Below are 60,948 nucleotides of genomic sequence, written 5' to 3' on the forward strand. Positions count from 1 at the left end.
GATGCAAGTGAACGATTAGGCATCGTACAGCGCCTTGATCAAGTTGGGGCCGTGCGAAGCTGCACAGTCGACCCAAAAAGAGAATACCCGAAGTTATTTTCTGGGTTGGGTCACGTCAAGATTCCGTACAAGATCAAACTGAGACCTGACGCTGTACCTTTCGCAATGATGACACCTCGAAGAGTGGCCATTCCTCTTCTCGAAAAGACCAAGACGAAGCTCGAAGAAATGGTAAAGATGGGAATAATCGAGCCAATCGAGGAGCCAACTGAATGGTGCTCTGGAATGGTGATCGTGAGAAAACCCAACGGAGAGGTCCGAATTTGCGTAGATCTAACGGACCTCAACAAGTTCGTCGAAAGGGAAGTTCACCCACTAGCTGTAGGAGAACACGTTTTCGGGCAGCTCACCGGAGCACGCTATTTTTCAAAGATCGACGCCAATTCTGGGTTTTGGCAATTTGAGCTTGCTGAGGAGTCCCAAGCTCTAACGACTTTCATCACACCCTTCGGAAGGTTCAAATTCAAGAGACTACCGTTTGGAATACCATCGGCTCCAGAATTTTTCCAAAAGAAGATGTCGCAGTTTCTGAACGGTCTCGAAGGTGTTGTATGCAACATGGACGACGTTCTCATTTATGCCAGCTCGCAACAAGAGCATGATGACAGACTCCGTCTGGTTCTGGAACGTCTCCAGGCGAAAGGAATGACTTTGAATCCGGACAAGTGCGAATTTAACGTACAAAGAGTGAAGTTCCTGGGCCACATCATCGACCGCGAAGGAATTCGCCCAGACAGCGCCAAAATCGAGGCTATCGCTGACATGAAGCCTCCCTCAAGCGTTCATGAACTAAGAAGTTTTCTGGGCATGGTCAATTATTTGACAAAGTTCATACCGAACATGTCACATATCGCCTACCCACTCAATTCTCTTCTGAGCTCAAAGAACCAATGGGTTTGGGCTACGGAACAGCAGAGAAGCTTCGATCAGCTCAAGCACGCACTCACCACGAGTCCTGTACTGACGCTGTTCGACCCAAAAAAAGAAGACAGTGATTTCAGCCGATGCTTCATCATATGGCTTGGGGGCTGTGCTTCGGCAGATTCAAAAAGACGGGTCCTACAAACCTGTGGCGTACGCTTCACGGACACTCACAGAGACGGAAAAAAGGTACGCACAGGTGGAGAAGGAAGGCCTAGCGGTAGTTTGGGCATGTGAAAGGTTTCAAGATTTCATCACGGGCCTTCACATTGAAATTGAAACCGACCACAAGCCGCTTGTCCCAATCTTCATGTCTAAAAATCTAGCTGACATCACACCTAGACTTCAAAGAATGAAGATGAGAATGATGAGATTCTCCTATGTGATGAAACACATTCCAGGAAAGTCTTTAATTGCGGCGGACACATTGTCCCGACAGCCTCTAAACGAAACTGGTGACAGAGAACTGGAGCAAGAGGTGGCTGCATATGTCAAGGGGGTGACAGCTGACCTTCCCGCGACAGAAAAGAGGCTACAAGAAATCAAAGATCAGCAGGCCAGGGACTCTACATGCAAACAGTTGGCATGGTACAGCGAAAAAGGGTGGCCCATCCGAAAAGAAGTCCCTAACAGCTGCAAGGAGTATTGGCAACATCGATCAGAGATCGCCGTTCAAGATGGACTGCTCATGAGAGGATCAAGACTCATCATACCGCTGTCCATGCGTCCTGATATTCTGCTGAAGATCCACCAGGGTCATCAAGGAATCACCAAGTGCAGAGCTCGAACCAAAGACTCTGTATGGTGGCCAGGACTTTCAACAGCCATCGAAAGTATGGTACGCAGATGTCCAGAATGCATCAAAGAAGCTTCGAACCGCCATGAACCTTTGATGCCATCCAACTTTCCAGAGCGTCCATGGCAGAAAGTAGCAATGGATCTGTTCTACCTGTCAGGAAAGAACTATCTTCTAGTAACTGACTATTACTCGAGATATCCAGAAATTGCTCTTCTGAATACTATGACATCAAACGGTGTAATAATACACCTAAAGTCAATTTTTGCAAGACATGGGACGCCTGAAGTTGTGTTCAGTGACAATGGACCACAGTTCCAGCGAATCATTGGAAGTGCATTTCAGCAGTTCACCCAGGAATGGGGTTTTGAACACAGGACATCCAGTCCAAGATATTCACAGAGCAATGGATTTGTTGAAGTTGCTGTTAGAATTATTAAGAGAAGCCTCAAGAAGACATCTGACAGCTACATCGCACTGCAATCCTACCGTGCAACACCATTGGGTAATGGATATAGTCCCGCCGAATTACTCATGGGTCGCAAGCTGAGAACGTCCCTTCAATCTGTTTCCTCTTCTTTGGAACCTAGGCTTGTGAATGCCAAAGAACTCCAACGGTGGGAAAGAAAAAGAACAAATCAACAAAAGGCCAACTATGACAGACGACGGGGTGTAAGACAACGCAAACCATTGAGAAGAGATGTGGTCTGGATTACCGATCAGCGAAAAAGAGGAACAGTGCAATCTACAACGGAGTACCCAAGGTCATACTTAGTGGACACCGATTCAGATACTCTTCGCTGTAACAGCTTTCATCTTACACCGATGCCTGGGAGTGAAGACACCAATAAAAGTACAACACCAGACATCGGATCGACTGCTCTTACACCGGTGCCTGGGAGTGAAGACACCGATAAAAGTGCAGCACCAGACATCGGATCGACTGAGTACACGACACGAAGTGGAAGAGTTTTAAAACCTGTAAATAGACTTCAGTTTTAAAGGGGGGAGATGTGCTGTTAGGCTTTGCTGAAGAAGAGGAGAACGACGAGGGTTTTTGGGATATAGAATAAACATGGCGTCTAGGCAGGAGGCTACCGGGAGCGCTCTGTGTCATTAACAGCCAACAACACAGTAAACATTGCCAGAATATTAAAAATACGTCCTGAACACCGTAGCAAAAAATTATATACGAAACTAACCGCACAAAATATCCAAACGAACTCGGCAGACATATAACCTACTGAAATCAACATGTTTCCGATTTGGTTGTTTGGTCTTGCTTGTTAACGCGCGGTGCTGGTGGTCGTGTGGTCTGTCGTTCAAGTCCAAGTAGAGGAAAGTTTTTATTGTTTTTTTTTACTACGTTTTTTATTTCTTTTTAATATTTTAAATATTTTCTATGAGTTTTTTGCAGTTGCCGGCCCCTTACTTTGGGGTAAAAATCACGCAAAATGTGAAAATAGGAAGTGCGAGCCCAAATTTAAATTGATGCAATGCACAAATCGTGGCCCTCTTGTGTTGCCGGGATAATTCGCTCCCTCCGTGCTAATTTCTGGGTCAGTGCAGTAGGCAAACAGCGCAAGTCCTTTCATCGAAGTAAAGAAGGTAATAATAATGGGAATACTGAGAGCAAAATGAGAAAATGTGTAAGTGGTCAAACTGCCACAGTGATGCAGCCGAAGTTAGTCTGAAGGCGGTCAACTTTACCCACTATTAAAACAAAAATGCCGCTATTTAAGACAGTTATTTAGCTGAGCTCACAGCGCGGTACGTATTAAGCACATCTCTTATTTTTCTGACTTACGGAAATTAGTACTTAATTTTCTTCTGGTACCATCAGTGATATTTCCCTCGCCTGCCGCCTGATTTTACTCATGGAGGTTGCGCTCCGCAGTCTTTCTTTTTTATTAGGCCTAGACATGTTTTTACTCCTGAGATCCAAGAACAGTGCGGATAATTAAACTAAATTGCAGAAACGGTGTCATTTGGTATTAGAACATTTATGTTTCGTAGCGTCAAGGGGTCACATTCACAAACCCGGCAGCGTAAACATCCACAACGCATTTCTTTCTCGTTTTATCGTGTTAAAAGTTTTTATATTTGCGTTTTTTGGTGCGGTATGTCGTATAACATAAGCTATTGGGGGACAGATCGTCTGGCTATGTGAAAATTTGAAATATTTCTGTTAGATGATCGTAACCACCACAGAAAACAGTCAATTCTTGCCTGAAATGGCATATTTTCACACTCAATTAATTGACTGATTGAACACGTTTTATTAATAATAAAAAAAGCAAAGCGCGTACAACTCTCTCTAATCAATGGTCCACTGACATCGGAGAGAGAAGGGGGTGGGGGAATGGGGTGTGGATAGGTAGGGGGGGTACCAGAAATGTCTCTATTCAGATGGAGTCCTGGATTTTTGCTGTCGCGACAAGGTCAAGAAGCGAGTCTAATATGGCTTTGCGGTGCTGCGGTGCGCCCCTCGGGTGTATCTAGTCCCGAAGGCACCCCGGCCGCAGCTCAGGTTGCAGTTTTCGAATGGCTTCTTCCCGCGTCCGGCCGAGCTCCACACAGTCCCATAAGAGATGGGCACTTGTGGCTTGTTGTCCAGTTGCGCATCGTCTGCAAGATCCATCGTCGGCGTGTTCTCTTTCTAGATCTGTCTTGAGTGCACATTTCTCGAGCTTAGCCCGAACTGCTGGGGAGACGGCCGTTCCCGTTCGGAGTCTCCGAAGAGGCACTGTAGCCCACCGACCGTACCCGTTCGGCAGTGGGTCATCGTCTTCAGTCAGCTTATTGCGAGGGACCCTTCGCCGCTCGAGGCGGGCAAGGGTCGCCTCCTCGTCCCAGTCAGGCTCCTCTTCGTCATCACAGTCCTCTTGAATAAGTGCGGGCGGAGGGTTGTCGAGAGTCGCACGTTGGGCTGTTTCGGGGGGGGTTTAGGGAAAAGGAATAAGCTCCCGCGCGGCTTCGTGTGCTCTCTCGTTCCCCCCGATCTCAGCATGGCCCGGGACCCAGGAGATGGTGATTTTAACTCCTTTGGATTTGAGGGTCTTTGCTCAAGGTTTTATTTTTTTTTACCGTTTTGGTGGGGGAGTTTCTATTCCGGCAAGTGTCAAGGGCCTCTTTTGAATCCGCGTACACGCGTAGGTGCTTGGACCCCTCTGGAGTCAGGGACTCGTCTTCCACGGCGAATAATATGACTCTTAGCTCTGCTTCTTCGGTCGAGTGTTTCTTGTGAAACGCAAAGTTTGCCTTAGATTCTGTATTAAGACAGAACCATGCAATGTCTATGCCACCTCCGTCTTCTCTGACAGCTGCGTCGGTGTAGACGTGTACTGTTTCGGAGCCGGGACGGGCATCCTGTACGGATTCCGCGTGTTTTTTTGGCTGCGTTGTTCCATCACCAGTAACATGATCTCAGGAGAGTTGTGTACCTCTCCTAACGTCATAAGCAATACACACATCTCTTTCTTGTCCAGATTCTGAAAAGTAATGCGTATTATTGTTTTTGTACCTCAAAGCACGTGCTCAATCATGCCACGTGTTTGTTGTTGTTGTTCTCCATTCGGAGGCTCCGCCATACCGTTTTTATTTTATTTTTTCACCAGTGCCAAACACGTGCGTAATAGCGGCGAGATGTTTTAGTGGCGCCCTCCTATGGTTAGCTTTCGTTACGTCATCACCTTGCGAACGACAAGCTGGATGGTGTTTGTAAGGACCATCCCAAGTAGCACAACTCGCCGGTTTGGGACTGGGGCGGTACCGGTCTGCCGGTAAGATCCTACTGGGGCGACGCTGGAAACGCACCGCGGGGCGACAACGGGCCAGTGAGATTGCCAGTCACTGGCCAGTGACTGGGACTGACTGGGACGCCCGGCACTGGGTGTCCCAGCGAGTTCCCGGGATGCTGCCAGCACAAATCCCCAGCGTAGTACCAGTAACGCAGTAAGATACCAGCAAGACCCCAGGCTAGCGGCCTCAAGCCATACAGTCCCCGGGCTTGTTTTGTCGCAGTGAGTTCCCGGGCTGCTGCCAGCACAAATCCCCAGCGTAGTACCAGAAACGCGGCAAGATACCAGCAAGACCCCAGGCTAGCGGCCTCAAGCCATACAGTTCCCGGGCTTGTTTTGTCCCAGCGAGTTCCCGGGCTGCTGCCAGCACAAATCCCCGGTGCACTACCAGCAGTACCGCAAGATACCAGCAAGACCCCAGGCTAGCGGGCTAAAATCGTACAGTTCCCGGTCTTGTCATACAGCCTAACATGTGGTTTTGTGTGCAATTTACACCTGAATAGAAATAATGTAGTTCATAAGAAGAATAATTTTAACAACAAATGAGTGTAAACAATTATGTTGCACTGTACATGAAAGTAAATTTCTGGCATAGGTATACACCTTATTGGTAAAGCGGCTGCCACAGCCATCTGTCGCTCATACACATGATAGCAAATAAAACATACAAAATTGTTACCGTAATTGTTTATTGTCAGCTCCAGTGAAGCTACAGCTTGGCTGGTCATCATGGGCTTGTCGCTAGAGGAGTGCGCTGGATGAAAGAGGCTGCATGTCACGGGCCTAGGAAATGTTCTTCACACTTTTCATGCAGCTTGTGATGCAAGTCGACCATGCACCCAGGAAGGGGAGTCCTTCATTAGAGCACCTGCAAAGAGAATCAACAGCACAGTAAAATGACAGGGTAAATCAATACCAGCTGCACATGATAATCCAGAAATTCCAAACTGGGCAAGCGCTTAAAAGGTTAAAACAGCGCAAAGGACGACAGACAGGGTAAAGGACACGGACAGAGCGCTGACTCGAAACCAAATTTTCATTGAACTCAACGGCGCAATATATACACACTATTGAGAACAAAAAAAAGAAAATCAGCCTGAAAAACACCCAAAACAAAAGCACAAAAACTAAGTAAGTATCACCTCTAAAAAGATAAACCAAGCTAATCAAGTGGCCAGAAAACCAGAGGCATGAGACAAGAAGCCCATGTAAAAGAAAAACTTTTTGTAACCAATGCGTTAATTGTCTTCATTTCATTTTCAATCTGGAAACTATATCAAAACAAAAATACTTTGATTGCCCTAAGGGACACCTGTTACAACACACTGGATAACCAAGCGGCAAAAATGGCCCAGTTATCTCATAATCAAGGTTAGCTATTTGCATGAAGGCCCACTTCAAAGAAAGGCTCGTGGAAATCATCTACTTTAATTCAAAAGGGCATGTCGAGAGACGGGCAAACTCGCCGGAGTAGTTGGCATGTAGTTTAACATTGCCGTTCGTCCCGATAGGTGCGAGAGATCCAGCATTTTTAGGTAAATATAGCGATTCATTAGTCTTACTGAGACAATGACAAATCATATCCTTGACATATTCGCGACCCTAGCAAAACGGAGAGTACCAAGCGGGAAAACCGGGAACCAGCCAGAACAGGTCGCTCTGCGCCTCTCCACGTCTCTGGCGGCTTTCGCGGACACGTGTTGTCGACGCGGTGGCAAACAATGTAATTTGATGAAGGTCTGAATATTTCTCAAGTTTGCCTGAGTGTTCATCAGTGTGATGAAGCCTCAGTAAATTGTTTTTTTCTATCACGTGTTTGAAAGCCTGTTTACTCCACAACACACAATCGCGTGCTTTCAATTTCTTGGATGGGGAGGAATCAAGGAAAAACGTTTTGATATCTTCTCTGTCTCGAATGACATTCAAAGTGACGACTACTCGGTAACTGATAAGTGGTATGTAAAACAGACGAGGTGTTTCACTGGAGGGAACCCCAATGCTGCAGTCAAGTGAATGGGAAGGTTCAATAGCTGCTTTTCTTGAATTTGGCTGTGTTTGATTAGCGTCAAGATTGAGCCACCCACGCTGGTCGGTGCAGTGGCTATTCATCTTGGCAGCTTTTCACCGAAAAAGCCTCTGGACCACACCGAAAAAGTTGGGCTGATTTTGCATCTACTTGATTCTCGAAAACCTCCTCGCTGCATACGATTAATGAGGGATATTGTCTGCTTTCAAAAAATGGGGGACGCGTCTCGCAAAGATAGAAGCTGTCACAACATTATGATCTATTGCGCCTCCAATATTTATAATATACCCTCGTTGAAGCCAGCAGCAATATCCGTCTACATTGCTCAGGTTGTCCGGCCACAAAAGATACTCTCTTTCTCCATTCAGGATTTGAAGTCAAGTTTAATGCAGAGGGGTTCTGCGTGAATCTCCAATGAAGACTATCTTCAAATTTGTCCGCAATCATCTCCGTGCTGCCGGCTAGAACCATATGGCTGAGTTTAGGTAGTATCTCTCCGTCTGTCAAATATACTTTGATTCAGCAGTTCACCTAATAGCTTGTCAAGTAAGCTCATATTTCAGCCCAAATAATATACTAATATCCCTTTAGTGGGACATGGTACGTAATATAATGCATAACCCGCACATTCGTCAAAATGACTTCGATTGTCACTAAAACCTGAGTTGAAATAAGAGTATCAGCTGCTTAGTGGGGCTCAAGAAGCTCAAGCTTGGCTCAAGAAGCGCTTGCTTAATTTTCGTAATTTTCCTGCAGCCTGTGTTGCTGATCGAGCAGACGACTGGAGCTGTTTCTTAATACGCACAAAAGCTCGATTTCGCCGACAGATAAGTTGTATGGTCGAGTGATGCGAGTTAGTTGAAAATTACTGTCGGTGGAACAATTCTGTAGTCATCGCTGCTTTCCTTACCTGATCAAAACTGATTAGAGTCTATTACCGTCTCTCCGGAGCCCATAGTTTCGGTAATGAACGAAACCTCCGAAACAAAAGTTTGACATGAAAAGAACAAAAAGCACCGGGAAAACAAAACTATGCTCTGCAAGTTTATCTGCACCGGCTACACTTAACCGTCGCAGTTGAAATACCTATAAAATAGGGCATTAAACAAAAGAAAATCTGTTAAATTGAATGCGCTACCCGTTCAGGCGGCCCGGCCGAGCCGACGCGACCTGTTCCCAGCCGCCATGTTTGTTTGGTGGTGGCGCCCCCTATAGATCGTTGGAGTCGCGAATACAGCTCATTGTTGTACACATACTAATGAGATTGGGTAGACACATGTAAACATATAATATATTGCAGAGTATGGCCCCTGTGTTCCCACATAATGGCAACCTGACTAAAACTCATCTGCAGACTTCACCAAATAAAAAATAGCGACTTACCCAGAAACTAGTATATATTATTAGCGTCTACCATAAACTCACATTGAGTGTTTACCATCGGCATGCCCCATAGCCCTTGAAAACGCCCGCAAGCCTCACTTACTTTAAGCATATGACATCATATGACAACAAACATTCCCTCGTGATCATCATTAATATCTACAGGTGCGAACAGTTCAGGCAAATCAATAGAAAGATAACAAATCAGTAGTGAGGTGGTGTACAGCGGCTGGTAGGTGCAGGTTAATATGTATGGGACATCTATTTTCTGAGTAATATTGCTTATCTGGTCAATTTTCTTCACAGACCCATCACATACTGAGACAAGGTTCTCAATACAGTGAAAAACAGGAAGGAGGAGTGAGTTCCAGATTTAGCTTTGCACAAGCTATGTGGCAACTGACTTCATCCTCTTAGAATTTATTGGAGTGGATCTGGGTATGATTATGTCTAGCCCAACAATACTGCTAGGAGCACCTTCAAAACCTTCAGAAAGGGGTAGAGGAAGTTTGAATCATAATTTCCGTATTGCGATGAGAGCTGCTCATACTGAGAATTGATGTGAGTCAATGTCGGCCATCCTTCTGCCTGAAATATCTATGTGTCAGCCACCCCCTATCAGAAAAAGTTTTAGCTGAGCGCTTTTTACGGGCCGCTCCGCTCAGCCACTGAGCAGGAAAGTAACCAGGCACGCACGTAACGCTCAGTCGGCATCTGCGCTCCGACTGGTCGTTGCTGACTGAGCGTTGTGAGTATGCAGGTGCTTTCCTTTTGAGTGGAGCGGGTCGTAACAATGCTCAGATAAAACTATCTAGTGTCTATGTCGCAGCCTCAACAGCCAAACGAGCAGTCTTCTTCCTCGCTTGCACAATAGACCAAAATTGCACTGCATACTGCTTTAGAGGCTTGTTGGCATGTTTCACACTTACTCTCTGCAGACAGCTAGGACTGTCGGTAAGCGAGGAAAAAAAAAAGTGTGAACACATATCATGCACGCCAAAAGAAAACATCAATGGAACTACACGAGACTGCATGAAAGTTGCCAATTGGGCGCGTTTTATACCGCACAGCCACTGTGTGTGCACAAGTAAACTAGCTCTACATATACCGCTCAGCACACCACAGCTAGGCTGAATCACATAAGTGTCACACTTGCCGAGCTTGAAGTACAGTCGTGATCTCTACGAGTGTGAACAAGCGATCGTCGACTGCTCAGTACTGGGAGCATCATGCACCAGCGAACTTGCTCTCCTTTTAAAATGCCTTGCGAACCAAGCATGGTAAGTCATCTGATAAGGAGAGAATGTCACCAGGGACAGCACTGAGCAGTTGATAATCGCCTGCTTACCTTCATATGTATCAAGTCTCTACCTGGCCGAAGTAGGCAGTATGTGTGCAGCAGAAACGGCTGTACTGAAATCTCAAAAGGATGAAAGATCAGAACAGGCTTGGTAAGCTTTCACGTTGCAAGTATGCCCATGCGAATTTCACTTTCTAAAACATAAACACGCATTTCAAATTGTCATCCAGGACAAGCTGCTATTACACAGCTGTATATATAAGGCAGCTTACCATCAACAACCTTTGCAGACTGCCATGGACCTGATCCTCAGGTCGGCTGGTGATGCAGGAACGAATTGGCCTAGTCGATGCTAGCTTCCGTTCGGCAAGGGCTGCACTGAGTATAAAGGTGAAAAAAGTGTTGTAGATAATGTGAAACAAACAAAAGCAATCCTAGCATCCACAATTCGCTTGAGGCACTGAAAACAAAAATCAGAGGTTGGGTCAATTATGTTAATGCAATATACTTCGGACACATACCATGATTGCAGGTAAGATATTTGCTGCCTTCAATCTAGATCTGCTTGAAAATTTACAAGCCAAATAACAAATATTTTATAAGCTGAAATATATTTCGATGGAACTACAAAATCTGAAGACTATCTCTGCAAATATGGTGCTATCTAGTACACCAGGGATGAGTAGAATTGGATTACAGCATCCCCCTTACAAAGATTGAAGCAAAACTAGTATAGAGTCTGCCGTGCCACTACAGTAAAACCTCGTTAATTTGGATCTCATGGGACCGGCAAAAATGTCTGAATTATCCGAAGGTCGAAATATCGAAAGAACAAAGAAAGCTGCGCGAAAACGTTTCCTTTATTTTGAGAAGAAATCTGTTATTACCGCCTGCTTTCTGGACGACACTTGGGCGGAGACGGCAACTTTCCTTAGCGCGGTCGAGTGCTCCACCGCACTCGCACAGTCGGAGCTACACATCCCGTGCGCTGACAATGTAGTACAGCAAGGCCTCTTCTAGTTTCGGGTGCACCACCTTCCAAGGCCGCTTTCTTTTCGTGTTGAACTTCTCGCTCTCGAAAGCCTGTAGGATATCGGCCACAATTTTTACGTATGTAGCCAAAGTGCTTCTCTTGACGTCGCAACCTTCCATCACTTGTCGAGAGACGCCGCCCTCCAAGGCCCTCAGTATTTCCACTTTCGTCGCTAAATTCTTAGCCTAGTACAGCTGCAACGGAAAACGAGTAGCAAAACTGACCAGTAATCGGAGCGGCGAAATCGCGACAGCCGGCGCTATTTTCCCCGAGCGCCGATAGCGAGAGTGCCAGTCACGTTGCATTTTTCAATGCAGGGGTGGCCGGCGAAAAATTGAGGGATAGGGTAGTTGTTAAAATGGCGGGCTTTAGGATCCCCGCGTTGAGGCATAAAACGTGACTGTCACTCTTGCTATTGGCACGCTCGGGAACAATAGCCCCGCGTGTCGCGATTTTGCCGTTCCGGTCGTCGGTCACTTGTGCTACCCTTTTTCCGTTGCAGCAATGCTTCTGCTGCTTCCATGCCAGGAGAGTAACGAGCTGAAGCACGGCGATCCAGAGCAAAACTGGTGCGAAACACGAACCGAAAGAGCGAAGAACCATTGGAAAACCGGAAAAACCACGTGCGCACTTCGGATGGATAGCAGTCATACCCTTTGGAACAGACGGTAGCTAGCACCACCTGCCGAATTTGTCCGAATAAACCATAGTGCGCCGCGTTCCCTCCGAATTAATGAGCGTTTGCTGCCATTGACTAATACATATGTTTGACGGGACCGGATCGACAGTTCAAATTATCCGAATTAGCGGGGGTTGAATTAACGAGGTTTTACTGTACAACAGAAACGACTCTACTGTGATCTCGTGGATATCAGAGTTCGGAACAGGCATGAAGGATTTGGCACGAGAAATATGCCAATGTCATTATTCATTTTTGCAACATTAAAATTACTCTGAAAGTGCGACCAGCTGCAGGGTGTATTCACGCAAATCTTGCGAGTGCTGAATTGTAGGCACAGTGCCCTGGTTGTGTTCATGTGCGATATATGACCAAATACCATAGAGACCAATACTGCAAACCTCTCCGAAAACCAATGGGTGCGGTGGCGAACGGCGTGAGTGGCGCTGTTCACCTCTCTTGCTGTCCATTTGTGTTTGCGTGTTGCCACTTCCAATGGGAAGGCTGCAGCCATTATTGGGAATATTAAACAAACAAATAAAAATACAAACACAACACACACAGCAATACTGGCAGCAAGTTGAGACGCACTTCTGTTGTAAACTCAGCATTCCGCTTACGAATGGGATGCGCAATTCCCCTAGAGTGTTTCATTCCACGTGAGTGGCATCGGAATTGCTAAAGGCCAGTCCATAAACACAGTCTGCGTTAAAAACAATCCTATCAGCAATAAGTTGCTATTATATTGCTCAATATATAGAGCACCTTACCATGAACAGCCTTGGCAGTCTTCCATCAAGCCTGGCCTTCAGCAGAGGAAGCTCTCATTCTGTGTCGCCTCAGGACACTCACATCAGGATGGTGAAAGTGAATGCCAACTTCTACTTGGTAAGGACTGCAGCAAGTATAAAGATCAAAACACAGATTAGTATATACGATAAAAAATATCATGAACCAACTTGAAAAAAGTGCACAAAAAGACAAGGACAAAAGGATAGGAACACAGAGGACGCAGACTGGTGCACACTCACAACTTGATCTATTGAGCATAAAAGAAAAAAGAAAAAGAATCAGAGAAATCAGAAAGGCTGTGTTCGGAGAACGTGAGCTTCAGAAACCGGGGCGTGAGCAAAAGATGTCAGGTAGATTGTTTTACAGACACTTTGGAATTAACAACAGCCTTTCCATGTAATAAGGTGGTGAGTTCATTCTGATTGAACATCCGGAAAAATAACAGACAAAAAACAAGGAATAAAGGAGAGGAATACATACACTACATACGAGTGTAGACTCCCAACTCACAAATTGGAGAAGAAAAAAAATAAAGAATGCGGAAGGAGCTTTAGCAAAAGTTCGAACAGGTCCAAGTGGAACGTGCTGACTCCCACCCATATGCATAAGACTGTAAACACGATTTTCTTGGCAGCTCAGGTAACAGACGGATGTGCGAACACATTGGTGGCCCATACTATGAATAACAAAGGCCTAAAATAATTCCCTTGTATGTTTTTCACAGTATCTGCTAATTATTCACGTTTTCTCTAAAAGCCTCGTCCCACTAGAGTGACAAACACCGATTTTTGTCCGACGACACCACAAAGTTCCGTGTCGCTGATGCTGTCCTACTGCAACGGCCAACACCCGCGACAATCGCCGACAAACCATCGACAACGGACGAGTTCTTGTCTGTTGTTAGACTTGAAGCGCAGTGAGCAGTCCCACCGAGGAACATCTGTCGGATACAAACTTATCCTCCTCGCCCGCTCGTGCCCTCTGTTGCCTCTCTTTCCACCCTTCCTCCCGTGGCTTGCTCCACCGCTCGACCTTCAGAGAAGCCCTTGGCGGCCTCTCCCCGTTCCCGCAGTTCCAGTCCCTCGATTGCTCATAGTGGTCGCGGGCGCGGCTTGCTTGCTGGCGCTGGGCAGTCATGTTGCAAAAGGCTTGTCTGTGGCTGGTTTTGCTCGCAAAAACTTGGTGCGCGATTTGGTGCTTCAAGACGCCGAGGTCTACGCCCTTAAATCAGGATGGATACACCCATGTTCGAGGACTGACCAAAGACCGCTCACCACGAAGTAGGACACGACGTTCCGCGGCAAGCCATTCCGGCAGACGAGACTTGCCATCACGTTCTGTGATGATCGGGATGCCGTATTGTCCCCCATAAAACGCCTGCCCTCAATCATTCGGATATGAAGTTTTAAACATCCTCAAAATCAGGGTGAAATTCCTTGGTGCTAACTTAGAATTCCTCGAACGACCCCCCCCCCAGAAAAAGGAACGATTCGGGTATTCTAGTTCAGAAAAAGTTTGGTGTCAATTGTCACGACTGTTTGTGGAAAGTCGCCAACGGCAAATGAAGAGAAGCGGAAGCTTTAATCAAGAAACAAAGTAATTGTCTCCACTTTCACCGTGTTTGTCGGCGCATTTAATGCCCAAAGAGCAAAATATGAAAACCGCATCGCCAGACTGTTTATCTGTGTATTTTGAAGTGTTTTGTTGACAACTCCAATCCCACTAGGAAAGAAGTTTCCTCGTCCCCGTGTCCTGCGTCGTGTCCGCCAGGTGGGACAGCGTGCGTCGTGTGTCGCTCGTCGTGTGTCGCTGTCGTTTGTTGCTGTCTGTCGCTCTAGTGGGACGAGGCTATAAGGATGACACACGAGCAGTGTAAATAGTGCATAAGTAGGTGACAATTCATCGTAGACTTTAGAGAGAGATTAAGCTGTCTTTATGTATTGGCCATCAATCTGTTGCCTTAACAGACAAGGAAATTATGGTTTTAAAATCTGCTCTTGCTAATGGGTGAATCGGCGCATTCCACTTGGGCCTGTGCTTGAGCTCCTTCCGCATTCTTTATTTTTTCCTTCTCTGTTCATGCGAGTCGAGAGTCTGCGCTTGCGTATGGTTTACACGTAACTCTGCTTGTCTACTTGCCTTTTGTGGTGAACTGTTTTTCAAGGTGTTCAATTAGTAAAGCTCACCACCTTACTACAATCATGCAACAACTAAAAACAATTACAACCTACACCATTCGCTCAAGGCAGTACCAAACGAAAAAATACAGGGATTGGGTGAGGCATGTCTAACACTATATACTTACACTGAACTAAATATACCTCTCATAAACTGGCGAGACACTACCTTAATCCAGGACATGCTTGTAAATTTCCCCAGAAGCGGCATCAAAAAATTATTTCGTGGGCACAAAGTTTTGCGATCAGGAGCGGTATGCTATGCAAATCACCATGGGATGAATTATCGCGGCACCAATTTTTGACAATTCTTTTCTGATAACGAGTCACGAAAATAAAGTCGTTTGCAGACGACTGCGCGGCGGAAGCTACGGACTTGCTCAATCCTCCTCTGCCTTTTGCCTGGCTCAGCTCTCCGGTCGCAAATACGCACACGAAATCCACCCGTAGTGTCTAACCTAGAGCTTAGACCAGGGGTGGCCAAACCGCGGCTCGCGAGCCGCATGCGGCTCTTATCTGGTCCAAGTGCGGCTCGCGGATCCCTCGTTTGGGGATCCCCCCCCCCCCCCCCCCACTTCGCCCCTTTCCGCGTCTCCCCAGGAAAAAAAAAAAGAAGAAAGGATTTCAGAATGCAGCACGCTGCAGCTTGCAGTTTGACAGCCTTGTATTCCCATACGTACAGTCGTACAGCCGTATCATGTACCATAAGTACATTCAGACTCTGAAACAAAAATTAAGTTTACCACCCCCCTCCCTCCGCGGCTCTTAGAATTTCCGTGGTTTTGTTTGCGGCTCTTAGGCCAGGCCAGCCTGGCCACCCCTGGCTTAGACGATGGAGGGGCACCGCGCTGAGTTGAGTGCTTTTTTTTTTTTTTTTTTTTTTTTTTTTTTTTTTGGGGGGGGGGGGGGGGGGGGCACCGCGCTCTTCCAGACATCCTAGTTTACCAGTGAACAATACGGTGGAGGGAGGCAATCAAACTTCCCCCCCTCCCCCTCCCCTTTCCGCCTCCACCCGCCGGCTGGCCGGCTGGCCGGCTGGCCGCCCGCACGCCCGCCGCCGCCGCCGCCGCCGGCGGCGCCGCCGTTCCCCCCCCCCCCCCCCCCCCCCACCCCCCCCCACCCCCCAACTCCCAAAAAGTTCCGCCGCTATTGATGGACCTGGACCGAGTCGAGTACACAGCCTATTTGTGAACGAAGCAAAACAGCCTCGCATCGCACCATTCGCGCACAATTAGTAATACTGGTAAAAGCAAGCGATCTAGACAATAACAAGCATTTTGAACGGAAAAAAGAATAATCTAGCCCTAACGGGCAAAGAAAGGAACTTACTTTGAAACGACCGTGCCATGATCTTGGCTGTTGAGCAGATTCGACGTAGTTCCACGGCTCACAGTCGCTTCCTTCTTTTTCGGACACATTTGAAACTAAGTTAAACTCCACGCATCACGACTAATCGGTAAATTGACCTCAAGACAGAGACGTGAAACACACACGGGCATCACGTCCGGCAAAACAAGGCTGCGGATTGGATTGGATCGCGTTCGTTGGCTATTATGTTTGTCTAACGACTTTACGGAATCTATGTGCGCGTATCTTCAACACGCTTGCAATAAAACGATCAGCAAAGCGAATTAAAAAACTATTAAAAGACACAGTAATAATAAATCATTGAGTATGCAAAAATTGCCACAATATTAGAAATACGTCCTGAACACGTAACAAAAAATTACATACGAAACTAACCGTACAATGTATTCAAACGAACTCAGCAGACATATAAACTACTAAAAACAACGCGTTTTCGATTTGGCGATTTGGTCTTGGTGGTTAACGCGCGATGCGGGTGATCGTATGGTCGGTGGTTCGAATCCCGGAAGCGCGAAGTTTTTTATTGTTTTTTTTTACTACGTTTTTTTTTCTTTTTAATATTTGTTTTTAATGTTTTTTGCAGTTGCCGGCCCCTTACTTTAGGGTAAAAATCACGCAAAATGTGGAAATAAGAAGTGCGAGCCCAAATTTAAATTGATGCAATGCACAAGCCGTGGTCCTCTTGTTTTGCCGGGATAATTCGCTCCCTCCGTGCTAATTTCTGGGTCAGTGTAGTAGGCAAACAGCGCAAGTCCTTTCAACGAAGCAAAGAAGGTAATAATAATGGGAATATTGAGAGCACAATGAGAAAATGAGTAAGTGGTCAAACTGCCACAGTGATGCAGCCGAAGTTTGTCTGAAGGTGGTCAACTTTACCCACTGTTAAAACAGAAATACCGCTATTTTAAGACAGTTATTTAGCTGAGCTCACAGCGCGGTACGTATTAAGCACATCTCTTATTTTTCTGACTTACGGAAAGTAGTACTTAATTTTCTTCTGGTACATCAGTGATATTTCCCTCGCCTGCCGCCTGATTGTACTTATCGAGGTTGCGCTCCGCAGTTTTACTTTTTTATTAGGCCTAGACATGTTTTTATTCCTGAGATCCAAGAACAGTGCGGATAATTAAACTAGCTTTCAGAGACGGCATCGTTCGGTATTAGAACATTTATGTTTCGCAGCGTCAAGGGGTCACATTCACGACCCGGCAGTGTAAACATCCACAACGCCTTTATCGTGTTAAAAAAAAAAAAAAAAAAGTTTTTATATTTGTTTTTTTTTTGTTTTTGGTGCGGTATGTCGTATATAACATAAGCTACCGGGGGACAGATCGTCTGGCTATGTCAAAATTTGAAATATTTCTGTTAGATGATCGTAACTACCACAGAAAACAGCCGATTCTTGACTGAAATAGCATATTTTCACACTCAATTAAAATCACCAATAACACGATCTCAGGAGAGTTGTGTACCTCTCGTAGCGTCATAAGCAATACACACATCTCTTTCTTGTCCAGATTCTGCAATGCAATGCAAATTATAGTTTTTGTAACTCAAAGCGCGTGCTCAATCATGCCACGTGTTTGTTAATTGTGGTTGTTGCTCTTCATTCGGATTCTCCGCTATACCGTTTTTATTTTAATTTTCTTATCAGAGCCAAATACGTGCGTATACCACCGACCTTAAGTATAGTGCATCAAATTAAACTAGCTTCCTGAAAAGGTATCGTTCGGCGTTGTGTAATTTATTCTTCATGGCGTCGGTGGTCAGATTCTCGAATCCTGAACTGCAAATGTTCCTCGCCGCATTGTTTTTTTCTCGCGTTTTCGCAATAAAACACGTCAGCCTTGCCATGCTGGGATCAAATACACCAGCGTCGGCAGTTATTTGCGAAGGATTGATCTATGCGAATATTTCCACTCGCTATTCATGAATTGCCACAGTTCGTCAGAATCTGAATGACTTGACTGCATAGTAAAAACGGAAAAAAAAAAAAAAAGATAAAACGATGTCGGTTAGTAAACGGAACTTCCATGGCGGGGCTCGCCAGCCTAAACAGCAAAGCGCCGATGCCGGCCAGTCGCTGAACTTTCGTGTAAATACTGGCCATCAGAGACAGCAAAGTGCCGATGCCGGCCAGTTACTGAACTTCCATGTAAATACTGGCCATCAAAGACAGCAAAATACAGTGGCGTACCAACTTGTTTTTGAGTGGGGGGGCAAACCCGACCCTCTTCCCCCCCCCCCCCCCCCTTAATCGAAAATTCGGCGCAACTTTTGTCGAAGTTTTCTAAAGATGTGGCAATGATTCGGCAAAATTACAACGTTACCAGACTTAACATTGATATATTGTTTTTTCTCACGAAAAAAATTTTGCTTCTTCTTCTTAAAATAAATACAACTTGTAGTGCCTATTGAAACAGTTATGATTAAATAAGGTGATATTCTACAAGATAATTGTATCGATGTCGCTTTTGTGTGTTTACTGGCAATTTTAGTGTTTGCTTGCAGAAAGTGGCGTGACAACGAGGTTGGGTAGTAGCCGGAGGAGTCACGAATCACACTACGAGAGTTTTGATTTTGAGGCTTCATCAGCGCACGCCTGCAAGTGTGTTTACATTGTTAAAATAAAGACAATCACTGCGTTCTTACTTTCTCTGGGAGTCACCGTTTCGTGCGCGAAAACGGATGCAACGGTTGTTTAGCCTTCACCAGAAGAGATAACAATACTGTAAATATGCATGTTTTTCGATTTGAGTCACTTGACGTCAGCTTTGCATGAAAGTGCGCGTTCCATATTCGCAACGTGCCGTTTTTAACCTTTAAAATTCCGGTTTCTGGTGTTAGGACACACACGGACGTTTAGTAAGATGGGGAGAGTTAGGAATGTCGGATGTGCAACGTCGAGCATGATAGTTCTGTGTTTAACGAATACTTTTCATCAGTGTTTACTAACGAGTGCTTGGACTTCGTCCCCACTCTCCCTGAAGAGCTTTACGAGCGCATGCATCCTATTAACGTTAACTCCGCTGGTATTAAAACATTGATTGATAAACTAAAACTTACTTCGTCCGCTGGAACCGATAACATCAACCCTAAAATTTAAAAGAAACACCCGTGTTATTTCTAGTGAGTATTTGAAACTCATCTTCATTCAGTCCTCATCTCAAAGCTGCCTTCCATCTGACCAAAAGGTGGGAAGGGTAATTCCCAGTCTTTAAACAGGGCAGCCGCTCTTCCGCATCTAATTATCGCCCTAATTCATTGACTTCAATTTCTTGCAAACTACTTGAGCATATCCTCTACTCCAATATCATGAGGCACCTATCATCACATTTCTTTTCTTTAAACAGCAGCACGGTTTTCAAAAGGTACTTTTCTGCGAAACGCAACTCTGCGACTTCATCCATGACTTGCACACTAACCTTGAATGTCACGTCCAAACTGACGCAGTTGTTTTTGTTTTTTTTTTCCAAAGCGTTCGGCCGTGTCCTCCATCAGCGCCTTCTTTCTAAGCTATCATCTTTTTGCCTCGACCAATAACCGTTTGCATGGATTCGTGACTTTCTTTTTTTCCGTGTACAGGTCACGTCCATGATGATCATGAATCTTCCTTAATAAATGTATCTCCTGGTGTTCCCCTGGGGCTCGTACTTGGGCCCTTACTCTTTTTAATATTTATTAATGACATTCCCATTGGGATTTCTTCAAAAAAACGCTTTTTCGCCGACCACTGCGTCATCCATAACAAAGTAACTTGTGTGCAAAATAATAACCAGCTTCAGGAAGATCTAGATAAAATTAACAATTGGTGCAAAGAGTGGATTATGTCACCAAACAAGTATAAACGCAAACTAATCCACTTCACCAAGAAAAAAACACTCTGTCATTCAATTACTTCTTGGACTCCGATCTGATTGAGACCGCTACTGTGTATAAATACCTTGGTGTAAGACTAACATCTGACCTTCCCTGGAATAACCACATTGAAGTCATTACCGCCGATTCATCTGGAACTCTTGGACTAAGCAGACGTAACTTAAAAAATCGCTCCACCCTTTGTCCCTAAGCTAACCTTTAACACGTACGTCAGACCAAAAATAGAATATGCTTCAACCATCTGGAATACCCATCGACTGTACCTCATCAATACGCTGTAGAGGCAGTTCAGAACAGAGCTGCTCGCTTCATTTCATCCACTTATGACTTTTCTTTCAGTGTCTCGGCGCTAAAAACTGAACTAACCATGTCCTCTTTGCAGCTTCGCAGGAAAGTCTCTCAGCTGTGCCTTATTCACAAAATCTACTACCACATTCCCGACCTCAAAACCACTTTGTTATTACCCCTCGACCGAACATCTTCTCGCCTCAACAACGTCTGCACCATCAAACACACTTCTGGCTCTACGAACGCTTTCAATTGGTCATTCCTTTCTCAAGCCATCAGCCACTGGAACAGTCCCCCATCCTCCATTGTCACCATCTTGGACCCTGCTGATTTCTCCTCTGCAGTAAAACTACACCTTTCTTGGCCCATGTGATGGTGTGCGGGGCTAGGCAGATAGGTGAAAACCCTTACGCAGAGCGCCTGCCGGGCCAGACTTGTACGTAGTTCAACTACTTTACTCAAGTTACTGTAGTTTAACTACTTTTCTGGGTAGTTTAGTAACTTTTAATTACATTTCTATTCTAGTAATCAGTAATTTACTTTAACTACTTTTCCGAGTGACTTCCACTCAAATTACAAATTACTTTCTAATTTTAGTGGTTGTTTTGCCTATCAACAGAGAACAGAGGTCGGAAGGTCAGCTGATATTTGCAGAGGGGGAGCATGCGGAGTAGAAAAGTGGGGGATGGGAAGGAAGAAAGTGATTTAGATAGTCCAAAAAACCCCAAAATTTTAACGAGCCCCCCCACTGCAACAACACTGCTACGAGGCGCGGGGAGCGAACAGACACGACGCAAGAGAGGTCGAGTAACTGTGGGATTAGCTCCGAATAGTGGCGTTTCTTTGTATTCCGAAGCTCAAGGAGACTTGACGCATTTGAAGAAAGGGCTTGTCCCCGCTTCTCTCCAATGTAGGAATTCTTGCCCACTACAGGAGGTGCACACACTGCTCCTTTTACGGTGCAGGCGATAGAACCCCTAACAACGACGCTCACGCCGGATGGGCTGCTCGTGTATCACTCGAAGCGCGTTAACCCACCCCCGCGCCTGCGTTCACGCCGCTTCGCGGTGACGGTGTGCGGCTGCTAATTACAAATCTATTAACCCACCTAGCCCCTCCACCCCCGTACACGCCGCTTTGCGGCGTCCGGTCGGCAACCCAAGCCCCGCTGCCCCCCTTGCACTTCCGTAAATAGAGTCGATACGATTTAGTTTAGCGATACATGTTTCGTCAACAACATTCGTTTTTTTAGTGTTAATGGTAAAAAAGAAATGTAAATATCGCCAAATGCCTCGACAAAACAAAATGTTCGAGAAAAAAAAATAAAAAGAAGTAAGCCGGCCCACACCATAAATAGAACCCGGGTCTGACACGTATAAGGCAGACATCTCACCACTAAGTTACGCTACCTCTTCGGAAACTCGCATTGCATCCGCTGCCTATGTTGACGGCGGCAGCGCCTATCTCCAAGCAAGCAAGCAAAACTTTATTTTGTGTAAGGGCCTACGTCCTGGTCTGGACGGCCCGTCCGGCCCATGTCTCGCGGATGGATACCGTAAGGTTACCGTGTAGCCTTGTTCGTGGAGCAAGGCTTTACGAACCAGCCAATCCGGCGTGCGTGAGCACCGTTGCTAGGGTTTGTATCGCCTGCGCGTTAAAAATATGCCCGCGCGGGTCGGGGGGCAGTGCCCTTGGTATTCCTTGGGCGCCGCCGGCCTGTGTCTGCTCTGCCCAGTGGCGGCCGTTTCAGGGGGGGCAAAACGCATGCCTTGCCCCCCCACTCTGAGAACTGGGGGGGCAAGTGCCCCCCTTGCCCCCCCGGTTGGTACGCCCATGGCAAAATACCAATGCCGGCCAGTTACTGGAACCTCCATGGAAAGACTGGCCAGCAAAGACAGCAAAAACCCGATGCCGGCCAGTCACTGTAACTTCTTCGGCTGAACTGGCCAGTGAGCAAGACGAAACCCCGACGCCGGCCGGGGCCGGTAGCTCACCGGCGCCAATGGCCGGGCGCCGCCATCCTGTTACCAGGACCGGCCGGCGTAGTCCCGATACCGGCCGACGCGGTGTGCTACCTGGGATGGTGGAAGCTTGAAACCATCGCGCTCTTAAAAGAACGCTACCAACACCGTCGAAATTGAAGTTTTTTCATTCCTCTTATTTCCGTCAAAGAGAAATCCTTTACTGACGTCATAGTCAGCATACGGCCAATGGTGGAAGGCCGACCACAGCCACACTTTCGATCGCGCACGTCGCCAATACCGCCGGACCTTAAGTATAGTACATCAAATAGACCAATCTCACCGAGCGTTCGGCCCATGCGTGACGCCACCATAACTTTAGTTCACAGGAGGCAAACGGCAGAGCACGAGAGGGCTCGTGCTGTCTCGTGCTCCTCACGTGCAGAGCTTCTGCGAGGTTGTCGCACGTGCCGAAAGACTAAAGTTCCCTTGATGCATTGCGGCAATGGTGGCGTAGTCCAACTGGCCGGTAAGATCGGTATATTAAACTATCTTCCTGAAAAAGTGTCGTTCGGCGTTGTGTAATTTATTTTTCATGGCGTAGGTGGTCAGATTCTGGAATCCTGAACTGCAAATTTTCCTCGCCGCATTGTTTTTTGTCACGTTTTCGCGATAAAACACATCAGCTTTGCCATGCTGGGATCAATTACACCAGCGTCGGCAGTTATTGGTGAAGGATTGATCAACGCAAACATTTCCACTCGCTATTCATGAATTGCCGCAGTTCGTCAGAATCTCAATGAATTGACGGCATAGTAAAAACAGCAAAAAATAAATGAATAAAACGATGTTGGTCGGTAAACAGAACTTCCATGGAGGGGCTCGCCAGTCAGAACAGCAAAGCGCCGATGCCGGCCAGTCACTGAACTTCCATGTAAATACTAGCCATCAAAGACAGCAAAGTACCGATGCCGGCCAGTTACTGAACTTCCATGTAAATATTGGCCATCAAAGACAGCAAAATACCGATGCCGGCCAGTTACTGGAACATCAATGGAAAGACTGGCCAGCAAAGACATAAAAAAACCCGATGCTGGCCAGTAACTAACTTCTACGGCTGAACTGGCCAGTGAGCAAGACGAAACCCTGAGGCCGGCCGGGGCCGGTAGCTCACCGGCACCAATGGCCGGGCGCCGCCATCCTGTTACCAGGACCGGCCGGCGTAGTCCCGATACCGACCGACGCGGTGTGCTACCTGGGCAACTTTACGCCTCTCACACGAGCGCAACCATCAGCCGTCTCCCGCACTTACCATGTTCTTCAGGGGTCTACGACATTTCGGTGGAGGGCGTTTTGGTGTAGAACATTTCTGTGCGGACTTTTCCGTACACGGATTTTTTGGTGCACGAACGTTTCGGTGTACGGACTTTTCGGTTCATGGAATTTTTTGTGCACGGACGTTTCTGCACACGGAGGTTTCGGCGTGGGACTCTTCCGTGCGCGGGCATTTCGACACACGGTCTTTTCGGTGCACGACCATTTCGGTGCACAATCAATCACAAATCGCACGTTTTTTTGTATTTTTTAGAAATTACTAAGCACAATTTTAGCTAGAAATGCATTTTTCAATACTTTATAAATTCGTAGACTTGGTCCACCACTTACGGTCCCTTACTGGTATATGATCTCAGTGACTTTTATTGGGGCAGTACTATCCTGCGGGAGAGCTCGAGACGTTCGACGTTAAGTTTGGTTCGCCGGTGTCTGTTTTCCATAGTGCACACTAGACGCATCACATTGTGTTAACGCGTTGGGTCGATACAGGCGTTCTCGGCGTCTTCTGTAAGGGTATGGGCTTTATTGGTAATCCGTGCAGAAGGGCCGAAAGAGCAACAAGCTTGAGAATGTTGAAAATTACCCGAGACTGTGGTAAAAGATGGGAAACTTCCTAAAACATTGAGACGTCCCTCTTCCTGTGTCCTTTTTCTTCCACGACGTCTCCCATCTTCTACCACAGTCTCGCGTAATTTTCAACATGATCAACATCCACCAGGTCGCCTGCACACTCACCGTTTTTCCGTTATGCTTGAGACGTTGTTTCTCTACGATAACTCAGAACAATTTGGTATATCTTCAAATGTGCAATCAGCGCGAAATCGTTGAGCATCGATTGTTTAAAACCTGAGAAGGAAAATTAAAGTTCTTCAGGTCCGTCACACGTAGAACGTTTATTGTCAAAATATAAGCTATATAGAGAAATGAAACAAAAAAAAAATAAATACGTAAAAAAAGCGTTTCTCCGGACAGTTTAGGCAACATCTGTTATCTGTTGTGGATGCCACACAAAAGGGCATTCAGTAGCGGAAAATGAAGTTTCAGGCCTTCCATTGGAAGCTTAACATACGAAGACGCAGCACAGATACTGTGGGCAAAAGGTTGCAGATCGGCCTACTAAAACTCATGGGCAATAACGGCCACAACGGATGGCTCAGTTGAACATACAATAAAAGCGGAAACAGCCGAGCTTACAAAAAAAGGCATTGACATGAGGGGGTCGCAAGCGCTGTGGCTATTGGCGACACCGCTTTTGTTAACAGGTTTTGTTAGGGAGCTGCGAAAGAGCCGCATGCGTCTCGGGAGCCGCAGCTTGGCCGCGCCTGATATTAATGCTCTACGAATAGTAGCTGGATGATGTCAGTGGTGCCATTCTATTATCTCTTTCGGCACTTTGAAAATAATACTGTCCTCGCCTGCTAATCCAGCGAGAACAAAAACGCACTAATGGCCGGTTGCAACAACGTCGCTTACCTTAACTCAAAGCGGCACTTTCCTAAGCCGGCTTAGAGCCCTAAACCGAGCTCGGATAAGCACGGGTTTAAATTCCGGTTGCACCAACGTAAACTCGGGTTTACAGAAGCGCCCGCAGCTAAACGCTGGATTTGCGTAGGGAATCTAGGGACAAGGAGAGCGAACTAGGGAACGCTCTGAGGGACGAATACGATTGGCGGAGAAAAATCACGCGATGTTAACAACTTTTTTGCCGCGGTCGTCGGTGGCGGTGGTTGTTCTTCGCTGTTTTTCTGCAGTGAGTAGCCGATGAAACATTGTTTGATTGAACAACTCTGACGCCGACTTTTGTAAACTTGACAAAAATATTTGAAAACTTTAAATAAATACGAAAGATCTGTACATTTGTCCACGTGTGATTTTTTATGGATGCTAGCAGACGACTGCCACTGAGAATCGTTTTCACTTCTGCTCCCCAACTCGAAGCAAAAGAAACGACGCGTAACCGGGCTCCAAATTTCACTGAACGCGAGAAGGATGCATTATTAGACCTAGTGGACGAATTCAAGAACATTGTAGAGAGCAAAACAACCGAAAAGGTTACAACGAAAACCAAAAACCGCTTATGGGACCAAATTACGCTAAAATTCAATGCCGTCATGGGTGCTAGGCGAGAGGCACATCAACTAAAAAATGTTAGGAAAATATAAAGAAGAAGGCCCGGAAAGACTTGGCCGCTAACAGTCCCTGCCCAACGCCTTTCAGCAGAACAACCTAACAGGTTGACGGCCTTCATCGGGCCGCTGCTGTAGCCCCTACCGAACCGCTTCGACTCTGACGCTGTGCCCTCTGAAGGTAATTCAACCTTGGTCATTTCTAGCTTGTATGCCCTTCCGTAGGCACGTATCTAATAGTTTTGTTTCTATTAATTTCCGTCCAGTGCACGAAGACACTCAGAGCAATCGCAACAGAGCAATATTACCTGCCGTGGTACCATGAGTTCGAAGTCTCCAGCCCCAGTTCACAGGTAAACATATACTCGAGAACACACGACAACGGGGCCGAATTTTTTTTTTCCCATAAGGTCATTAAGATTGAAATCACACCTGCACCTTCGCCCCCCCCCCCCCCCCCCATTTTAATTTATTATGTTCTAATAATTAGAATTGCTTTAGCAAGCTCAATAGCAAGGCTGTGAAGTTTAGAAAGTAAGCTAGAGCAACCCCATAGGGATGATATCCTCGGCTCGCAATTTCTAAGCAAAATTTATTTTTATACATTTACTTAATATGGTGGCTATACACAGAATTAACTAATACATATGGTTAAATATGCACAGAGTTAGCAGGGACAAAAGCACACAGTGTTTGTGTCTTGTGTTTCTTTTTTCACTGATATCTGTGCCATAACCTCCATGTGTGCTGCTTTTTTTTACTATGTGTTTTGATATTTTTTAAACATGTTGAGACATGAAAAAGAGATCTTCAGGAAGGCATCACTGAAGGGCCCAAATAAATATTTGTCCCTGGCTTTATTTCTGTCAAGGTAACCATATGGTTTAAATTAACACTATGTATGTTGTGCATAACTAAAAATTAGGAAGTAATTAAAGCATGCCTGTCATATTATATCTTCTTTTTCTTTTATTTGTCCCCTGTGGGATTTTTTTCTGCTTTACCTTTTTCACTTATTTTCTTCAAAATATAATGATCACTTTCTATGCTTTTTGTTACATAATGATTGCATAGAATATGTTACATTTGTTTGGTTTTACTGAGTGTTACACTGCTGAAAATGATCTTAGCAGGACTTTTCCTTGTTAATGAATGGGTTCTTCATAACTTTTTGCTTGGTTTATTATCAGCATTACTTTTATACAAAGTTCAACACCCTCAAATGTAATGTATATCACTCTGCGAATAGACCGTTCTAACTAAATCATTATAAACAATTAAAGCCAAAATTTCTTAAAACAACTGTAGGCCTATGTCTGCTACTGCAGCATATATTTGAACACCTGGTAGTGAATCACCGAGTCGTGAAAATAGGTGCTCTCCTAATGCTTATTACCCAACTTCGACTTAAATAATAAGCCTGGCTTTCTTTGGTCTGGCCTATCAATTCTTGTCAGCACCAGATTTCACCAATATCTATTATTTCAAAGTGGCCAAGTACCACTGTATTTATGATAGCAATGATAATTCTGGCACTTGCCTGTTTATACAATATTCTAAGCACATTGCATCATGGCTGGTGCCCCAAGTGTACAAACGCATGCAGCATATATGCACGTGTAGAAAAATCTGACAGGCTTGCAATTGTGTGTACCTGCTCACATGAGGAGAAACACGGTGGCAGCATGATGGCGTGGTCGGTATTGTACGAAAATAGAATAAATTATTTTGCTCGATTTTCCTAAGCAATAATATTTCTGCTATTTTATAATGCCTCAGTTGGCACCCTCCCTTAACCTGGGTTTTTCGATAGAATATTTTGTTGCAGTACGAGTGTGCAAAAGCATCTGTGATTTCAGGACTGTCACCAGCAGGACCAGACTCCAATGACTCAAGCTCCTTTTGGAAGCAGTCCAGTGCCCTCTAGAGCGATGCCCTGCAGGCAGACCCAGCCTCGACAGGGACCCAACAGGCGCGTGAAGAGGAGCTCCGCTGCTGCCGATGCCACAGCCATCTACAACCCCGTAGCTGAGGCAAAAGTTCGCTTGCTAGAGGCCCAGACAAAGGCAGTTGAGGAAAGACGAATGCTAGACATGGAAAGACAAAGATTAGAAATTGGTGTCCTTACAGTCCGACGAGATCAAGAAATCCTGAAACTAAATCTACCACAAAAAGAATGGGAAAAATTCAATAAGTAAGTAACACTGCTTTTGAAAGTTTGTTTTGTACAGGTAGAAGCTGAGCAAGAGGAGGAGACAAGAGCACGTGGGTACGGCAGAACCCTGAGCTCTGGTTTGAATTATTAGTGGGTAGATGCAAAACCGTGCTCACTGTTTGTATGCATTCCAATGCCAAACACCGGCATCTGGTGTTCTGAGCTCGCTTTCAACAAGTGAGTAGAGACAAAGGCAACTTGCTCTGCCTCTATCCACTAATCGTTCGAACCAGAGCTTGGTGTTCTGACATCCCCGCCTGCTCTCATCTCCTCCTCTCTCTCTGTTTCTATCTGTATACTTCTTCAATCAATAAAACTAAAAATATTTTCATTGATGTTGCTTTCCTGTTTTATAATTGCTGTCGGATCATCACAACAACCAACATGCAATAAAAATAGCAATAGCTAGGGTTTAGTGGCTTGTTACTTGCAAATCAATTGCTTAATGAGTTGCGTTAATGAAGGATTTGAATAATCAAGTCAGATTGGAGAAACATTCGGTATGCTCATTAGTGACCTAAGGTATTGTGTTTAGAAGTTTCGAAGTGTTTCGAAGTGGGTCATGACTCTGAGGCTCCAACATACTTATAGCATAGAAGGTGGGGCTGTGATGTTAATGTGAGTATAGCCATTTTTTCATCCTGACATTGCCTGTTCAGTTATTTTTTAATCTGTCAGAGCCCAGTTGGCTAATTCATCCCATAGATATGGCAAAAACACTTTCTTGGCAATTGCTCAAAGCTCGTCAATTAGTGAAAATGCATAGGCATTAGACATTAATATTGAAATATTGTAGTGGGGTCTACAAACAATGTCATTGCCACACCGTAGTGGTGTTGTAATATAAACCCGCCTCAGAGTAAATTTCGTTATTGATCCCAATGGAACACAAATATTTAAATTCCATGCCGTTGACAATCTTATGAGTAATGGGGCTGTTAATGGTCAGTGTCTATGACTTTGCTAGCTCCTGCAGTCATTATTTCAAGAAAGGCTCACCAGGTGGTCACTGTGAAAGTAGCATTGGAACACATTTCAATTATATCAATTGCATTCATATTTTATTGGCCACTACAGCTGTCCTGTTATTGTTTTTATACTCTTATTGGCAGACAGGTTCCAGCAATGCCGGAAGAGGGTGCACAAAAACCTAGCAGCTCAGCTAGGTTTTTGTACGTCAGGGTCGCGTGCTACTCTAATTTTACCTCCTCTATTGTTGAAAAAAGTGCCTCATGGCAGTATAGGCATGTTGGCACAAGGCTGCCATAAGGCAAGCTGTCTTATTTTATACCTTTTTTTCTTTCTTACCTGAGCATGCTTACCAGGAAGTTGTGAGCCACACTTGGAGCCTGAGAGAGCCGCATGTGGTTGCGGGGAGCAGTTTGGCCACCCCTAGCCTAGTATTATGCTTTGAAAATCTTCTATTCTTATTATCCGCCCAATCATGGATTTTCTTGTTGAAGTTAAAACTGATATTATGTATGTTGTGCCACTGAGCAGGAATCTGTTATTATCTTAGGAAAAAAAGTGGGACGAAAGCAGTAATATATAGCTTATAAGTTTTGTTCTCATAAAAATTAATAATTTAGAGTTTATCTACCTTCAAGTGACAGTTGGAAAAGAGCAGGACTACACTTTATGTCATCTTAATCTACAGTCACAATCAAGGGGTAGCCAATTCGTTAGTTTCCCTACAAAGCATCCCTGTATTGCAAGAAAGTATGCACAACAAAGTGAGAAAAAATCTGAACAGCATTTTTTTTTTTGCTTTATTTGCAAAAATGAGGGTTTAGTTGTCCTTATCTAATCTAAAACAAATAAGGGGCACTAACCAGACGGTTAGTGCTCTTTATGTTATCAAAAATGTCAGTCTACAATGTAGAGGTACTCATGACCTTAGTTTCCCCACAAAGCACTCTGTATTGCAATGAAGTGCGCTCAATAAAATAAAGAAAATATGAGCTGCATTGTTTTTTGCAAAACCATGGGGTTAATGCCACTTACATTATCAAAAATTAATATGTTATCCAAAAAGAACCTACAATGTAGAAAAAAATCATGACATTAGTTTCCCCACAAAGGATCACTGTATTGCAATGAAGTGTACTAAACAAAATGGTCAACATGAGCAGCTTTTAATTTTTCCACTCTTTGCTTTTACCCAGGTAGATAGCTTCCTGGCACCTAAAACTACAACTTATAAAGTTTGTTCGTAAAGTATTCAGTGATTGTTATTATCTTGCAAACCCGGGGCGCAGCTCCAATGTCAATTGGCCAACAGTCAGACTGGACCCTACTGCACATGCGTGAACAATCACTTTACCTTTCGCCCACTCAGTCGGCGGGAAGATGCCATTGAATGAGGTGAAGCACTGTGTGATCATCAAATTTACTATGACTTAGCGAGTTGATCAGAGATTACAGATCTCTATACTTCAATATTCGTCACCGGTCACTTTAAGGTACAATTCATTGAGCACTCCGGAGATGGTCGGCATGCCGTTGAGAGTGATGCATGCTCTAGAAGGCCCTTCATAGCCAGAATACCTGGTAACTTAAACTGCATGTGAGCTGCTATAAAGAATAGCTGCTGAATGACAGTGAGAGAATTAGGAGACCTGGCAATTCCACAGCAACACTTTCAGAAGTTACGATGGAGGGTTTAAACATAAAACGTGTGGTGAAAAAAATTCATTGTGCGGTTTCTGTCACAGGATTGATGGATTGCCCCATCCTATTCCTTTATCTCAAAATAGGCATTAAATCGGTGGTGCGTTTCCAGGTGATACCTATAGAGGCATGCTATTTTAAAAAGGTTGTTCTTCCTCATCCTAATTTATGTCACAAAAGCAGAATGATTTTGTGCTAAAGTTGCACGGAACTTGATTTAAACCAACAACAATCCAGTTTGTAAGGAAAGTTATAACTAGGGCTGGGCGTCGATTAAAAATTTTGACGCAACTAATCGCCGCGTTTTATTGATTAATCGGGCTCGTTCATTTTCATGCACGATGTTCTAAAAAGTTTTTTTTTTTTTTTGCTGCTGAATTCGTGATAAACGATACAAAGAGATTTTCGATTATGATCCAACCTTGGTGTAGTTGAGAACAGCTAAAGGACACCCACACTCACAGATTTTTACTTCAGCTGTATGAGGCCAAGAGGTTTGGTCATACTCTCTGCTAAAAGAGCGATTTCCTTTGAGTATTCACATGAGTTTATGGTGCGCTAAACGGACACTCGCACGGCATTGAAGTGACCGGGACGCTTGTAACCTTCTGAATTTGTCTTCAGTTACAAATATCACCCTTAGAGTTTACATTAGGTTAAACTTTTCCCTTGAGTTTGCCCTTCATACAGGTGTACTCGTCCACGTCTGCGTGCTGGGATTAATTAATTTTTACTTTCTTCTGAATCGTCAAAATTTTACCGATTAACCGGTTGAAAAATTAATCGCGATGAAAGCATTAGTTGATTAATCAGTAGGTTAATTTATCAACGGCCTAGCCGTAGCTATAACTTGAGATGAGTAATGGATTAAGAACTGTGACCCTAAACAAAAGCTTACTCAAGCCAATGGAAGTCACCCTGGTCTCCAGAATCTAAGAGAGCACAGAAAAGTGGAAACCACGCGAACATACTGTTGACAACCGATTTTGATCATAAACGAAAGGCGCATTATGAGTATGGTCCTTCAGGCCAGACAATAAATAAAGAGTACACTACATGGAAGATTTTCGCCGTCTGAGAGATGCCGTATGAAGAAAACGACAGGAGTTGCGGGCAATTGGTGATTGACAGTTTCATCACAACAATACATCTGCCAATTCGTCACGTCTCGTATGGGGTTTCCCCCAGGTATGCCAGCTCCCCTACAGCCCAGAGAGGGCTCCCTATTACTTATGGGTTTTCCAAAAGCTGAAATCGCAAGGTAAAATATTTTAGACTTTATTGAGTTAACAGAAAACACGACGAGGCAGCTAAAGTGGAAGGAATGCTGGCATCAGTGTGTAAGCTGCTAAGGGGAGTACATTGTGGGAGATTAAGATAGCATTGTTTTAGAGTGCAAATATTTTATAGAACATTAAATGACTGGATAAACAGATCTCATCCAATGTAGAAGTAGATATGGCATTAGTTTTGCCACAAAAACACTAGTATCGCAACGAAGTGCACTTCACGAAATAAAAAAAATATAAATATCTTTTCATTTTGCAATATTTCATAACATTAAGTTGGTTATTGCACATTATGTCGTCTAAAACTACACCATACAATGTAAATGTGATGTAGTCATGGCAGTAGTTTTTCCAGAAAGCCTTTCTGTATTGCAACGAAGTGAACTAACAAAATGGGCAATATGAACAGCTTTTAATTTTTCCTCACATTCAGGTCCTCAGATCAAGGAAAGGTTGACTGATGTTATGTATATTGTGCGTAGTGTGATGTCAATGCTCATCCCAGAAGGTTCTTATATGTGTCCTCTGGGAAGGTATATATTGTAGCACTATGTATACTCCTACTCATTGACTTTGAATTTACAAAACATGCTCAGGAGATTTATAAGAACCTATTTTATAGAATTATTATTGAGCACATTACTTATTTTTAACGTGTGAAGATGCCTTAAGTGTACAAGGATCCTACATAAGTCCTGTGATGAGTCAGACACAAGCGAAATAGAGATGTAGTCAATCGCTTCAATGATGCCTGGAAAAGTGTGCATTGCATAAAGTTCTGACAAATGACCCCGTGTCTTGTCGTTGCTGCTTTTCACGTTGACGCCTTTTGTATTCTGAGTGTTATAGGCATGAACCAGCTCTCCCAAAGTGCGCTTTTGACGTAGCCCCATAGACATGGTTACTTAGCTACGCTAATCATCAGTGCGGTGTGTACAGCTGTCTGAGATGAAATCACGCCTACCATGCGGCGTAGTCGGCAAATATAACGCATGATGACCCGTCTTCTGCTGTGGTACTCAATCGCTTTGTAAAGAACCGTAGCCGGATTTTGTGATTTTTGTGATCTACGCAGTGTTACTAAATGCAAACAATTATCAATTTAACTTGCCCGGTCTCAAGGTGCGTGTACCGAATCTGGAGACGCCAAGAACTCGAGGGACGTTGTAAAAAGACCAATTTTTACTGTTCAAAGGCACGCTCGGTTCAAGGTCAAGTTTGACGCAGACTCAATAAAATCGCGAAAATAATTTTTTTTTTATATTGTTACTATATCTACGCGATGCAGTGACAACATACTGAACTCTAGACGTAGAGAGTTTCACGCTGAATACTCCAATATATGGTTTCTAGGAGGTCATCGACAGACTCCCAAAAACAGCCGAAGTAGGAGCAAGAAAAACAGACCCGAGGCTAAGTAAAGACGGGGACCTAATATTGGACGTTGTTCGTGTGTGATAGTACCACGACACAATATCAATATCCAGTAGAGATCTCGCTCGCGGTTGAGAAAAAGTCGGTTTTCGCTCTCTGTCAAACTTGACAGTCATGAAGTTTCTAAACGACTTTCAGCGTTCCTTTATGTGATTTTTCATCTCAGGGCGAGGCACACGTGGAGGTAGGAGAATTATAAGGATTCTAAGATATCATTCCATTTTTTAAGCATTCTCAGTTTTTTTCTGGTGAAACAAATTTTGGTATTCATTTTATATCCAATCTCCTGGCCGACAAGAACACGATTAAATGAATCCATAATACACAGGCTCCTACAAAGTGCCCCTTTCCAATACATGACTGGTGTTTACGCTTCACGAGCTTCCATTATGGTGGCGTTGATGCTGAGCGCGCTCCCTCTGCAGCATACATGTTGCTTTGCCAAATCTTGTTTTATAGTAAAAAAGAAACTCGCATTGACCACGATCATGATGAAATGACGTCACGTAAAATCTGTCTATATTCCGCTTCACTTTAATTATAAACGCATCTGAAACTCCAAGAATGATCTCCGGGTTTTTGGCGTCCCTGCTGAAACCACGCGATAGTGTAGTTCATGTGTCGTTGGGGACAAAATGCTCGTGCTTGTAACTCAATGTTCGTTTGCACATTAAGGTAAAATTTCTATCCCGGCTTTGAACTGAGGTTACACAAATGAACAGCAAAACGTGTGTGTGCAAAAAAATCAAATGCACTACGGTGTCAATACTTTATAGTGGAGAGCGAAATTATTTTGTGATATTACCTGCAACCAACAAGCGGTTGCGGAAGTTACGCTTGGTAAAATGACTGCGTCTTCAATATTTTCAATACAACTCGAAACATTGATGCAAATTTGCTCTCAGTCTAAATGCTTTTCCAGTTGACTTTATAAAATAACAACATATATATATATATATATATATATATATATATATATATATATATATATATATATATATATATATATATATATTGAATATAATCTTTCATACTCAAATTTTAATTGCCCTGTGCAACAAAAGATATTTTTGTCTAAATATTCCGTCCAGTAGAACTATCCTATTTTTATAAACCGGAATGTTACCTAAACGATTAATTCTATGGTGTCGTCGTCTTAGCGGAACTAATGGCGTCGTTCGCAAGAACTTAGCTGGCAGAATGTCTGAAACACGTATAATCAATGAGGGATGTAAACGGAACGTGGAACTTTGAGAGCTCAGTTCAGTGCCGCGCTGGCATTTTCGTTCCAATGGCCTCCAGCGTGTATTATTCATTGGTCAACTTGCTGCTAGCCCATAAAAATGCTTTTTTCATATATTTTGATTAGAAATTTTGTTCAATTTTCTTGCGTTTGACGTTTCATTGACCACGTGAAACGAAGTCAGAAGAAAGTTCTTGATTTCACGTGAAATATTTTTTTTAATGCAATAGAGCTTTATTGGGCAGCAGCTTCCACCCCCCCCCCTTACTCCCATGGGAAATTCTAATCTGTAGCAATAAAATACAATACAATACAATCCTGTACTTACCACGCGTGCGCGCGCCGTGGGTGTCTCGCTCTTGCGTCATCAGATCTCAAATGGCCTGATATGCAGTTACCCTAGTGGGCACGCTCTAAAATATGTTATACTTTCTAAGCGTAAGCATATGATGCGTTTTCTTACACATCATAATATGAATAACGGCTGTTATCGATAGGCTTGTTGCTAAAAGTATGCGTAAGAAAAGGCTAATATGCTTATACATAAATTTTCGTAAAGGATTATCCGCATATAGCTATAACCGTTCTCGGCCGAAAACAAATTACGGCAACAGTAAGACAGCGAAGGGAACGCCAAGCGTTCCGGGCGCCTTTGTAATGATTTGTTTTTATTGTGTTTCTTTTTTAACTTCGTCAGCGTCAACTCTCAACCATCAGGCAGATTGCTTTGGCGCCGGATATTGAAAAAACAAATGGCTCGTTTAAACACGTGAAGGGTTATAGCGATTACGGAGCATCTTTAAAGTCTAAAGTGTTGGTGTGTCTTGATTGTAATTACCACATCTCCATGCCTATTACGTTGAAAAGCTTAACGCCATTTTGAATGGTTAGATTGCAGTCATATTTGATATAAAGAAAATAACGTTCTGGCCATGAGTGTTAGAATATATAGACATTATTTAAATCAAAAAGTTTATTCTTAAAAATAGGCTCAGCAGAGCTTATAGCTAACACTAGTGTCATAGTAAAATTATATTAATGTAATATACAAAAAAAAAATGGTAGGGGTGACTAACTTAAGTAAAAATACTAAACTCATGCATCACCGACAAGCCGAACACCAAAAATGGTTGTTAGGGGTGAGCATTTTTGTGGCCCCATAACAATTGTCTGAAAACATCCGAGTTATTTTTTTTTATGTGAGAACGCTTAACTGCAACTATGTTGTTTTTTTTTGTAATTGCAGTTTTTTGATTTACCTAAATAGTGCATAAGGCATATTAAGGTTCTTTCAAAAGTGTGGTTTCTTCAAACTCCTCACAAATAGGTAGCTACTGTTGGCGACAGGTTAAGAGTAAAGAGGGGAGAGGAGCTTCCCAGTTACTCGTAACCTGCTACCCGCTAAAGGTCAAAACTGGCGCGCTTTCCCAGTAACTGCGCATTATAAAACAAACTCATCCCAAGTTTTTTTTTTGTATACCAATATTATTTTTTTTACGGTTTAATGTATAATTATTATTGATCTCTGTATGTTTAGAGAGCGGGAAGTTATTCAGCCACGATGGACGTCTGGTGTCTCAAATGTAGATGAGAAATTTACCCACTGCAGTACAACAGCTACATTTTGCTTCATGTCAAGTCCAGACGCAGCCGAGACTGCGATCTGATGGGTCCAATCAGGCATATTCAAAAGCGAAGCATCATGGCGTTCGTCATATTTCGTTACGTGTTTTATCATCGCTGAACCAACCATAGACAGAAAAGGCCTAGTGACGCGCTTTTAATCATGCTTGATTGGTCCCATTAGGTCGTAGCGTCGGCTGCGTCTAGACTTAAGCTGTATCGAAGAACAGCGTGGGATCGTGAACGCGCATCACACAGTATATTGAAACACTACACAGTAAGAATTTTAACACCCAAAATCGTGTTAGAAGGGTGTTTGTTTTAACCCACACCCTTCCTACACCCTTTTTACACGATTTTGAGTATTGGTGGGTGTAACAGGGGTGTACGAGAAGGCTTACACCCTACATACACCCCTCTTACACCCCTATCACACCCACAATTTGAAATATGCTCACGAAATCGTGTTAGAAGGGTGTAGGCACTTGTCGCAACACCCCCCGTTCATAACGTGTAGAAAGGGTGTGATGGACTTATATGATTTCAAGGAGTCGGAGTTCATCACGTCGAAGAAACCCTTGTCTACGAGAGGAACCGGTAACGACATCGTGACATCGATTGATCGTCATCGCGGTATAGCAGCATGTGCCCCAAATCGAGAAGCTAGCTATGAAATGAGCCGGAAAAAAAAAATGTCGCCTCCATTAGCAAGCTCGAATTTTTATCTAATATGTGCTTTAAGAGGTGGATTTTTTACTTCGTGCAATACCAAACGTAGCTCAAATTGCTTGGAATTATGTAGCGATGCATCGGTCCGCGTCCCGTCAAAACTTCAGGACATCAACGAGAACGTGCAAGAATGCGCGTCACATTATTCTTACACAAATCCGCTTTCCCCTCTGTTCGGTCAATATCATTGTCATCGACGCCGTTTTTCTTCACGCCAGAGGAGAGGCCATTTATTCCTACCGGTTTTTGCCCGAAAACCCGGCGCAAATGACGATGAACAGTGCTCTATGCTTCCGTCCCCGATCAAGTGGTTAACGGACATCCACACACTTTTCATTCACACGGTGTGAGACGGGCGTAATGTTGATACTGTCGATTACACCCATGATTGTATAACCGTTCATGTTTTGTTGCTTTGATGAAACGGTTTCTGATGTACGGCGGTACCAACATCGAATATAATTAATCACCACACAAAGGCGCGTATGATTAGGAAGTGCTAGAGAATGTTTTTTGCAACTCCGATCGAACTCTTCGTCCGAAAGGAGCCGAAAATTACGTGTCGCGCGTGCATCAGTTTTATCAGTTCAACTTCGATTTAAAAAATCACCTCCGCTCGCAAAAGGTGACCGAAGACGTGTAAATATACAGCCCACCGTATGTCGCCGATATTGGATCTATTCGAAAAGATTGTGCCCACACCATTTTGGTTCAGCCAATATTTAACGAATGGGATGAGTCGCGCCAACGATATCCTGACATAACGTACGCGACGCCGTTTTTAGTTGAGTGTTGAGAGTTTCCTGCGTGAATCGGCTATGCCGGAGAGGTATTTCTATTTCTTAGCCGCCTAAAATACGACGTTAAAAATAAAAAGATCAGTCAAAACGGAATCTGCTTGCTTTTAGCCCGAGAAGTCGTTCTCGGGAAAAAACCGAGCAAATTCCGCTTTGCTTAATCTTTTTATTCATTTTCTTTTTAACTGCGCTGAAGCTTGGAACAAATAGTGGCGCCTTTTTTTGGGGGTAGCACAAACTCACCTGACCAATAAATACACTTCCAAACACATGAAGAAAAAAGGAAAGAGAAAGAAGGAATTCATACGCATAAACAAGACGACGATCAACGAGTTCTACCCAGAAAGCTTAAGCCACTCCCCGGCTCCACACTTTTCGAAAGGGAACCGCTACTCGAACCACAACAACTTCAAGGTCCCACATACAAGGCGACCGTCCCTGTGCAGCCCAGGAGGCAGCAGAAGAGAGATTAGCAGCTTTGTCCACCCCCTTTGACCTCTTCTTCTGATAAGCCTCCCCACTTTCTTTTGTGTCCGTGTGGCTGTGAGCGAGTGCGAAGGCCGCTTCTAGCGAATCAGAGGTGTGGAGCGAAACACGTGACCGCTCTCCGTAAGACAAAAAAGCTTGGACGAACATTTGTCACGCGACTCGCACTGACGCGCTGATGGCTTACTGGGGTCATAGCCTTCGCCGTTTGCTAGTTTATGGTGAGTTGTAGGGACCACGTGAATCCGGTTTCCAAAAAACGTCCGTCAGTGTTCTCTTTTTCGTGCAAGCAGGTCCTGACGAGTTCCATTTCGCGACCGTGGTTTTTCGTCGTGAACGGCCGGAATACATCTATGTCAACTTTTTCATCTATTGGTCATTTATTTCGTCGGAGTCTATGGAATTATTGTGCTGTGTTTGTTGGACGAGTTTCGACAAAGAGCTGCTCATCGGCGGACGCGAGGCTTCCGTTGAATGTGATCGACCGCCTTCATCCTCGATATTGTGTCTGCGGTGTTTCATGCTGCCCGAATCGGATTGTGCGTCTATCACGACAGAGAGCTGCTCATCGGTGACCGCGAGGCTTCCGTTGAATGTGAGCGACCGCCTTCATCCCCGGCATTGTGCTCGCGAATTGTTCTGTGCTGCCCGATTCGGATTATGAATCTATCACGGATTACATGAGATCGCTCTCTTATTTGTAAGTACTTTGCAAGCATGCTTAAAAACATGAACTGCCGCTTGCGTCCCAAGTAACTTCCGGTCGTTCCGCATTTCCAAGCCTGTCGAGTTTTGCTTACGTCACCAGTGCTAGAGAGAATAAATGTCGCAAGCAGGGCTCTCCCCAGGAATTTCTGAGAGGTGGACATTACCGGGGGGGGGGGGGGGGGGGGGGAGGGGGTGTTAGAAAGTAACACCCCTCTTTAGGGTGGTAGACATTAATCACTCCCCTTTTTAGGGTGTTAGAAATCACACCCATGCCTAAGGGTGTTAGAAGAATCACACCTTTATTCTAGGGTGTGAGAATATCACACCCCTTTTTTAGGGTGTCCGAAAGTCACACCCCTTTCTTAAGGTGCTAAGACTTACACCCATTTCCTAGGGTGTTCTGTTACACGAATAAGGGTGCTTCCCATAGGAAAAGCCATTTACACCAATAAGGTTGTTAAAATTTTAAGTGTGTACCGCACGCCGGTGCGATGCTCGTTCAGATCGAAACGGGTAGGGTTCTGAAACGCCGGCGCTTCAGAAACCAGGGGGGTTACCCTGGTTTCTGAAGCGCGAGCTTTCTCTCCATGTGCTCCGAGCTGCGATGGATTATTTAACACACACGGCCACCTATCCCCCGCTTAAGGTATATGCGGTGACATAAGGTATATGCGGTGACATCTTGAACACTTCGTATTGAAACATCTTATAACATTCTTTGAGGACAGTACGTTTTTTCAGGACGAACAGCATGGATTCAGACGGGATTTTTCCACTGTAACACAACTTGTTCATACGATACACCAACGTGCGGTTGTCATTGATATCGGCGGACAGACAGGTGTTATCTGTTTAGATTTTGCGAAAGCATTCGATCGCGTCTCCCATGACAAACTACTACAAACTCCCAGGACAAACTACTGACAAACTTGAGTGGGAATGGAGGCTCTGCAGTCATGAAGTTGCTCATGTTTTTCGTCCTCCCGCAGTTCCTGAGCGTGTCGGCGCGTGGGTCCCCAACTAACTGGAGTCACGATGTCGGCGCGGTTTTCTTCCGGCATCCGGACGACAATCTTCAGCCTGCCAATCACTGGTCGACAGCACCGTCCTGTCCTGGTATCAAGTTCATCGAGAACCTCGTTCACACCACGTCATCAGCAGGGACATCGACAGCGGCAGCTATAAAGGAGCTCCCCTTGCGACAGCGCGCCAGTGGGCATGGAGGTTCAGCAGCCATGAAGTTGCTCATGTTTTTCGTCCTCCCGCAGGTTAGTAAACAAAAACCTTGCCATTGTTTTAAATCAGACAATGTTTGCCTTGTTATGCTTTCATGCCCCGAAGCTTGTATTGAGTCCTTTAGTGTTCTGCTGCTGTTGTTGTCTGGTGATGTTGAGCGGAACCCAGGTCCCATGTCAAAACCCCAAGAAGAACAATTACTTAGCTTACAAGAAACAGTCGATAAACTTCAAACGGTTATGCTATACTTCAACAAGAAGTAAACCTTCTAAAAGAAAAACAAAAACAAAGTGAACAGACAGTTTCAACACTTGAAGAGCGACTTAACAAACTCGCGAGTGAACTCGACGCACTAAAGCAGAAGGATACTAGTAGCGCTGCGACTACTGAACCCCAGCGTACTGCAGCCTTAAACGAACTATCACAGCTAAAAACACGTTGCGATGATGCAGAGGGCAGATCCCGTCGCTGTAATCTTTTATTTTTTGGCATCACCGACGCAGACAAGGAAACGTGGGCTCAGTCAGAGTGCTTGGTCACTAGCTTGTGCTCCGAAAAACTGAACGTGCAAGTTGAATCATCTAGGATTGAAAGGGCGCATCGCCTAGGAGTATTCGACCCTCAGAAATGTCGCCCAATAATAGTAAAGTTTTCTTCGTTTAAAGATAAAGAAAGCGTTTTTTCATCAGCCCACAAGCTTAAAGGAACTGGCGTAGCCATCAGCGAAGACTTCTTAATTTCTGTCCTGCTCGCACGCCGTCACCTTCTTGATTTTGCAAGGCCAAAAGGCACCCCCTAAAGACTGCGTCATGATAAACGTTTTATAAATGATAAGTGCTACGTATTCGATGCCGCTCTTGGCGCCGTTAAAGAAAAAGACACATAGCCACGCCAGCGCTTCTTCTCGTCGCCCTCTAGGAGTCGACCGGCAAAGCACCATGTTATAACTAACAAATCTTCAAGTCATGCTATCCTATTTACTAACAGTAGATGCCTAATACCAAAGAGAGACGAAATAATTTCAGTAATTGAAGCGTGTAATGCCGCTTTTGTTATACTTACAGAGACGTGGCTAAGCCCTGATATATCTAACGTTGAGCTATTTCCCTCGCACCTAAACTTTCGAGTGTATAGGTCTGATAGAAAAACTAGAAAAAAAGGGGGCGTACTTTTGGCCATAAAAGACCATATACCATCTCGGCTAATACCGCTTACCACTGACCTAGAAGTTGTTTGGGTGTATCTTTGCACAACGCCTTCCGTAATAATGGGTGTGTGTTACAGGCCGCCGGATAAGAGAGATTTTGTTATTGAGCTGTATAAATGCCTTTCTGAACTCGCATGTAAATATCCTAACGCTTTAGTTACCCTCTTTGGTGATTTCAATTACCCAAATATTGACTGGTCTACTATTTGTTCTAGCTGCGCATTTTCTCAAGAGGAAATTGATCTTTGTTTAGATTTTAGCCTATCTAATGTTATCACTCAACCTACTAGAATTACCAATCCCTGCAGCAACGTACTCGACCTATGTTTAAGCAATGACCATTCACTCTTCAGCAACGTCACATATTTGCACAATAAAGAAAAAAAAAGTCACATAATTGTCCAGCATTAGGGACCATCTCCTCATAGAGCTAACATTCTCTATCACTACTCCTAAGAAATCACGTTTTTGTAAATTCATTCACGACTACGCGAGAGCCGACTACGCATCTATCAACACCAACCTCGAAGAATTTTATCACATATTCCCAGTTAACTTCGCAGAAAGGACGGTCAATGAAAACTGGATTCTTTTCAAAGATAGACTAACATCCCTAATCAAACGTTTCGTTCCTCTCACTCGAAATATATCCCATAACACTAACCCTTGGTACCATAAAACAGTTTATTGTCACTCCAACAGGAAAAAAAGAGCTTATACGAGGGCAAAGGCTCATAACACTAACGCTTCTTGGAACGCCCATCACGAATGCGCTAGGGCCTACAAATCCGCAATTCATGATGCCAAATCCAAATTTTATACTCATGACCTCCCCAACATTTTAACCAATAAACCTAAAAAGTTTTGGAAAGTAATTAACCCAGCACTCTCTCTTCCATTACAATTCGTTGACGAGTACGGCCTTCCACTTTCTGACGAACATAGTGCTCTTGAAACTAACAACTTTTTTAGCTCGATCTTTACCAACGAAGACTGGTCAAGTATGCCCAACTTGTGCCAACCACTTCATCCTCCTATGAATCCTATCATGATCGACCACTCTGGTGTACTAAAGGCCATTGATCAGCTGAAGGTGTCTTCTACCTCTGGCGACGACCAAATAAACTTGAAAATATTAATAAATACTGAACACGTCTCTTCAACTTTCCTCTGCGACATTTTCTCGCTCTCTCCTCAACTTTCTAAAATTCCATGCGATTGGAAAATCGCTAACGTCATCCCCGTTTACAAAGCAGGTGATCGCCAACTAATCAACAACTATCGCCCCATCTCGCTCACCAGTGTGTCGTCTAAACTCTTAGAACATATACTCTATTCTAACATAATATACTTTCTAGACTCCCACAGCCTTCTTTTCGAGCATCAGCACGGCTTTCGCAAGTCATACTCATGCGAAACGCAACTAACAGCTTTTCTTACTGACGTTTACTCAAACTTCGATTCTAATAAGCAAACTGACGCCATATTTATTGATTTCTCCAAGGCATTTGACAGGGTCCCTCATCAACGTCTCTTACTGAAACTTAGAAATATTAATATTCATCCCTCAGTCGTCAAATGGATCTCCGAATTCCTCACAAATCGCACCCAGTAAACATATATTAACAACACCAAATCTACCACCTGCACTGTAACCTCCGGCGTCCCCCAGGGAACCGTTCTCGGCCCCCTTCTATTTTTAATATACATTAATGATCTCTACCACAACATCTCCTCTTCAATACGTCTGTTCGCCGACGACTGTGTAATTTATAGACCTATTAATTCAAACCACGATAATCAAATTTTGCAGAATGACCTCACACTTATAACTCAGTGGTGCCACAAATGGCAAATGACTTTAAACTTTAATAAATGTAAATCTCTATCATTCACCCGCAGTTCACATGTTTCATCCTTTTCTTATCACCTTTCCACTATCTTAGTAGCTACCTGTTCCTCATATAAATACCTAGGCGTTCACCTGACCTCTGATCTGTCGTGGACTACTCACATAAATGCTGTCACTGCCGATGCTAACCGAACTCTCGGATTTCTTTGCCGTAACCTCAGACTAGCTACACCTTCAGTAAAACTACTAGATTATACGACCTTGGTGAGATCTAAACTTGACTTGTCTTCATCCATATGGTCACCATGGCAATCATATCTAACTAACAACCTTGAATCCGTTCAAAACAGAGGTCTTTGTTTTATTTACTCTGACTACTCCCCATACACTAGCATATCAGGATTACGCAAATCAGCTAACCTTGACTTACTTTCTTTACGTCGAAGGGTTCACGTCTCACTCTTCTTCACAAAATCTTTTACCACAACAACCAACTAAAAGATTGTCTACTATCACCTCCCTACCGTATTTTCCCTCGTTTTGACCACTCATGCAAACTGCGCTCAATTACTTCGTCATCTGTCTCTTATAAAATGTCGACTTTACCATCTGCTATTGACGATTGGAACTCATTACCTGACCTCATTGTAAACATGACTGACACTAACAAGTTTGCTGCAGCCGTTAACCTCTTTCTTTCCGAAATACAAGTATAGGTTACAGCGTGTTTTTTATTAACTTTTTTTGTTGATGTTTTTATTGTGTTCACTCCCTTGTATAATGCCCCCTGGGGCCCTCAAGGAAAATAAATGAGGATGATGATGATAAGTCAACACTAACCGTGCGCAGTGTTAGTGTTGACTCAGTTTTTTCCCCCGAGTCACCCCTTTTCTCGGGCGTGCCCCAGGGCTCGGTCCTTGCGCCGCTTTTTTAAAATTTTTATTAACGATTTAAAAATACACCACCCCAATGTACAAAGTCGATTTTTTGGTGAGGATTGTGATTTATTTGCTAAGGTAAACAACCCGTCTGATCAAGAAGAATTAAATTAATGTCTATCTTTCGTTCATGCAGGGTGCATAAAATGGAATATGGTTCTGAACTGTAAAAAGTGCGTTCAAATGACCGTGACGCGGAAGAACAACCCTTTGTTTTTTTACATATTCTATCAATGGAGTACCGCTCAAGACTGTTAAACAATATCAATACCTCGGAGTTTTAATTACCTCTGATTTGTTATGGAGTGCACATATTGAGTTTATAGCTAGTAAAACAAGGCTGAAGCTCTGGTTTCTGAGACGAAATATTAACCTCTGTTCACCTGAAACTAAACTGACTGCTTCTAAAACCATCATAAGACCAATGCTAGAATATGCATCTATTCTATGGAACCCTCATTCAAAGCTGTCAATTGTTATGTTAGAAAGTGCGCAAAAAAAAAAAAAAAAAACCTTGCGGTTTGTGTACAACCATTATGGTTTTATATCATCCGTTTCAGATTTGTACCCAAGCTCGGGATTGAGTGATTTAGCAACCCGGAGGAAAACAGAACGGCTGAAGTTTCTTTATACTATGATACAAGGTAATTTGCGACTGCGTCTCTGTGATTACACTTCATTTAACGAAACAAGGCCCACGAGAGGCAAACACCAGTTAACACCATTTGTCGAACCATTGTGTCGAACCACTTTGTTTAAAGCATCCTTTCTTCCTAGAACCACGTGTGAGTGGAATAAGCTTCCTGAAAGTGTTGTAAATTTGAGATCATTAGATACTTTGAGCGAAGCCCTACTCTCGCACTTTGTTGAGTAGTGGCTCTGTCTGTTTTTTTTGTACTGCTTCCGCTTGTTTTTGAATATTGTTTTTGTACACTTCCTGCCTGGGCGTTCTACAGAATGCTGGTAGTATCACCGAATGAATAAATAAATAAATAAATAAATAAACAAGTATACTAAGAACATTGAGATCCGACCAAAATCACGCGCATTGTACATAAATTCATGCATACCAAGCATTTTGCAAACAGTAAAATAACATTAGGGGCAAGTTCCTGATACCACCTCTCGCACCGTGGTTAAAACAAAGCACAGGCACATAACGCCGTGGGTCTAACGATTCGGGAAAAAGAAAGCAGCACATTTTACCGAATCTGCACACCTCATGGAGAGCGGAAAGTCGAGCCGTCTGGTACCATCTCTCGAACTGTGGTCCGTGTTTTAGAAAGAAAAACAAAACAAAAAAAAACTACTCATCTGTCTCTAGGCAAAACAGTAGTTGATCTGTTTTTTTTTTTTTTTTTTTTTTTATATATAATACACTGCTAGGAGCTTTCGGATTAGGGCGGTCGTTCGGAAGTGCCACGACTTGTGGACTAATTCCGGCGTAGTGTATATATATATATATATATATATATATATAACGGGCATGGTGGCGGGAGGCCGAAGGCGTGGGTATAAAACTGAGAAGAAAAAGCCCTTAGTGAAAAACAGCAACAACGGATGATTTAATCTTCGACGTTTCGGCCGGAGTCCGGCCGAAACGTCGAAGATTAAATCATCCGTTGTTGCTGTTTTTCACTAAGGGCTTTTTCTTCTCAGTTTTATATATATATATATATATACTCTCGCACATCAATAAACTTCTTGGACGTAACCTTGAGCGTGGAGGGGAACAAGATACAAACAAGGCTTTATCGAAAACCTACCGATTCTCAAAATACTTGCATTATTACAGCTCTCATCCGCGTCATTGTAAAAACAGCATTCCGTACAGTCAGGCCCATAGGTTTCGACGCATCTCTTCAGAAAAACAAGAATTTGAACGAAATGCCGCCGATCTCCGAGGTGTGCTTTTGCAGCAAAGGTATCCAGCTGGGGTGATTGAAGACGCCATTGATAAAGCCAGAGCACTTGACCGCGAAGATATTTTGACCGATCACGGTAAGGTAACTAGTGACCATCGGCAGACCAACCTGCTCATGACATATGACAATAACGCTCCCAACGTCAACAAAACCCTTAGCAAACATTTCAACATAATTGAACAGAGTCAACGAATGAAACAAATAATGCCGTCACCTCCCCGCGTAGTATACCGACGTTCAAAAAATTTGAGAGACATCCTCGTACATTCTCGCACAACGCGCGCCCAGCCTTCGGGCTGCAGCCCATGTGGGAAACCTAAGTGCAAGGTGTGCCCCCACATGGTGACGACTGATACTGCCAGGAGTACGAAATCGAACTTTAGCATGAAAATTCACGGAGATCTCCGGTGCTGCAGTCCCAATGTCGTCTACCTTCTCGAGTGTCAGGTGTGTAAGATGCAGTACGTTGGACAAACCGTGAGAGCATTCAATGAAAGGTTTAATAATCACGGATCCCACTCCACCAAAGTGTCCAGCCTTCCACTTTCCAAACATCTAACACTACCTAACCACTCATTCGATAAACTTTCTCTTACGCTGCTTCAATCTGGCTTTAAATCAAATCTAGAACGCGAACTGAAAGAGGCCCACCTGATCTATAAGTTTGATGCTGTAAAATGTGGAATCAAGGAAAGTCCTGGGATACCCAGTTGTGTTCAGCTGTTGTGAATGTGTTGTGCAAAGATTTATTTGACACTGCGATTTTTGGTCAACTTCCGAGTTTAATAGTGGTGCCCCATTGTCGCGGATGGCGTCTAAGCCGTTTGCGGCGGGACTCACGCTTTATCTCTGGGAGCGCCGGTTCTGTCAGCCGACGACGCGGCGCCTCCTCGGGGCAGTGCGGCGCGGCTTGGCGCTTACCCATACCGGACAATAGTTTTCTGCGACGAGTTGGTCGCCTTAATGGTCCTCCCGTTTTACATTTTCTCTCAAAATTTCATGCCCGTCAATCATCACATTCCGTGACTGCCGTGTGCAATGCACAGGGTGATCGTGGGCGCCCTTGACGAGACTTAACTAAAGGGGGCCGCGACGGGGCGATCGCTGTCCGGAGTTGGCCCGCGGCGGGCAATAACGAGTGTGCCTGGTTCGGATCGCCCGCCTTTGTGCCCTGCGTGCCACACAAGGTCGTGGATGTCGCTGGTCTCGTCCATGTTTTGCGTTTGCTGTTTGAATTTTTTTTTTTTGTATTTTATGTATTTTTTTGCTTTTTGGTTTTCTTGCTTCTGTGGTATTTCGCTCAGTATTTGAGGTCTCACTTTTCAAGTCCCGCTTGAGGAAGAAGGGTCACCCTTCGAAACGTCGCGGTTTTTGTATGACTTATACATGTTGAATTAAACCTTCCAAGTTTGTTTGACCCTCGGTGGCTTCTACTTTTATAAAAAACACGCCTACAGCCTACTTAGCCCCAAGATGTCATTATATATATATATATATATATATATATATATATATATATATATATATATAACGGGCATGGTGGCGGTAGGCCGAAGGCGTGGGTATATAACTGAGAAGAGAAAACCCTTAGTGAAAACAGCAACAACCGACGATTTATTCTTCGACGTTTCGGCCGGAGTCCGGCCTTCTTGAGGCTTCCTGACGAAGGCCGGTTCCCTGATATATATATATATATATATATATATATATATATATATATATATATATATATATATATATATATATATATATATATATATATATATATATATATATATATATATATATATATATATATATATATATATATATATATCAAGACAAAAAAGAAAAAAATATATATATATATTTTTTTCTTTTTTGTCTTGATCTATAAATAATTTTTGCTACAGGGCACCGAACTTACCATTAAGGTAGGTCTCTCTGCAACTGTTAACAGATCCGCACGAGCAACGTATGTATAAAGTGACCGTCGTGCTATAGGGCGGTTCCAAGAAACGAATTTTCACTTCCGATATGCCGCGTTCCACCATGTTCATGAACAGCGTACTCGTGTACCACTTTCACAAGTAATTTGCATGCAAAAGCTATGTTATTGGCGTTGTTTTTGTTGATTTTAATCCTGCTTCTATACTGAGGTCGCAATTTAATGAAAGGTTGTTTGCACTCGCTTGACTGGGCTATAGCTGATAGGTAACTGGCTTGGATGTATTATGGCCACATCTGAATATCACTTGCTATAGCTACAAAGTATGAATTATTAGTAATAACGCCAAGTCAAAATGTAAGGAGCGCGTTTACCGTTTCAATTTACTCGTGTTGACATAAATAATGAGAGAAACGTGAAATATATACTCCACCTCATGAGTGGCGTGCAGCAGAGGCAACAACACAGGCGTGAGCGCGTGGCTTTCACATTTTATTTTTTTCTCGAGCACTCGCGAAAGGAAGGCAAACCTGATATCCAAGTGCCGCGCCTTTGCCTTTGCTGCTCACAACTCCAGAGATAAATTATAAAAATTGTACAATATATATGGATGGATATGATCTGTAGAGCGCTTGATACGATATCTATCTTTAGACGCAACTGTTTCCGCTAAACCCAAACAACTGAATTTTGTTATATAGTTTTTCTTCAATGTGTAGAGCTCCGAAAACCCAAAGATAAGTTTCTAAGCTTAAAAGGTGCACGCGTCATTATGCGAAGAACAGGTAAAAGTATTTTAGGGCTTCATAAAACCCCTCATAATCAACTCAAATTCTACACATGACATTATTCAAAGTTATATGATATCATGGAACACAGTGTACGAGCTTAAGAACAAAATATTTTGACAAAATAAGCGAGGGCTCGTTCCGTCAAATCAATACTGACCGAACACACATTGCTGCCTGTGGCAAAGCCACCTGCTGCGACCAAACTGTCAAATATATTAAATATTTGGCCGCTGTATTTTTATGGTTCAGCTAAAAATGTGTAAATTCGCATGATCTGCTTCGTTCGAGTACACGCAAGTTAGCTCCATCTCTTAAAATTGCTGCGTAATAAATTACCATTTCCACCCATACACGTTGCGATTTTTTAAATTAAAATATTAACAAACTCCCGGAAACTCGCGAAAATGATATGATCTTCACTAACTTCTATATTTTCACCTAATGGAGTTAAATTACAGCGTTTAACAAAAAAGTCACGAATATGATGCGGTGCAATTTGGACCTCGAATATCGAGCTGCTCTGCACAGGTGGATGGCCGCAAAGAAGGCACCATTCCGCAGGGCATTCCGCATATCCAAATGCGTCTTCACGCGTTACCGCTCATTAACACTGGAAGCGGATCCGAGTTCGCAAAGTGGTTGCGAACACGGTTGTATAAAGACCCAGTACAATTGCACGCGCACTTGATGTCATGGAGTGCGCGTGCAATTCTGCTGGATCCTTATACAACCGCGTTCGCAACCGCTTTGCGAACGCGGATCCGCTTCCAGTGTGAATGAGCGGTTAGGGAGGCGCCACATGAGTAGTTGGTGAGAAGACACGGACCCCGACTGGAGCGGGGAATATCTCGGTTTGATAATCCGTGCTCTATCGTTAGTTGTGTGACATTTTCTCGAGAAAAGATGCGCTCTCCGTGACGACGCGCGCGTCGATGCAAACATTAGGAAATGGAACATTTCCAAATACTCACAAGTTACGGAGACCTATTTGCAGGGTGTTGTTTATCGCCGGTCGTCACTTCGCAGAATTCTACAACCTCTGGAGGCGCACAAATTTCTGCTGAGATAGAAGTGTGCCCAGCGTTCTAAGACTTGGTAAAGCAAAAGTGAAGGTATGTATAACAAAATTTTATTATGTGTAACATTTTATGTATAACCTTGGCCGTTGTACATAAACGCAGCATTGTTACCGATAGCCCGGATCTCGGCTCGTTCGTACGCGTAAGCCTGGTATCTCTCGGCGCGCATCGTTGATTGCAATCTTGCTCGTTATCTTGTGACCGTCGCGACTGTTATTTTCGTCTATGAAGAACCAACGAGACGACGAAAAAGAGAGAGCAGCGTGGCCCTAAGAACACGGAAGCGAGGTGGGCTCGTCCTACGACACGGGGCCAACAGAGGGAACGAGACGCTTCCAGGATACACCACTACAAAAACTTGAGGGACGCTTAAGCTTCGCCTTTAAGATTGGAACGCGATGGCGTTATCGGGCCACGTTCGCAAAGCCTTCTCACATAAACCGCGCTCGTTCTCAAGCCGTGCAACTTTGTGTGCACGATCAAGTCGGTAGCGCCACGTGTCACGTGATGTCACACAATGTCATGTGACGCGCACGTCACACGTGGTTTTTGACGTCACGACTCTATCGACCTGCTAAATTTAGTGTAAAAGTTTCCGCTTAATTTGACGGGAACATTTTCCGGTAAATTTGGAGGGAATCTTTTCCGCTAAATTTGGAGGGAAACTTTTCTGCTAAAGTTGGAGGGAAACGTTTCTGATAAATTTGGCGGCCTTTCTTTCCGCTGAGTTTAGCGCAAATTATTTTTACCAAATTTAACGGGTCGATAGGGTCATGACCTCACAGCCACGGGTGATGTCACACGTGACGTCACACATAGGTGCGCGCGTTGAATTATGGGACGTTTTGGTCCCACCGACGCCGAACCCGGATTTTCTGCGACACGGGCTCGTAAAGGCTATCGCGTTAAGAAAAGCCTGCATCGATTTTTTTTATTTTTCCGTCGACCAACATGTACCTCAAAGATTGATTAAAGGATTCATTCGGTGTGGTCTGCAGAGTGCGTAAACGCCTCTGCTTCAGTAGGGACGTCTATACAGACGAAAAATGTGCGTACGTTTCAGGCATTTTTACCCGGTAGAGCACTTGCCTCAATTTATTCAGTGGAGCATGTACTTGACAAAACAAACTTTGAATGCTAGCGCATTTCGACGTAGTGAATATCGATTCACTAAATTTAATATTTTTTCACATTTTCTTGTGGTTATTGAGATATCTGCAGACATGTTGTATATCCGGAGTTCAAAATTTTCACTTTCCTTCCTTCTTTCATGGTTGGGTGAAAATCTGCTGACTCTAAAATTTCTGCTACCGTGTTTCAGCTGGCTCAGATTTGTCTAGGTCAACAGAACATCTGCTGTAAATTACAGTGGTAAATTGTAACATCATTATAGTTATGATGGCATACCACTGTCCTCTCTGCCTCTCCATCGTATGTCGCATACTGAGTGGGAAAAAACATAAACGCTAGGAATCACCGCGGAGCAGGGGAGGTTGTTGTGTGATCTCTTTCTAATAATTACCATAGTATAACTGTATTTTACTCGTACTTACATTTGCGAAAGCGACGTAATAGTCTTTTATAAGTACTTCGACGAAAAGAGAAGACACATATACCTTATCCCCATTCATTATGAAGCGTAACATATTTTGGGATTAATTTCGCAAGTCACAAGCACAACAGTCTTATACGACACATAGATTATTAAATTTTGGGTTAAGCCACCTCTGACTACTTCGCTGATTATTATCATTGGGGCACATGTGATAATACTTTGCGAAATATCGAACGATGCGCGTGCGTCCAAATGCGTTGTTTCAAATTCTACTGCCCCATCCTTATTCACCTTTCTAATCAGTGCTGTACACGTTCCTCAATAAAAGGAACGAAAGGCCGTTCTTCGTTCCTTCTGAATCTTGGAACACATTCCCGTCACAAGTTCCGCGTGTGAAAAATAAACTCGCTCCCGTTACAGTTAAAAAAATGCAATGTATCGTTACATATACCTTACATTTATATTTTCCTGATTACCATTTTTAGTCAAATCAAGAATTTTTTTTTCTTTTTATCAGTCCCAATAAATGGGAGTGTACAAATTTGAATTTCGTGATAGATGGGCACCAGGACAAGAAAACAATCAGAAGCAGGGTTTCATTTGTTGTTATATTCACCTTTAAAAATCTCAGTTTTTGACCATATATTCATGTTTGTGGTAAGTGATTCAAACCAGCCAAATGCACTGTTACGCCACAGTGCGCGAGCGTTTTACGACAACCTCACACGGTTCAATCTAACAAATACCCTTGTTCAATTTTAACAACAGTTGCTTCTCGATGTTGCTGTCCGCAAGACTAGCAAGTGAAGAAGAGGATAGAGCTTTTGGAAGTTCAGTCTTGAAAACTACATACCCTTCTTTGTGAAGGTTGGATTCGTTTTTGAGTTTGAAGGTGGGGGACAAGAAGAGAATAAATAAAGGTTAATTTTTGTGTATCTTTAAAGTGGCCAATGTTCGGGATACAAGGGTGAGTTCGATGTCTGGTAACCTGTTCTTTTGTTGTAACTGTAGGCCTCTTTGCGGAAGTTCAGTGATGGCTGTATTCCGCCTTGTATCCTAAGTGTATGAGGATTCGTGGAAGCGAAGAAAGTAGCTGAGTTCGAAACTTTCCTCTTTCTTTGTTTTTTGCTTCGCCCAAAAAATATTTCTTTTTGTGCCGTAGTCTCGGGCACTGAAAAAAAAAAAAATCGGTGCCCACTAGTTCTCCTGCACCCCACTGTTACTAAGCGAGGACCACACAAAATAAATCCTAAGATAAGTAACCAAAACGTTATCGAAATGCTGCTCGTCGTAAAGATATTTTTTTGATACTTTTAGACTCTCCCTCTTTGAAATAAAATACAAATTACCCCACTGAAAAAAAGGAACGCCGTTCCTTTTTCAGTTTCAGTGAAAATGTAATGCATTCCGTTCCAGTTCCACCGATTCAAAATGGAACGGCAGCATTCCTTCGTTCCTCCTAAAAGGAAGGCGTTCAAGGAACGCCGTTCCTTTTAACGCCATTTCGTACAACAATGCTTCTAATACGCTGTTCGACGGTCTATATGCGCCCTTTGATGTATAATGCAGTTGTAATAGAATTGTAAAACTAATCTTGGAAACTGTTTTATAGTTTGCCTCGGAGGCTTTCTTTTTAATGCCGTTCATGCCCACTCGTATAAAATATAAGTTTGCCACACGCCGCCCCGAGATAAAGACATTTCACGCATCAAGCAGTGACCCTCTTGTTTATTTATGGTCCCCTGGACCAAGGTTCGGCGGCCGATAGCGTTTACGTAGGCCTCCTACGCAGCAGATGGCGTGCACATACATGCTGCAGGTGCAGGCATTGATGGTTTAAGGTAAACATTGGTCGATATCGTAAGGGACCGGTGTAGTACGGGAATCTATTTCAGATTCTGGCCAGAAATTGGTTAGTATTTTGCAGTTATCTTCAGAATTAACTTTTTTGAAATATCATCAGAACATTTAGATTGCAAACAACTATATTCATCTCAGTCATTGGATAGATCAATGAAACAAACAGCCGGCTATGCCTAAGACGTGTACTGAATAAAATCACTATTTCAGACAGGGTGATTAAAAGCATATATTTCTGAATTAAATCAAATATCTTTGATTTAAATAAAACAAATGTAATTTTTTAATTGGCAATAAAGTAATGGTCATTAATATTAATCTTAAGCATATATGCTGCTTCACACACTTTCACAAATGACTGATCAGATTTTGGAAACGGCCTCCAGTCATTGTAGCATACCCTTACAATGATGGATCGAAATATTTAATAAAACAATTAACCTTTTATACCTTAGAAATCAAACCAATTGCCGTAGAAAAGATGTTGCTAGAAACATTATAGAAGAATAAATAGATATCTGAAAAAGAGAAGTCATGGTGGACAAGTTTACTCAGGGTTCGCGTTTTCCCTACCAGGAGCACTTCTGATTTGGGGCGTTCGCGCAGTCACGGCCGCGCGCCACGCGTCCCTGCAATCGCGCTCTCGAATAAGGACGTCTTCTTAATTGGTTCTCACCTGTCCCGTACATGCTGCGCCATCTCGCGGCGTCGTTCAGAAATGCAGAGCGAAGCTCTGCTACTGTGGTTCCCTGTTGATGTGGTGCCGTTCAGACACCCTCCTCTTCTTCCATCCTGGCCACGAGGTTTTAATATTGTTCACGTGTTTTGGCCCAGTTTTTTGTTGCTTCACCAGCATGCTGGTGCAATTTGGTTAGCGGGTAGCGTATAAGAATGGAATCTTAAACGAGAAATATTGCGCTCCCCACTTCTCGTCTGAGACGGACAGCATAGCCACCACAGGCGGAGTAATGAATGTCGAATATTTGCCTGTGCATCGCACAGGTTAGTAGCAAAAAATATTTCGAAGTTTGTGTATCGTTCACTCCTGATGGTAAATTTTGAGCATTGTAACATTTTTGTTAATATTAATATTTGTTTTTATTATTAGCTGTGGGCGAACCGGCGTGCTGAAGTTTATGAAAGGGTTGTAAGTCATGGCCAGCTCTTAAAATAACGGTTCTGCAGAAAACAAAAATGTAACTCAAAAATATAATGTTGAAAGTACTCGGTCCAGATTTCCGTTTAATGGCACTTTAGACAAAAAATATACACTGCAAAGTTATTAGCAAATAAAAAGATATATCAGCCGTCTATGAGCGCGGGGCTTCCATTTTCTACCAACTTGTGAGCGTAGCTTTATGTCCGGTGAAATATAGTGTACATTAACTTAGACAGTTCGGTGACACTAGAACTGTCATACAGAGTGGCTAACACATCAACATTCAACGCTGCGTCAGTCCTTTGATGTTTTTTTTAATGTAGCTTCATTTTGCGTTTTTGGCGCTACAACAAGGCGAACAGATAGGCCGTCCGACGCGAGTATGCAGAAGCATTTGCCCGAGAAAAAAGAGGTCGGACATTGTTCATAAACCGTCGAAGAATGTCAGAGGCAAACGCTTATGGTGTGTGTGTTGATGCTTTATGTGCCAAAGGCCTTTTGCTCAAGTCCATTATTAATTATTACACTTTATACTCATTATTACAGAGATTTTCCTTCTGGTCGATCGGGGTCACGTGGTTTAAATGGCGCGTTTACAATAAGAGCTACGAGGAGGTGACGAAAATGTTGATCGTCCGCAAACACCTCCGCCTTTCTTCCTGCTTTCCTCCTCGCCACGCGAAAACGCAGCGCATGCGTACTTGCGAGTCGCGACAGATGGCCGCTGTTTGAGATGGACACTCTCTCCAACATTTGCTCTCTACTTGGGGACGCATACAGGGTAGGCTGAGTTACTTTTACAAGGTAATTAATTATAGTGGCAGATAGTTTCTCCAAAATTTATTCAAGTTACAGATACAATTACTTAAAAATCAAAGTAACGCGGAACACTTACAGTTGTTACGTCATAGTAACTTACTTACTTCCAAGGTTCTTTTTTTAATTTAGTGATGAAGGCATTGATGGATACACAATGACTACAATTTATATTTATTTTGGAAATCTCAGAAAACACTCATTTCACTTTTTGAGATATATATTATAACCGCCTCACGATATTCCTGAATCAACTTGTTTGCTACTTCGATACAAGTTAGACTAAATAATAAATGATTTAGTTCATGTTGTAAGGCAGCAGCAACTGTTCTTCGGAAGATCACTTAATTTCCCCTCTTGATGTTGAACACAACCTCCCCCCCCCCCCCCCTCTTCCTTGCTAAACTTCCTTGCTAAAGAGGCGCTGAACCGAAATTTCGAGCTCAAAACAAGGTTCGACGGATAGGCAGGACGCTGAAAACTCCAAAACGTCACTCATACAGCGATATCTCTAACGGATCGCCGTATTTTTGGTAAGCAAAGTCCGCGATTGAACACGGCCGACGAGGCCGACGAGACAAATTACGTTACGATTCTTATTCCCTCTCCCCGTCGCTGTGTCCCGTCGAGCTGGTGAAACGACGCGAGGAGGAGAGATGCGAGGCCGCTTACCCTCATTCTCAAGTTCTCCAGAAGGACAATGATGTCAAAGAACTCGTTTGATCGCGGCGTTCCCATCCAAGAGTACAGCCATCCGTTTTAGATGTGATATAGGAGTAATGTTTTGGAGTTCGTAGCGCCGCGTTCAACGCTTCTGCGTTCTTATTGTGCGAAATCCAAATTTCGGTTCAGTATTCCTTTAACGGGTGCGCTGGAGGGCAGTGCAGTAATCAGAAGTAAGAAAACGTCCCTAATGGTGGGAAAGTCGTTGAGGCTGGAGAGCGTTGTCGAGGTTCAAACCTTCCATCGTTCTATCTTCACGCCCAGCGGTAGTGTCGAGGAATGAAAGTCGCAACTCGCCGTGACGTTCTTGCGAAGGTAGGAGGAAAAAGTCCTTCCGGCTGCGTATACTATTTTCAGTTTTTGCAGCGAACGCTGAAGTTTTCGCCACTATAATCCAAAAGGTCAAAGTGCAGTTCATAGCCGGGCCGTGGTAATATCTGCCGTTCGTCACTCATGACAGGTTCTCGTTTGGGATATAACGGTTAATTACCATCCAAAAAGTTTCCTTCTTTCTTGTGACGTTCTCTCTCCGTTTCTTTGAGAACTCTGTTATTCCCCTTTCTGAACCGACAGGAGGGGGAGACCGATGAACAGACCGGTACATGACACCAATAGGGAGGGGAGCAGAAGGCTCCCCTCCCAATTTGAAACAGAATAAAGAAAAAACAAAACAAAAAAACATTAGTTTGAACAAGATAAAATAAGAAGCGAACAAAAACAACAGTAAGTTGTCTCGGAATGCCTCTTGCTTTTATTTTTTTTTTTAATTTCTTCGACGCAATGCAAAGCAGAATACTCGACCATGAATCTCGGGCTCACGGCCCCTGGGAACGGGCAAGTCGACCCGTAGAAACATCGTCTGTGGTCCCGATCAGACAGTGTCTACTGGCGGCGACTCGCTTTCGCAAAGAAAGCTGGACGCGACTCCTGCGGCACTGACGACAGAGGCTCTTCTTCGGCGTTAAGCCGATAAGCGTTATTGGTCTGCGCGTCGCTTGTTTCCGCGAGGTGGTTCTGTTGCTTGGCTAAAGAGGCGGGTCTGTCCGATAAGGCCCGAAAGGGTGAAGACAAGGCGAGAAAGCCACGCACATAAATGTTGAAATAAAGCAAATGGCAAATGCGCTTTTCCGTGCAATGAACAAAGAACAGAACTAAAAAAAATGGCTGATATCTGTGCCGGCACCTTGCTCCAACGAAAAAACGTTGAGATCTTATCTTATTTTGTACCGTCTAATTTTGGGCCCAACCACCGCACATGAGGGAACCAGCTGTAGTGTTCGCAAGATGGGGTAATTTTTTCGCGAAAAGTGTTTGTATCTTTGCAAATACATTTTAATTACTTTTTCAAAAAATGTTTTTAATCATCGTTGCAGATATTTAAAAAATGTAATCAGTTCTATCTAAAAGTTCCCAAAAAAGTAACAAGTTGTTGTAACGCGATACAAGCATCGCGATACTACCTAGACTGGAAGCCTATCACGCTTTGTCTGATTGGCGGCCGAAACATCAGTGCTCCCTCACCATCCTTCGAGTTGAGGAGCGAAGGGGGCCCAGTCTTGACGCCGCCTCTCACGCTCGCACACCTTTCTTGCTTCTCTCGAGCAAACGGTTTTGACCGTTTCGACCACTGGGAGGGAACAGAGGACGCACGTCGAAAACGGGAGCCATCTTGTCAAGGGAGACATCGCCTGCTGAGCTGCGTAGGAAATGTGGTGAGTCTTGGTCCGCATTGATATGCTCGGATTAGCGATTTTCGTCGCAGGCTTGTGATCACAGTTTAGCCGAGAATCATGTGTGTTCGAGAAAATCAGCGAGGGTCGCGAAACCCATCTCCGTGGCCGCGCCAATACGACGGTAAGCGGCAGAGGTCTCGCTCTAACGATCCGGGCCTAGCTGCTGGGCCGCTGGGGCTGCCTGTTGCGCGGTTTTAACTGGTTACGCGGCCTTAAAGGGACCATGAAATGATTTTAAAATCGAATTTCATCCGCCGCACGATGTAAAAGGTGTGAAAAGAAACACAGAGGCACAAAAGTAGGGAGCCAAAACAATTATTCGCTATAGAACTTTTAAAAGAAAACTGGACTCTTCTGCGCCTTCTTTCCTTCGAAAACTCTTTGCCTTTTCACTGCGATGCATCCGCGGAAACGCAGCAAGTCAGCCGAATCCACGTCGCCTATCGGGTAAGAGCCTACCTCACCAGCACCGCGATCGTAAAGAATAAATAGCCGGCGAATGTTTCCTAAAGGTTTTGTTAAATAATATTCAGATCCACATTTTGTAGCATAATTAGAGATGTGACGAAAATTGCCAAATTTGATAATGCTGAGAGCCAAGCGCCATCTGTCGTGTGGTAAACAAAGCAGCTGGGCGGTAGGGCCGACGGGCCGACAGCGTTGGGCTCAGTTACTTGGCCGCGACGTGTTCTTCTCGCGCGTCCCGACTTCAAGCAGCAAGAAAAAAAGTACTTGAAACAGATCACGACGAACAAGAACGCTGGATCCAGAAATACCCGAGAAAAGCCAGAACGGCCACGAATTCACCGACCCGCGACCAAGCGAACTCGGCAGATAGACCTAGCAGGCACTCCGAAGCAGGCACTCCGACTCCGGCGCAGCGTTGCTTCGACGGTACTTGGTCAAGACCGTCTGCCCACGACCGGCTGGTGTGCTGAATGGAATATGCCCGCGCGACCGTTGTGGACCCTTCCCGTATTTTGACCGCTGACCTCAATTTTAAATTAAGGGGTGATTCTGGCGGCAGCGGCGGCGAGTGACGGGACGAGGATTTAATCTCTTCTGTCGCCCTTGCAGTGATGTGCAACTAGCAAGATTACACAGCCTCAGCCAGACCGCTGTTTCAAGCCCCATCGCTACAGCCGATTCAGCAAGAGCTGGTCGCAACGAGGGAAAAGGATCGGCCCGCTGACGGCGCTGGAACCCGCAGACATCCACGTGATCCTGCCATCCTGCCTTATAAAGCTGCCTACTACAGCGGCGGCGGTATTCTGGCGGCAGCGGCGGCGAGTGACGGGACGAGGATTTAATCTCTTCTGTACGCCCTTGCAGTGATGTACAACTAGCAAGATTACACAGCCTCAGCCAGACCGCTGTTTCAAGCCCCATCGCTACAGCCGATTCAGCAAGAGCTGGTCGCAACGAGGGAAAAGGATCGGCCCGCTGACGGCGCTGGAACCCGCAGACATCCACGTGATCCTGCCATCCTGCCTTATAAAGCTGCCTACTACAGCGGCGGCGGTATTCTGGCGGCAGCGGCGGCGAGTGACGGGACGAGGATTTAATCTCTTCTGTACGCCCTTGCAGGTTGGTTACTGCCTCCTATACTTAAATTTTCCACTTGTCACTGCCGCTGCTGCTGCCTGGGTGTGTTTTTGTTTGTCACGCGTTTGCACGCGTAGATGGCTGGAACTTTGTGTCAAAAATGCCAGGAAGAGGTACTCGATCAGGAACTGTCGATTTCTTGTTCTGAATGTGAGTGTTTGTATCACTCCGGGCCATGCGCGGGGGTGTCCGAAGTGACGCTGAAGACGAAAGGGGAGGCGTACCGTAATGCATGGAAATGTCCAGCTTGCCGGCTGTCACAAAAGGGGGGTAAACAAAAATGCGGGGAAGACATGTCTGTGCTGTTAGCAAATATTAACAGAAAACTGGATGACCTTCTGACCTTAAAGGAGACAGTTGTTGGAATCGAAACGTCGGTTCAGCTAATGTCTGATCAATATGATAGCATCCTAAGCCACATGAAAGAACAGGACCGTGAGCTAAAAGACCTAAAAAAACGCGTCGAGGCAATCGAGCAAAGCGAAAAAGAGGCAAAGCTAAAACAACTGCAGCTCCAAGTGAATGACCTCGAGTGGCGAAGCAGAAAGCTTAACTTAGAATTCCACGGCATCCCGAAAACTGAAGGTGAAGATTTGATAAGCAAAGTGAACAATATAGCAGAAAAGTTGGAAATGCCCGAACTGTCTCAAAATGACGTCACAGCTATCCACAGATTACCGTCAAAGCCTGATAAAATTCCGGGAATCATTATCAAGTTTGCATCGCAGACCACAAGGGACGCCTGGTTGGATAGGAGGGCTAGGCTGAGAAACGCTGGTATCAACGCGTACGTCAGCGAAAACATGACCACGTATAACAGGGAGCTGCTGGCCAAGACAAAAGAATGGGCGAAAGGGAAAGGATTCTTGTATGTCTGGCACCGGAACGGAAAGCTTTTTGTCAGGCGAAAGGATGGTGAGCGCTCTTATATCGTCAGGAACGAAGATGATTTGCGCGCACTTGACTCCTAGTTCTGCCTACGTGATTATGACGCGTCAGTTATTACTTGATGGATTCGCCTTATTTACTACTTACTGATTTGAAACAACACCTAAGCTCATGTTCTAATATTTCCCTACGGGCTTTCTATTTAAATGTACGTTCTGCAAAGAACAAAGTCATTGACCTCGAATGTCTTTTTGGACAGTTTGAAATTCCTTTCGATGTAATTATGTTAACTGAAACTTGGTATTCTGATGAAGGGGACGTTTTTCATTTGCCATCCTACAATGCCTATTGTTTAAATCGCACCGCTAGTCGTGGTGGAGGTGTGTGTGCACTAATAAAAGAAGGCATGGACTGTGAATTGTTACCATGTTTTTGCTCTATCTCTAGTGATTATGAAATCCTGTCTTTGCTGACAAATAATACGCTTGTTTCTGTAGTTTATCGTCCACCTGATGGCAACATTCCGAATTTTCTTG

General features: G+C 44.1%; 1 pseudogene; it reads left to right on the plus strand.

Moving 5' to 3' along the window:
• Positions 1–40,074: 40,074 nt before the first annotated feature.
• On the plus strand, positions 40,075–41,339 carry LOC115332871 (annotated as a pseudogene).
• The last annotated feature ends 19,609 nt before the right edge of the window (positions 41,340–60,948 follow it).

The sequence above is a fragment of the Ixodes scapularis genome, unplaced genomic scaffold (assembly GCF_016920785.2).
Source record: "Ixodes scapularis isolate PalLabHiFi unplaced genomic scaffold, ASM1692078v2 PGA_scaffold2__306_contigs__length_199485367, whole genome shotgun sequence".
Lineage (NCBI taxonomy): Eukaryota > Metazoa > Arthropoda > Arachnida > Ixodida > Ixodidae > Ixodes > Ixodes scapularis.